Source organism: Phyllostomus discolor, chromosome 8 (assembly GCF_004126475.2).
Source record: "Phyllostomus discolor isolate MPI-MPIP mPhyDis1 chromosome 8, mPhyDis1.pri.v3, whole genome shotgun sequence".
NCBI classification, from domain to species: domain Eukaryota; kingdom Metazoa; phylum Chordata; class Mammalia; order Chiroptera; family Phyllostomidae; genus Phyllostomus; species Phyllostomus discolor.
In genome coordinates this window covers 73,319,924-73,392,012 of record NC_040910.2, presented here as the reverse complement: position 1 = coordinate 73,392,012, position 72,089 = coordinate 73,319,924, and positions in this window count along the sequence as shown.

Here is a 72,089-nt window from a genome sequence, read left to right as displayed (position 1 = left end):
TATATTTTATTGTTATGACTCTCTAATGGTATCAAGTTGTAGTCAGGAAGTGTCTTCTTTACTATTTCTACTCTGGAATTTTAAGGATTATCTGTGATCTAATGTTCTATATGAACAATTTGACAAATGTCCCAACAAATATTTCAGGGGGGTGGGAATGTGTTAACCTTTGTTGTGATGTAGTTATATAGTTTAATCCATTATAATTTATTCATTTTATTTGATTAATTAATTTTGGGGTACACTTTTTTTATCTATTTTGTCATAGAGTTAGAAGTGAAGTTCCTTATTACTGTTGCATTTCTGTTTTATTTTCTGTTGTTTTTCTTCCATGAGTTTTACTGTCATGTTTTGATTTTAAAATATTTCAAATAGAGGACTATCACTAAGGACTGTAAGCATTACAGTATAAAAGGTGCATCTTACCCTTTTGTTTAATGCTTTTTGCCTTTAATTCAACCTTATCTGATGTTAGGACTTGGGCTTCTGCTTTCCTTCTGCTGCAGTTGCCAGACATGGGCTCAAACACCCTTTTCCTTTTTATCTGTTTTATGGTACTTGGTTTGAGATGCTCTTGTCCCCTGCATATAATTTGTCATTGCTTTTGCAGCAATCTGAAAATCAGATGTTTTCTTTAATAGGAGTGTTTGTGCCATTTGCAATTACAAATAGGACATCATGTTTGTTTTTTGTCTTGTCATCTTTTTTATGTTCTTGTTTTTCACATTGAATGCTTCTTTTGGTTTGTTTTTAAAATATTGGGTTGTATAGCCTACTTTACTTATTTTCTTTCAAATGTTTTCCTCCTGATAATTCAAAAGGTTTAGAACTTGTTTTTATTTCTCTCAATGGCTGCATTTTAAACTTCCCAGTATACAGCCTTGTGGTATCGCCCTTCTAGAGTTCTCCCTCTCTCCCTTGACTGTTGTCAACCTTGTTTCTCTCATTCCAGAGGTTTCTTTGCACAGGTGCTGGTTCTTTTTTGATTATCACTCCTCTTTCAATGCAGGGGTGTAGTCGCTCAGCTGACTATGTGAAAGGACAATTTGGGGACTACAAGTTAGCTGGGTGCTAGTATCAGCCGTCTTTGATGCACTGCCTCAGGTCTTCTCAGCCTTGCCAGTCTCCTGTTCCACAGGCATCGCTGCAACAACCAACTTTATGCAGGTGCAACCTGAGAGTGCCTGCACCTCTTGCCTCACCAGGTCTTTCCTATCGAGGCTGATACAAGGGACATCAGGAGACCCCTGAGTGGCATCCACACAGGGGTAACACATAAGTGCAGGGGTGCAAACATTCTGTGGAGGGGACCATCAACCAATGAGAGACGGGAGTTTGTGGATAAAGTCTTCCTACTTTCTCTCTCTGGACAGGCTGTCCTGCCTGAGACACAGTGTGTTAGTCTGTTTGAGCTGCTATAACAGATACCTCAGACTGGGTGGCCTAAAGACAGAAATTTATTTTCACACAGCTCTGGAGGCTGGAAGTCCAAGACCAAGGTGCCTGCAGGTTTTGTTACTGCTGAAACCTTTTTCCTTGGTTTTCAAATGGCTGCATTCTTGCTGTGTCCTCACGTGGTCATTCTTGAGTTCTGACTATGTCCTAATCACCTCTTCTGAAGTCATGTTAGATTTGGACCCAACTTACAGGGCTTAATTTTAAAATATTACTTCTTTAAAGGCCTCATTTCTACATATAGTCATATCCTGATGTGCTGAGGGTTAGGAGTTTAACAGATGAATTTGGGGTGGTGAGGAGACAATTCAGTTTACACCACAGTTTACCTGGCATCCCCCAGTGCTAACGCAGGAGACAGAAGGGGCACTTATGCTCATTGGCAGTCAGTTTAATTATAAATCCTATTGGCTTTCCTTCTTCCCCATGTCATTCTCTTTGTCCTCCACTCCTATTTCCTGAGATTGAAATCCCTAATGAATTATACTCCATAAGCCTTTGCCTAAAGTTGTGCTTTGTGGGAGGCCAGGACAAGACAGTGTTTAAGCCTAAAGTTGTCATCTTTCGAGGGTACATGTTGATTCTCTACTATGAGCCATGAGAAAGTGAATATCATTCATGTCCCTACTTCCTCCCATCTCACCCCATTTATCAATTTTATTGATCATATTGTTATTGTATACTTTTAATAGTCATCTTTATACCTTTCAGGAACATATTTGTATACCACCCATCACTTGCTTTATTTCTCTGGGCCATATCGTGTGGCACCAGGTTTAAAAGATGAGGAAATCTGCATACTTTCCCCCTTCCGCTTTGCTGCCCATGCTGTGTCTAATGATTAAATTCATATTATTGTTACTGCATTGCCACGGTTTATAACATTTACATTGTCTACCGTTAACTACACTTCTCAGTGCTTCTAGTCTCAGCTCCACAGTTTAAATGGAAACATTACTTAACATTTGTCATTTTTTTCTGAAGAAGAACTTATCATAATTACATTCTCAGAATTATAACATACTTAAAGATAAGCATCTTTTGTCCTTTTCTGGGATGATAGCTTAGCAAGAAATAAAATTGTTCATAGAGGACACCAGGAAGACATGTTAGTATTAGTTGCCAAATAGTAGTTGTCCTCCCTGTAAGAAGATTACACATCCTTGCCTCCATATGTCATGTGACTTTGTGTCACATAGTATGTAGGGTATGTGTCCCTCTCCCCTTGACCAGTGACTCATGTTAGCCAATCAAATGTGAGAAGAAGAACCACTCGCTAGTTCTGAGCAGAACACTAAAGAGCCATTGGGTATGTTTACCATTTCTTTTGTTCTTTTATCTCTTCCGTGAGAATGGAATCTCCCAAGTAGGGGCTGCCCTTCCAGCCTGAATACTAGGATGAACAAAATAGTAGAATGAAGGCAATACATGGAGAGTAGGCAGCTGACCCAGAGATGCCACAACCGAGATGTGCTGTGAGCAGGAAGTAAACTATCCTGGCTATAAATCTCCTTGGCTCCCAGTGAAGCAGCACCCTCACCCTCGCCTTACCCAGTATGTCACATGTTGGTTCAGGTGCCTGATTGTACTGGGTTCCCCTGCAGCTGGGCCAGGGCACTAACCCCACAGCTTTCCCACCATCCAGACATTTGATCACTGGCAGGGCAGTGTTTCTCCCATTCTCTGCCAAGCCCTGTCTCGGAGGTCACTTCGTGGCGTAGGCCAGAGTGTAGGTGGCTTTTGCAGCCTGGCCAGAGGTCATGAATCATGATCCTTAGGGCCCTACTTTGCCAGATTCTCTGCAAGATTTGTAGAAACAGCTCTCACACCACCCTCCCAGTTCACTGCCCTGAACGTCTAATCCCACACATTACAGTGGAGAGTTATGGGTGTTTTGAGTTTGAGCAAAGATGTGACTCCCTTTTTTCTTTCAGGGAAGAGAGCGGCAGGTGTGCCTTTTTTCCAGCTTTAACCAACACCCCACCCACCTAAAGTCTTGGAACAGGTAGAGAACATGGATCTCTGATCCAGGAAGGGCAAAGATGCTGGCAACAAAGGCCCCAGGCTTTGTTATGTCCATGGAGGATGAAGTCATCACTTCAAGGCACACACCCGGGAGACATTTGGGAGCTGCCTTCATCACCAACAAGGACTTTCCAGCATGATGTGTAGTGGCCACTGGTGAGGTGACTGGAGGGATCCAGGTCCTCGGATCCCTTGGGCTGGGGAGACAGTGGCAGTCACTCTCCCTTGTGAAATAGCAGCTGGTGCTGGTGTCCTAAGCTTGACCACATCCCCTGGGCAGGAAAGAGGTGGGAATGGTGGCTCAGTGTCTTCCCTTTCTCCCTCTCTTCCCTGCTTTCTCTCCTGTGCCATCCTAACTTCCAGCCCCTGTGTGAGATGCCAAAGCAGGAGAACCACACAATCAGGCAGAAGTCTCTTGGGAGCCTCACTGGTGGTGGAGGGAACTGACCTGGGCCTGTATTTCCAGGCCAAGGAGACAGAGTTATAAGATGAACAGCATAAGAGGGAGAGAGAAGAAAAGTTTAAATTTAGGTCACACCTTTGGGTCAGATGTGGGCAGGGTTTTGTAGAATGGAAAGAGTGGGAGAAACCCGAATTTGGGAGACAGAGCTAACTGGATTCAATTTTCAGCTGTATCACTTACTAGGAAGGGCCCTAGCCAAAGCGATCCCCCTTCCTGACTCTTAATTTCTTAATCAGTTAAATGGGAACAATAGGGCATTTACATCAGAAAGTTGTTGCAAAAATTAATAGGATAGTTATGATTTTTGGAAGGTGATGGACTTAACATGAAATCTCTCCATCTACAAATACTTAGAAATGCTAGGTAAATACAAAATAATTACTTAAAATATAGAATGCACAAGACAGGGAAATCCACAGACACAGGAGCAGTAAGTGTGTGAGCTTGGGGACACAGCAGTCCTGCTTACATACGTTCAGCAGCAGACACCTGAGGTCTGTCCAGAAAAACCACAGCCATTGTTAGTACAGTGAGAAGAAAATTCACTCTGCTGCTTCTGCTACCAGAGCTGAAGGAACATGGTGCTGCAGTTGCTAATGACCTGATTCAAACTGCTACCAATGAACCAGATTTCCTCAAGAAGGTCATAACTAGAGATGATTTATGTGTCTATAGGCCCAGTTGTCCCAGTGAAAGTTGTCTGGTTCTCCACACCTGAAGAAGGCACAGCAAAATACAGCAAGATCAAGACCATGTTAACTGTGTTATCTGATTGTGAAGGTGTTGTCCATCACAAGTATACCTCTCCAGGCCAAACAATTAATAAGGAGTACTACCTCAGTGTTCTTTGTCGGTTGACAGATGCAATACAATGAAAACAGCTGCAGCTATGGGCAACTGGTGATTGGCAGCTTCAACACAACAACGCTCCTGCTTATGCATCACATCTCACGCAGAGTTTTTTGGTGAAACATCAAATCACCCAGGTGACTCAGCCCTTCTACAGCCCAGATTTGGTGCCCTGTGACTTCTGGCTTTTTCCAAAACTAAAACCACCTTTGAAAGGGAAGAGATTTCAGACCATAGATGAAATTCAGGAAAATATGATGGGTCAGCTGAGGGAGAGTCCAACAAAGGATTTTCCAGAGTGTTTTGAACAGTGGAGGAGATGCTGGGCGAACTGTGTGTGGTCCCAGGGATGCCTACTTTGAAAGAGACTGAAGCATCATTGTCTGATGTACGATGATATTTCTTGTATCTTGTATCTTCTTCAATAAATGTCTCTATTTTTATATTACATGGCTGGATACTTTCTGGGCAGACTGCATATACAAGATGTGTGCACAGCTGCATTTTTTTAAAAAAAATAATAGCCCCAAACTGGAAACAGCCCAAATGGCTACCATAAGTAGAATGGAGAAATAGTGATGTGTTCAAAGAACAAAACATTATGGAAAATTATAGAAAGTAACTACAGTTATATACAATAGCATGAAGTTTACAAGCAATTTTCAATGAAAGAAACAAGACACAAAAGACAACATATAAGCTGCAACCTTATATAAATTCAAATACAGATATAAACAACCATTCTGTCCACAGCTGGGGTGATAGGTACATAGCTCCATACATTTGCCAAAATCCACAAAATGTCTCATCATAAGCAATGACCTTCAATTGTGTAAACATTTTTTAAGTCAACCACAATGCCAGTGGGCCCCAGAATGAAATGCAGACTGCAGCGAGCAAGTGCAGCCACTCTGCAAGGTGCGGCATAACTGAAGTGAAAGGGGGTGAAGGAGGAGTGGACCTAGTACGTTCTGAAAACTGTTTTGACTGGAAACTGTAAGGCTCAAGACAAAAAGCACCATGAATAAGCATAGCACTCCAGCAAATCTGTTTCTTCCAAGAGCACAATTGACCAATTCTGAAACGGCAGTACAGGCATCTAAGGTTGAATAAATAAGTTAATAAAAGGCAGATCATGGGAGCCAGGTTTTCTCCCTGTCAGAGTGTTACAGAACACACAACAAGGGGGGCCTGGGATGATATACTATTATTGAAAGAAGGCCCCGGGTCCGTTATGTCCGCCGCCAGAGGAAAGACGTCTCTCAATGCCAGAGATTCGTGAAAAGGAAAGGAAATGTTTATTTAATGCTATATACAAACTTAAAGTAGTAACCTAATGTCTTCACCAAAATCCCAAAGTCCCTTAAAACACCCACAAACACACAGTCCTTCCTTCCTTCCCCCTTTGCCCAGTCCAGAGTACCGTATCTCAGGGAAGGAAATAGAAGTCCATGGCTTAGGTAGTCCTCTGGTTCTTCTCAGTTAGTAATCCCTCTTGACTGGGAGACCTCCCTGGGTTCCCGACACCCTCGGCTGAGTCACCGGGATCTCTGCTAAAACCAGGTGGTGGTCCCCCCTTCTAAAGCTGTGGGGGCCCCACTCTGCCAGGCCGCGTGGTTCTCTCCTCAGGGCTGCAGGAGTCTACACTCCGTCAAGTCTGCGTGCTTCTCCTTCTCCTCTCAGGGCCAAGGGAGTCTTCACTCTGCCAAAGCTGTGGGGTTCTCTCTTGCAGGGCTGCGCATGGCTCTCCCCCCGCCCCCATGGCTGCTGTGTCTTGGTTTAAATCCCGGCGCCAATCTTCCTCTGAAGCCCCATTTCCGGCTCCTCTCACAATTGGCTACAGCTGCCAGATTCTGGGCAGGTGTGGCCCTGTGGTGTGGAGCCAATTATCTCCAGGCTCTTCTGGATCTTATTACAGATCCCTATTTGAGGCTACCCTCTTGGCTGCACTCTGTTACAAGAGAACGTTATGAACAAGCAAAGCAGTGAGGCTAGAATAAACAATTGATGCTGGATTAGAGTAAGACAGCATGAATTCATGTTTCGTTTTATGTACATACAGGCGGATGCATGCAGAAACAGTTTAGGTACATATGTGCACGTGGTTAGTATATGACTGTATTTTCTAGCTGCCTGCTGAGGGGCCTGGACACAGCGCGACCCCGGCTTCAGTGGGCACACCCAACAGAAGGAACCACTTTGGTGATGATCAGTGTAGTAAAGGCACCATAATAATGGAAGGTGTTGGTGACAGCAGAAACTTGGCATGATGCAAGCGAGCTCTTTGTCTTGTCTTCTCAATAGCTCTGTAAATCTAAAACTATTCTAAAATTAAAAGTTTACTTAAGAAACCTGAATATTACTCAAAAAAGTATTGCCGTACTAACAGCGACTGGGGGTGGGAGGTTTACTAGGAAAAAAAGATATAAATGCTCCTGGGTTACTTGATCTTACAGAGTAACAGGTTGTTAGAATAAGCGATGTTTAGGAAAATGGAAACAAGGAACAATGCGGGACAGAAAATATCAAACCGTGGCATTTAGCGATGCATCTCTGGGTGGTAAAACTGTAACGCGACTCCAGGCAGTCATTACAACTACAGGGAGAGTCACTGTAGCAATCCGTTCTGGCGCAGAGGAGGCTGCAGGGTGGTTTCTGGGGCTGCAGGCAGCACTGTCTCTTCACCGAGGTGGTGGGCACATGAGTGGTACAGTTGTGATGCATTTGTAATAAATTGTGGAGCTATACTTGTCTTGTTTTGTACTTTTCTAGGTGTGCTATAAGTCACTACAGAGGTTAGGGGGAAAATCAACATACAAGAAAGAGGAAATGGGTAAGAATATTCCATAATTAATGAAATACATGAATCCTCAGATTAAAGAATCATGAAATTGATAAAAAATTCCTTAAAAAACAACAGTAAATCCCCACCTAGAAACATAACCTCAAAGATAAGAGAAAAAGTAAATATAGCAAAATATTAACATTTTATTAAGTCTGGCAACTGAATTCAGGGGTATATTATTTTGTGTTTTTCTGAATGTATGAAATATTTTATACTTATTTTCTTAAATAAAACAGCATTGGAGTGATCATGTAGAAGCATACACAAAATGCCCATCAAGTCATGGTAGTGGTTATGTCAATGAAGTGGCCTTGGAACTGACTCTGATTGGCTGGAATTGGTACAAATGTAACTTTGGAAAATGCTGGTATCTTGATCTGGTAGGTGGTTGCATGGGTGTAACATATACATGAAATCCCTCCTGTGTGCTCCTAAGGCTAGTGAACTTTACATGCATGAATGCACATGTTAAACATTGGTTAAAAAGCTTAAAAGAAGCTTAAAGGCAAATGCCTATGGCAGGGCCTGGCACGTAGTAGGTACTGATGGGACATGTCCCTGCTCTGGCCTGATAGGAACAGGGTAGGATTTTCCTTGCAGTAAACGAAGACCCACTGGCACCTGAGTAAAAAGAACCCATCAGAGAGGGCAGAGCGACTCTCTCAGAACTGCGGAAAGGGGCGCCTGGGTCCTGGGGCCAGAGGGACCAGCCGAGAAATACCTGCTCCACTGCCTGGATGCTGCCTCTGGCTTCGCTCTGGGCTCCTCTCTCTCCACTGGTCTCATTTTTCTCCCTCCCAGATGCCTGGTTTCTCTTCTCCCCAGACCACAAGACAGCACACAGGTGTCCTGTAACCCCTGGGGTGAATTCTGCTTTTTTAAAAACATATAGTCAGAACCAGGGAGGAATACCTTCCAAATTCCTCAGAAACAGGTCTGATTGGTCAGCTTCAGTGCCCCTCCCTGAGCTAACACTGCAGCCCAGTGGGGCAGGCACGTTGGAAAGGACTGTAGCTGGTACAGGTTGATCGGGGACTCATCAGCCATGGCCAAGGCAATGATGAGCGGTCATGCAAATCAGCTGCTGCGAGCAAGGAGCGCTGGGAGAAAGAGTGGGCTGACAGCCAGCCCTCCAGGTGTTCGGAAACCATGGTGATGTGCACTGTGCGCCCGCCAGCGCTGTGGCTCGGACCCCTCAGGTCTGCAGCGCGTTCTGTCTTTCCAGGCACTTTCACAGTCATATTACATTTTCTCCTTCATCTATTATTTAGGAATTTGGTGTCTAACTCAATTTACAAAAGAGGAGATAGGTTGATGGAAGGAAGCGACATGCGCTCAGTCACTGCAGGAACACATTGACAAGCCAGGCCCTGGCCCCAGGTGTGCCTCTCAGTGTGGCCACTGCCCCTGGGCAGCTGGCCCACTCCGCCCTGCTGGCCAGCTCGAGGCTGAGGCCGGCTCCTGGCGAAGCCAGAGGCCCAGATGGTGTGTGTTCACACGTGGCCCCTCCTTCCTCCAGCAGGGACTGTCACAAACCACACTGCAAATCTCTCAGACCACTAGAGCAGTTGCCACTGCCAGGATGTCACTACCAGTCCGCTGGCTCCAGGGCCCCACCAGCTGTCACGGGAACCCCCGGGCCCTTGCACCCTGCTGGCCTTTGGCTGACACAGGGCCTGGCATTCAGTCCCGTGACAGTGAAAACTGCCAAGTGTGTGTGAAATGGCAGGGAGTAGAGCAGCCTGGAGTCAGTGTCTGCTAGCATTAGTCTCTCGGTCAGACCTGCTTCTCCCTACCCCATGCAAGACCCAGCCCCCTGCGACAAACGCTGAATGGCACTCGCCAGTTCCCAAGGACGTGTTGGTGCCCATTTGTTGACGCCATTGACACTCATCATCACTCTTGCAGTGCCGGTATGAGAACAGGAAACTGGGTCTCCCAAGGGTATACTGGCAGGCGCGGGATTCCAGCCCAGGCCTCCTGACCTCGAGCCCCCTGCTCTGCCCACCGCTCTGTCGTTTTCCCAGCATGCACAGGACAATGAGAGAGAAGGGGACAAAGCTACCCACAAAGTGAGTGACCGAGATCACAAGTGCTATGAGCGAATGAAGTGACTGTCTTCTCTTCATGCTTTATAAACAAAAATGAAAACCTTCCAGGAAATCCCAAGTACCCCCGTTACTCTCTTCTTCACTGTAGCCCAACCGAATAAGTGAGGCCACACGATCTTTTCTGCTTTTGAAAGAAGCTGACAGCAAGAAAGGATAAAGGGCAGAGTCCAACCTTTTAAGACTGGAAGTTATAAACTTTTTATTAAGGTAGATCCTGCTTTTATCATTAGCAGGTAATGAATTATTCTCAGCTTTCAATGCTGACAATTTGGTAATTGTCTCTCCGAAGAATCTCATTAAACATTGCTGGATACTTTTGATCTTTATTAATAAAAGTGATAACTTGGAATAATCTTGCATTTCTCAGTTGAGGCAGAAACCTAACGCATTATGGTGGATAATTAATCACAGGTGGAAATCTTCAGGGGCTGCCTCCATGGATACTTTGTCTTTGTTCTTCCCGCAAGCCCTCCTCGACGAGGGAGGGTTCGCCAAGCAGGGTCAGACTGTGTGTCCAACCGGTGCCTTGCACTCTCGCCCTGCCATCTCCTGGCCATGGTTCTGTGGGCACATTTCTTCTCTGAGCATCTGTTTTCTCATCTGGGTTCTCTTAATCGTTAGTGAGAGAATAAGTTCAAGGCTGAAGCCTAGAAAAGGCTCACAAAATGCCAGGTTCTAATATTGGCCCAGAAACATGTACTCAGATATGTTTATTCCAAAGTCAAAATTGTGGGACTTTCTTTAGAAGCATGTACCACTAGCCAACACGAGTCACAGCGGCCTGTTCAAGTCGGGATTTCTCTGTTATTCTCTGTTATTCTATGTGAGTAACATGAGTTACACTCCTTCTACATGCCGGGCATTATGTTAAGACTTTTAACCTTAAAACTTTATTATCTTCAAACAAAGACAATATGGATTATTTCATTTGATGCTACAGCAGTTCCGAGAAGGAGAAACTACTATCCCCATGTTTCAGATGGAGAAAATGAGGTCAGAGGGGTTATTTAAAGAAACAGTGGAGATTCAAACCTGGGCCCCAGTGTGTTTCACCACCTTCTCACATTCATTTCTGCCGTTCAGGGTTCAAAGTGACCTTTACAAAAGCAGAGAACTGATGGTTTCAGAATTCACTCCATCCTAACCCCAACTTCCTCCCATGAGAGCCAAAGAAGATTCCAAAATGTCCCAGTGGATATACTAGTATTGAGACAAGGATCAGCCTTCATCAGCCCACTTCTAAATCTGTGTTGTGAGGCAGAACACAGATCTGTTATTTTTCAAAAATTGTTGCCACTATCTCCCATCCCACATGCCCTTCTTATAATCTGATTTTGACACACTTTCCATTCTGTGGTGGGTTCATGTTCCCTCTCCTTAAATCTGGGAGGTTTTGTTGCTATGTGACTTCCAAGGGTAGGTTATAAAAGCTTCCATGCCATCCCGTTGAGGTGTTGACTCTTGGAGCTCATCACTGTGCTGTGAGGAGCACATGCATTCTGTGAAAAGATCCAATGGAGAGAGACTGAGACACCCACTCTCCCCGCCCTCGGACCTGCTGAGACCCAGGCGACAGCCTGTGCCCACTTGCCAGTAATAGGAGTGAGTGAGCCGCATCTAAGGCAAACCTTCCACCTTAGGTGAGCAAATCTAGCTAATGCTGCATGGAACATGGACAAGTCTTTCTCACCAAGTTGTCTAAATTGCAGATTCATGAGCTAAAAAACAGTGTTTTAGGAGACTATGTCTTGTGTGGTTCATTACACAGCAATAGATATATTGGAACAAGTTGTAACCTTTTTTTTTTTTTTGCTCTCCAGACCTGTATATTCAACAGCCTCCTGCACATGTTCACTTAAACGTTCCTAAATCACTTCAGACTTAATGTGTTTAGGGAGTTCTACTTCTAACCCGAACATAGACATCCCCCCAGAAATGTCACTCCCATCCTCATTATGCAAAAAAAAAAGCCAGATAATGTACAAAACCATAACTTCTTCAGAGTCCATCACAGAGCTGAGTTAATAAACAGCCAAGCAAAGGGAACTGCGAAGAGTGGAAGGTCCCTTTGAAGAGTGACATGCAATGTCACGTGCAATGTTTTGCCTTCAAAATGCATGGGGGAAAGATATGGCCACCATAAAAATAGGTAGGGAGAAAACAGCTAAAATTATAATGCATCTTAAAGATTGGGGGTGGCTTGCATGGCAGTATAGCTAATGGAGAGCCCCTGGCATGAGGGAAGTTTGCATTCACTTGCAAGCTCTTTTCTGCAGGCCTCTGCACGGGGCTCATGGGAAAGACCAGAAGTGGGGTAGCAAACTGGAGGAGGCTCAGATCCCTGGTGTGAGCATGCTGGTGATGTTCAGCTGCAGCTGGATTCTAGACCCAAATGCCTCTCAGTGCCTCTGACTTTTCTCTCTTAAGCCACTAGGAGAAGTGACAGAGGCCCCTCCTGCTCCCAAGGCTTAAGCAGAGACATCCTATGTGGGGGAAATGGTGACAAGTAAAACCCTGATTATGGGGGAGGAGCAGAAGCCAAGCCGACCCTCTAGGCCCAGGCTCTTGCTCTGATACAAAGCATAGGTCTGCTACCCCTGCCAACCACGGACACAAGTATTTGGGGAAGAGCAGAACTGTGGATAAAGTCCTGTCCTTGAGGCCTAGATACCGAAGGGCGGTCTAAGGCTGCAGGGGGACAGGAGTGAGAAAATCCCTGGTAAGGCTCACAGTGAGGGTAGCAACAGCAGTCTACGCTGGGGCAGGTGCCAGGCCACAGAGAGAGGCTCTTCCTGTGGCGCAGGTGCACAGGGGCTGCCAAGAGCTCAGGGTATACAATAAGGAGACCCAGAACCCCCCTGGTACTCCAGGCCTGGTACTTAGCACAAGATAATTGCAGACCCCCTCTGGAGGCATTTGCAGCTTGTGATGCCCTGTAGGAAAAAAGAATAACAGCAAAAATCCTTAACCCCACTCAACCCCCCATTAGATTGACTCAACCCCCACACTTAGATTCTGGCAGAAGAAGAAATGTGCCCAATTCCAGGAGTAAAAAAAATAATTGACTTCATCTTCTAGGGCTCTTCTACACACATTGCCTGACATACAATATCATGAGACAACCACAAAGAAGAAGGAATAAATAATCCATTATCAAGAGACAGAGCAATCAACAGAACTAGACTCAGAGATGATATTGATGTTGAAATTATCAGCCTGGGACTTTCAAATAACTATGATCAATAGAATAAAGCATCTACTAGGGAAAGGTGGAAAAGATACCAAAGAACCAATGGAGAATTTCAGTCAAAAATAGGAAACTTATAAAAACAGAAAAAATAAAAAACCATGTCAGAGATGAAGAATTCCTTCGATAGACTTATGAGTATAGCAGATACAGCTGAGGGAAAATTGGTGAACCTGAATGCAAGTCAACAGAAATCGTCCAAACTAAACCCAAAGTGAAAGACTAAAGAGAACACTCAATGGCTATGAACAACATAAAACGGTCTGACATATATGTAACTGGAGCCCAAGAATAAAAAGAGAGAGAAGATGTGGATGGTACATTTGAAGGGATAGTGGCCAATAATTTTCCAAAATGAATGAAGCAGAGCAAACCGTAGATACCAGTTCAGAGAGCATCCAGCGGGATAAGTCACTGCATGCACTCAGGCACACACCCAGTCGTAGCACAGGCTAGCTGCTGAAAACCTACACATCGAAGATAAAAAGGAAGTCATGAAGATAGTCACAGAAAAAAATGATACACTACATACGGAACAACAAACATAAGAATTCAGCAGACTTCTTGGGAGAAGTTGTGTAAGCCAGAAGGACACTTTTAAAGAACTAAAAATAGTGTCAACCTAGAATTCCATATCAAACAAAAGTATCTTTGAGAAATGAAGGTAAAATAGAGGGTTTTCAGACAATCAAAATCTGAAAGAATACATTGCCAGCAGACCTGCACTACAAGAAATATTAAAGAAAATCCTTTGGACAGAAAGACTGTAATACTAGATGGAAACTTGGATCTTTACAAGAAAATAAAGTACATAAAAAGTGAGAAAATGTGGGTAAAATATAAAAGATATTTTTGAACTGATTTTTAAATTGCTTTAAAATATAAGTGACTGAAGGAAAAAAGTCGTGACGTCTCTGAGGTTTACAGCACACAAAGGAGTGATGTATGATAACCACAGCACCAGGAATGAGAGTGGGGAAATAAAAATGTGCTGCTGTGAGGTTTTACACTGTAGACAAAGTAACCTAATATTATATAAAAACTGTGGTAAGCTGAAAGAGTGTATTATAAACCCCAGGACAATCACTGAAAGTGAAAGAAAAGAGATATAACGAAAACGCAATAGTGGAGATAAACGAAAATTACGAAAAATATCCAACTGATCCAAAGGCAGGCAGGAAAAGAGAACAAGGTGAACAGAGAACAGATATAACAAGTAGCAAACAAACAGTGAGATTAGTGAGAACACTTCTTCCCTTCAGATTCCTTCTCCCCTGAGTCTGATGCGATGTTGAAATGACAGTGCAGCACCGTGAGTGCATCTCAGACTCTCGCATCGCACCCAGCCTTCTGCGGACTTGTTCTGCAGGTGTCAAGGCCATTGGTGGAGGAAAATGGATTCTCCTCCTTCATTCACTCGCTCACAGCCACAGAAAATTACAGGCTCTGAAGATTCTTTACAAAAGGTTATTGATTCTATCAAGGGTAGATTGGGGTCAAGCCTGTCACATGAAGAGAGGCCTGCTCAGAGCTGCTCAGGAAGTGAAATGCCGCCTGGGAGACGAGGACCTTTGTGCCAACCCTCTGCCTCCAGGCCTGGCTCCTGCTGCCCTCCCAGAGCCCCCACGTGTTTGTTTCAAGCCGAGTGGAATTTTACATGTAAGATGTTCTTAGGATAAAATCTGGCACTTTCAAAAAGCAAAAGAACAAAGAAAAACAACTAGCAAAATTGCATATTTAAAAATGTATATTAAATGAAACTAGATCAGTAATTGAATTACATATAAATGGTCCAAGAAGCTCAACTAAAAAAAGAGAAATGTCAGATTTGATTAATATAAAGCAAGACCCACCTCTATGCTATCTACAAAAAAAAAAACCACAGTTTAAAGATAAAATCATAGAGTAAAAGTAAAAGAATACAAAATATATATTATATGAAAGCTAATCAAGAAAATACCTATATTAATATATAACCAAGTAGACTTCAGGACAAGGAATATTACCAAGGATAAAGAGAGACACTACATAATTTTTAAAAAGTTTTTAATGTGAATGTACTTAACAAAAATTCAAAATAAGTAAAGCAAAAATTGATAGAACTGTAAGGAGAAATAGAGAAATCCACAATGATAGTTAGAAGCCTCACCACTCTCTCAGTAATCGATAGAGCGTGTAGACAGAAAATCAGTAAGGACATAAACGACCTGAACGTAAGAATCAGAGCACTTTATGAACCTAAACTCTCTTCCAGAAAATAGAAGAGGAGGGGAGACTTTCTAGCTCATTTTATGACAACAGCATTACCCGAATACGGAAGATAGTTAAAGAAATTACAAGAAAAGGAAACTACAGACCAATGTTCTTTATGTACATAGATGCAAAAATATGCAATGAAGCATCAGTAAATTGAATTTTAAAAATATAGTAAAAGAATAATATGACATGATCAAATGAAGATTAGCTCAGCAATTTGAGATTAAGTGAAAGCCCAACCAATGTCATACATAATAACAGACTGAAAAACAAAAATCATATAATCACCTAAATAAATGCTAAAAAACAACTTGGCAATATTTAATATCTATACATATGATATTTAAAAACACCCATTTCAATCTAAGAATAGAAACATTTTGAGAACCTAATAAAAGACAACTATGAAAAAATGCACAGCTAATGTCATACCCAGTCATGAAAGACTAAATGCTTTCCCTCAAAGATCAAGCATAAAGCAAGGATGTGTTCTTTTACCACTCCTATTCAGTCTTGTACTGAAAGTTCTATCAATGCAAATGCAAGGTAAAGAAATGAGAAGCCTACAGATTGGAAAGGAAGAACTATAATTCTATGTTAGCAGATGACATTATTGTCTACATAAAAAATTTCAAAATTCCACAAAATGTTAGTAAGTGAATTCAACAAGGTTGGTGGCAGAATACTCTAATATCTACAAACTCCCTGAGATCAGGGAGTAAAGAGGACCAAAATAAATGGAGAGCCATATCTCGTTCATGAGTCAAAGATTCAATATTGTGAAGACGTCAGTTTTTCACAAACTGATCACTCGCTTAGTCAAAATGTCAGGAAACATTTTGGTAAAAAGTTAACAAGTTGATTATACAATTTATAAGGAAAAATGTACATGGAAAAAGACTAAAATAGCCAAAATAAATTTGAAAAGGCACAAACAATGATGAAGGATGCACATTATCTGATTTCAAACTATGAAATTATAGTAACGAGAGAGTATATATTGGCAAAAGGAAACAGAATAGAAAATCCAGAGATAAACATACACATACACAGTTCATTGATCTCCTATGAAAGTTTTCAGGAAATTCAAAGGTGAAAAAAAGTACCTTTTTACAAAAAATAATGCTGGAAACATTGGACATTCATATGCAAAAAACCAAAACCAAAACAAAAAACCCAACCTCAACCCCTAGTTATACTACATTTAAAAATTAAGTTGAAATAAATTATAGACTTAATGCTTTAAATTATAGATTTAAGACTTTAAAATTTGTAGAAAAAAATCTTTGTGACTTTGAGTCACATTAATACCATTAATAAATAGTATTTCATAAAAATTAAAAAGTTCTGGCCTTTGAAAAGTTTTATAAGGAAAATTAAAAGACAAGCTAGAGACTGGAAGAAAATATTTGCAAAACACCTTTCTGATAAAGGACTTTTGTCCAGAATATATAAAAAACTCTAGCAACTCAATAAACAATACAATAAAAAGTGGGCAAAAGACTCAACACACATTTTTACCAAAACACACATTTACCAAAACACACATTTTACCAAAGAAGATAGATGGCAGATAAGCACATGAGAAGATACCCAACATCATTAATCATAGGGAAATACAAGTTAAAAACAAAATAAAATATAAAATCTCCAAAATTCTAATTTTCATTTGAAATTGAGTTTTATCATTGACAACAAACACTGCCACCTTTTCCTTCCTTGAAGTTACAAGTTGCCTTTGTTCGTGTTCAATAAGCATCTGTAAAATGCCCAAATTTGAATAACCCTAACTCAACTACCACTTATTCCCCCCCAAAAAAAAAATTTATGTTCCATGAGAAAAGGAGCTAGTTCAGCTTGCAACTCAAACAGTTGTATGAGGACTTTTCCTCCAGACAACCACACTGTACTTGGCTATTCAGCAGAAGTGCCCTTCCCATTTCATCACACAGGTAACTAAGAAGATGTGTTCTCAGGAGTCGAGAGTTAATAAAACTAATAGGTACTACTTTATTAAAGGCATTCGTAAATGACATTGATGCTTTTTTTCCCTGCATGTGCTTGACAGTGAAGAAAACAATGATGACTAGTGCAATTTGGGATCATTGCCCTGATTCATGCTAAGAAGTTTTCCCCACCATTGTTTTGGCAACATCAGGGCAAATATCTGACAGAGGAAAGGGCAAATAAAATATTAATATTACTATGAAATTTGTTTTGACCTTATAAAGTCCCTAAAATGGTCTCAGAGATCTACAAAAACCCAGACCACATTTTGAAATTTGCTCTTCTGAATTTTGAAATCTGAAATTTGGCCCATTAACATAGGCTATTCTGTGTGCATGAAATGCCTATGCATTCTCCTCCACTTACAAAAATTTCATCCTTTCAAGATGTGGTTTGAACCATACCTTCATTTCTCCCACTCCCTCCTGGGCTAGGACCAGAGTTGATCTTAAAGAAACTCTCCAGGGAACTGGTTTTCAGCAAGGTAAAGCCAGTGGGAGAGCCCAGAGAAGGTTTAGAGGAGTGTATATATATGCAGGTGTTTATATATTAATATGTATTCCTGGGATCCATAATGTGAAAGCAGAAAACACAGATTTTGGAAACTGTAAGTTCAAAGAGATCGGGGTAAGATTGCAGCCAGGAGACAGAGCCAAGGGTCAGAGCAAAATGGTTGGGGTCAGTGGGTTGAATTGACCAGTGAGAAAGTTACCAGGAAGAGTAAGCAGAAATACAGTTTATGAAATCAATGAATTCCTGGAAACATGGAAAGACTTCTAAAACCTTGTAGAGAAACAGACAAAATCAGGAGGTAGAAATTGTAAAATACCTATATTCTTATAATCAAAACACAAGATAAGTTTAGAGGACTGTATTTGACCAAGGAGGGGTTAATATTTCACCAAGGGACTGCACTATTTTTCAAACACTTCCTGATTGCCCAGTCCATGGGGCCATTCCCTGGGGTAATAACATTTTAATTAAGGGAGAAAAGAAACATTCATATGAAGTTAATAGTAAATGTGGTCTAGTTGGCTCCATTTAGGAGAAAGGTCCAGACAGTGATTACAGCAGGGAGAGTGGAGTTGTGCCCCAGAAAAATAATGAAGTTATGAAGAAAAAGAATGTGACTTACATACAATGGTAAATGATCCCAAGTAGTTAACAAGGGTCTCTGGGCATACCCATCATGTATGCCCTGACTTTGGGTGAAGTCAGTGTGGGTTGTACAGAGTGTGGTGACACATCTGCATTGTTTTATCCATCTACTCAGTATTGCTGCTTGGATGAAACCTTAAAGGGAGGCATGGCAGAAGCCAGCTTTCACACTGTTTAGCATAAGCTGGTTCAGGATCTAAACATTTACCTGAGCAAGCCACCTAGATTGTGCTTTTGGTTCTGCTTATGGCTCAAGGAGGTTAGAGAGGGCCAAACTGTGGACCAACAAACTGTGGGAGTGGGCTTGTTAGCTTTACACACTAACTAGAAGGTCCCCCAGTGATAGGAGTGATGAGGTCCCCCAGTGATAGGAATCTGAGGCTCTATCTCCTGCATATGTTACTTTAGGGCAGGGCAGTGACATCTGGGGGTTAACTGTGGGGGTTCTCATTTACCCCTGAGATTGGGCTGGTAACTGGAAATTGGCATGGAAAAGGTTGAGCCAGCAGAAACAACAGGAAGGAATTCAAACATGGCGGATTCAAGAGCATGGGTGATAGAAACCAAAAGCTTATTAGGAGCAGGGGTGGGCATCTTGGCTTTGTTTTAATTTCCTGAAAAGGGCAGAAATGTGTTCTTGCAGAGTTCTGGTGGTTAGAAGAACAAAGTCAAGGTGTTGGCAAGGTTGGTTTCTTCAGAGGAGCTCTCAGAGAGAATCTGTTTCATGCCTTTCTCTTAGCTTCTGGTGTTGCTGGAAATCCTTGGCATGCTGGGCTTGTAGAAACATCGCTCCAATCTCTACCCTTTGTCAATGCACATCATTCTCCTTGGGTATCCCTCTGGGTCTCTTCTCTTAAAAGGGCACTGAGGCACTGAGCATATTGGAGTGAGGCCCACCTAATGATCATATTTTAATTTAGTCTTATGTTTGAAGATCTTATTTTCAAATGAGATAATATCTGCAAGTACTATGAATTTGGGCTTGAACATTTTTTGGGTGGGAACATCATTCAACCCACAGTAGGCCTCAACCACAGAGAGTTGTGAAACCAACAAACAGATAGATCCTATCCATAAGGCAGCTTAGCGAAAGTGATGCTCAGAAATCCAAACAGGTGTCAGCATCACCAATGATGATTAAGCCCAATCATCAGGTTGTGATTGTTGGTGAACAAGACTGGCAAGACAAAAGCAGGGAAATCCCAGATCTCAGGATTCCAGAAAGTGGGGTGGATCATCAAGGTTAAACATTCAGGGACAACATAGGGCATCTAGGTCAGGATACGACCAGCAGCAGGGCCATTTCTGAGCTGAGTCCCTTCCTCAGAGCTACTGAAAGGCCCACCAGTAGGGGTCTGTGTAATCTTGCAAGTGGCAGGCAAGAAATCGCAGCTGTGAGGAGAGAACAGCTAGAGAGGGACAAGAGGGGACTGGGATCCAGGTGAGGCTAATAGTGATACCAGGTGATGGACTCTTGAAAGGAAGTCATCCCTTCATAATATCCCTTCTAGAGCCCAGGTTCTGCCTAAAAAAACTACAGCAGGTTCCTTCCACGCTAAACTGTGCAGCCCTGTCATCATGCTTTTCCCTCTGCAGTGACTCACTGATCTAAGCATGCTTCTCCCCACACCAGTGATGGGAAACACGGAGAAAGCCATGGTCCAGTGCCCTCTAAAGTCATTGGCAACCGCAGCGCAAGTCATTGGGGGTCAACAGTAAGTTAGGGGCGAAAATTAATCAAGCTCTTAAAATGTGATAATAAGGTAGCTTTCCTTCTCCTGGTATGAGCTCATTTAATTGTAAAGATCTTAATAAATTCAGCCTGATTAACTCCAACCTTGTGGGGGAAGGTTATTCAGTGTTGTGGAATTAATTTTAAACAGAAGCAAAAAAAAAAATCAGAGCAAGGAGGAAGAAAACCTCTAGTGTAGGATGAGGGAGGGACATTTATGTGCAGGAAGTCAGAACTGAAGAGAACCCACTGGTGGGGCTGGGCCTGCTGCTGAAATCACACATCATGGCCTTTGATTAATCATTTATTTTCTCAAACTTGGTGGAGCCTCAGGCAACTTCCCCAGTCCTGGGACCAGCTTGATTGTTCTCACCCCAGCACTGAAAGTGAAGAGTGGACCCTGGTGCTCTCTTGCTCTTGACTGCCTTCTGTGTCCCTGTCCCTGCTGTGTCCGGGACTGGGGCAAGCATGGTTTCACACCCTGGCTTGTATTCTTACCAGCTGCCTCACCTTTGTCAACCAATGGTTGTTGATGCCAATTCAATGCCCACAGAAATCTCCAATTTGGGGTGCAGTGGAGAAGAAAACTTTATTCAGTGCAAAAAGCTCAATTGTGATACAGCACAGTTGTAAAAACAGCATGGCTATAGCAGCTTTGGGGCCAGGCTCCTCTCTGGCTAGACAACTCTGCTCTGCTCCTCGATGGTTTGCTCTGGCGAGACATCTTAGATGCTTTGGCTCAGCCAGAGAGAAGCAGACTTCAATGGAAAGGAAATGCTCTCTGAGCCAGAGGGGAACTGGCTTACACAGACAGAAATCCCCACCTTGGTCCCTGATTGGCCTGTCCTCATGCAAATGAGGGCTCTGAATCCTCACAGTTTTAGGCACTGCCCTGATTGGTCAGAATAGAGTCACTCTGATTGGTCAGAGCTGCCAGCTCTGATTGTATGGGGAAAGCCTCATTCCTACTGGTTGAAAAAAGATTCCAGGAAATCTTTATAAGGCCTGGCTCAGACAGCAGGAACACAGTGCATGCAGGCAGGCAGTTGCAGAGGCAGTCAATTCAGTGCAGGTTTTTCCCTGAATGGCAGTTTGGGTAAGAGACCCTGTGCAGAAATGGCTGCTAGGATCTGTTTTTAAAAACTTGAGCCCAGTTTGGCCACCAGGAGCCATTCTTATGAGGTGTCTTCCCCACCACCCCCTTCAGGGTTCACACCGTGGATAAGTTTATCTCTTGGGTGTCAGTTTTCTACTGAAGGCGATAATCCTCATTGTGAGAACAAAACACAGTGGAGTGCTTGGCCCAGTTCAAGGTCCATGTCAATTGCTAACTGCCACCATTGCCCTGAGGCCTTGGGGTGGGTGGGTGCTTCCAGTGGCACTCCAGCCCTGCAGTCTCCATGGACTCTGGCTGAGATGCTTCCCTTGACTCTCTCCCTTTCAGAACTTTTTGGTCTGCTGCTTGAGTCCCCCACACTGCCCTTGACCCATAGTTCATCCTGAGCAATCTGGAAGAGGACTCCATGCGTCAACACGTGGCTTCTCATAGGCCAAGCACTGGGCTCTGCATATGACAGGCATTATGTCAAAACTGTAGGGCACCAGCCCTGGCTGGGTAGTTAGAGTGTTGTCCTAATATGCCAAGGTTGGTTTGATCCCTGGTCAGGGCACATACAAGAAGCAATCAATGAAGAAGTGAATCTCTCTCTCTCTCAAAAAAAATCAATAAATAAAAAATTAAAAAGAAAAGTATAGGTCAGCTTTAGAGTCCCTAGTATAGAGAATGGGAGGGGAGGAGTGTAGAGAGGTTTACTGGCCTGTGTTTGAAGGCTCAGGAAGTCTAATGAGTTTCCTGTACCCATACCTGTAGCCCCTGTTGTTTCTGCCCAAATTGAGAAGTGAAAATTAAGCTCCATTCAAACAGTCTCTGCTTATTGCCCAAAGTTCAGGGCTGATCACTATAGCTAGAACATGACTCTGACCAGAGGCAGAGAGATGTTTTTCTCTCCTTCTCCCTGAAATAAATTGACCCAGGTCCAGGCATAGTTGTTGCACAGAGGCAGGCCTCCCTGTTTGGGGTGGGGAGCAGAGTTTCTCCCAGATGAGCTCACTACACAGGAGAAAAAAGGAGAGGGCAGAAAGTGCTAGGCTTGGGGGTGAACCAGAGGGAGCAAAGCACAGAGCTGTGGTCACATGGGTTTGCTATATAACCCCACCTTAGCGGAGAGCAAGCATGAGACAGGTGTGCTCTCTAGCCACTGGCCAGCTGTGCTGCCTCTGCCTTAATTCTCTCTCTCCCTACAAGAGAGCACATGACTTGTTGGTCGCTGTCTATATCCAAAAGTCGTTCTGATTTCAAACTCACATTTCATATCTGATTCAAAGCTCCCCCTCCCCTTCCTAGTCAATCAGTGTTGGCTCTCTGGGGACCTGGAGCAAGCAGGGGGCTCATTTTGCTCCTTCACCCCTCTGCCTCCCTGCCTTGGAGCAAGGGAAGGCAGGTACCACCTTGAAGACTGCTCCTCCTCTCTCTGGCTCAGGCTCCAGATCCCATCTGTCAGCCTGCTCCTAATACCACCTCTCCGTGTTAGCTCAGCTCTTATAAGCACAAGCAAGGTTTAATTAAGAGGCCAGGACAGAGTCAAAGTGACCAGGGAGTCAGAACCCCAGAGCCTTGCAGACAAAGAAACCCTCAAGGCCACCCAGCCCCACTTCTCTATGGTGATATCGCTTGAATATGAATACCCACTCTCTCCATTGCCCTCATCACTGTCTCCTTCCCAAATCTCTGCTGTTGCCCTCAGGCCAGCAGGGCTGCCACTCACCTCGGTTTGGGTCCTGCCCTGCTCCGAGCCTGCTGGGGGAGGGCTTCTTTTCCTCCTCTGTCCTCCCACAGCAGACACCTCCTTGTCATTCCAGTCACATGAGCTCTGATGACCCTGACACCTGGGCTCCTGGCAATGAGGCTTGCCTCTGTGCCGCCCCACCTGGTCTGCTGCACACCATAACCACTCTCCACTCTCCAAAAGACCACACTGTCCACGCAGTGTGGTCTTTTTCAAAAACCTTAATCCTTCGCTTAACATCCTTTAAGAACTTTTCATTGCCCTGAGCACAGAGTCCACATTTGTCTATTTATAAAAGCCCCCATCAGTGGACCCTACCGGTCTCAGCCCCCTCCCTTATGCTCTTCCCCCAACACCTGTTCTCCAGATGAGCTGAACTTACAGCTTCTCCACGCGCCAGATGTCGCTCCCTCCCACTCTCCCCTCCCGGCATTGGCATGTGTTGTTTTCTCAGCCCCAAATGCTGTTTCTTCCTCGCTCTCTGCCTGGCTCTGTATCATCCATCCATCCTGTAAGTCTCGATTTATATGCTCCCTCCATGGGAGGCCTCGCCCAACACTGTTGAAGTGGATTTTTAGCAAGCACCGTGGGTCAGTGAGACATCTGTTGTTTTAAGCCAGGATTATGCCCATTGTAACAACCATGGAATCAATTATTCAGGGTGCAACTAGCACTTTTTGAAATATAAAGTTTAATAGAATAGAAAACATTAGTGCTGTTTGGTGGAGCTTTGTTGAAGTTGTATATGCATGCATGCATGCATACCTGTTTGTGCATGCACACCTGCACATGCTCACATGTGCACCTGGGCTGGGATGCAAAGTGTGTTTATTACTTTGGATGATGATCCAAAACTTTGAAAGCCACAGCAGTAGGTGACTGTGCTGCCTAGCCAGACTGAGAATCATTGCTTTAGTTTTTTAGGTCTCTCGGAGCAATGGAATTACTGACTAAAATAATGGTCAGAACAGGAAAGAAGGCAGCTGTTAGCATTGGTTCAGGTTCTCACTGAAGTATGCTAGCTACATCCAGATTATGTTTCAGTCTTCCTCCCTAGCCATCAGCCCTGCTATAGACTGCATTTTTGTGTATTCCCTTGCCAAAACCATATGCTAAAATCCTAACCCTAAATGGGATAGTATCAGGAGATTAAGTTTAGTTGAGGTCATGAGGAGGCAACAGCCATGAAGGGATGAGTGAGGAAAAGACTAGAGCTTCCACTCTCGTAGCTGTTGAGGACACAAGGACATCTGCAAACAAGGAGGAGAGTCCTCATCAGACACCAGATCTGCCAGCACCTCGATCCTGGGCTTCCCAGCCTCTGGACTATGAGAAATAAATCCTTGCTGTCTAAACTTCCAGTCCACGGAATTTTTGTTATAGTATCCCAGGCTGCCTAAGAGAACCCTTGTGTTTTCAACCCTTCCCTCATCCAGTTTGTAACAGTTGCTTATAGATATTAGTGGCCCAGATGTGTCTATTGGCTGGTGAGTGTCCCTCAGGTGCAACACAGGGCAGCCACCTTGAAAAACTAAGCTGACTCCCAGATGGTGGTGACAAAAGCTGCCATCAGCTGCCATATTTTATTATACCCCAACTGTGAAACTCCCGTGGGATCTGCTCTTGGCAAGTGGCATGTACCTGGCCTTGATGTCCCCACTGTAGCCTGTGGCTGAGAAGCAATGTTAGGTAGCCAACCCAAAGCACACCTTGCTTCAGATCCAAGTCCATTGGCTCCCAGAAAACAGCACTTAGCTGACTTCCATAAACAAGGACATTCATCTTTGTCAGCCCTAATGAACCACATTTGTCAGACAGGAACCAGAGAGCAGCTGTGTTGGAGGGAGACAAATCATTTAATCCAAGACTCCTGATGTGGCAGCCCCTGGCACAGTGGGGATTATGGCATTTAACTACAGAGTGGGGGCTGAAGGACCCACACGGGGAGAAGGCTGGCTGCCCTTGACTTTTAGGTGGGAAGGAGTGTGTAAGCTAGCAAAGATAGTGTGTGTGTTGGCTGGTGCCTCTCTCCTTAATGCTGCACCTGATTCTGGGGCTGTAGATGCCCAGGCAGGAAGAAGATGCGGGGGTGGCAGCCTCTGTTCCCAGCATGATGCAGGCCCAGGAAAAATGACTGTGTTCACAGTCATCCCTTCCAGTTCCACCAACGTGCATTTCTTTAAAGATCATGTAAGAAAGACACTTGGCTGCAAAGGACAGAAACCCATTTCAAATGAGCACAGAAAAAGAGGATGTATTGGCTCCTGGACCTTGTGGTTGAATAGCAGGGCTGCAGGCAAAGTGGGGATGCAGCTGGGCTTCATGAGCAAGTGCACCAGGAACTCAAACATGACCCAGACACCTCTGCTTTCTCTCCATGCTGCTCCCTGCATGCCAGCTTGGCTCTCTTTCCCAGTAGAAAGCCAGGAAATTTCCCTGATGGAAGAAATCTGAACACTCACAGCTCTCAAGTTTTACTTCTTAGGGCTTCCACCATGGGAGAGGGGTTGATGTAAACTTTCTCTGGCCCTAAATTGAAAACAAAGAACAAAAACCCAGCTATGACTGGCCATTGCAGGTCAACCAACACAGTCGTGCTGTGGCATTAGGCCTGGAGTCATCTAAGGCAGCTCCCATGGGAACCCTACGGCTGAAATCAGGAAGGAGCAGTCCTCTGAAAAAAGACAGAGTGCTTGCCTGACAGAGTACCACATAATCCACTTTGGTGGTCTTTGGTCCTCACCTTTCCCCGAAGCCATGTCCATCTCAGCTCTGTAGTTATATTTTCTCTGTACTTATCTTCATGTCCACAGAGAGAAGGGCACCGATTATGCTAAAGACCCTCCAGGAAAAGATCAAAGGGGATACGGGGGATTTACGATGCCCCCTGCTTACTGTCCAGGTTTCAGCACTACATGGACCTTCAGATCTGACCCCAGGACAAACACTGGGCTTCATAGGCAATTTTACTGTGTTGGTTTTGACAGGCAAATATTCCTGAGGCCAGGATTCTGGTTGACTTCGCCTGTTTCCCAAGCTGCTCCTCATCTGTGCCAGCCCTGGGTTCCCAGCTACACCCGACATAAGAAGGATGGTACTTTTGAACAACAGGTACTACAGGTGGCAAAGGCACTTCATATTCATTTATCAGTAGCTATCAAAGGTTTTTGACCATGAACATCAGTAAAAAATATTTTTAAATATACAGTAAATACAAATACTATATGTACATAAAACTAAAACAAGTTTTGAAAAATTGTATTAGCCTCTATTACACATGGTGCAACTTGATGTTTTCATTGTTTTTTTCCCTTTCTATTCTATTTTTATAATGTCACTAATTTTTTTTCACGATCCAAAGATGTGATTGAACCTACAGGTTGATAAACATGCACAACCTCATTGAGTCTTTACACATTATTTTTCCATTGAACAGTCACCTTTGTAGCAATAGCTCTACATATAGTATATTTTCTGGAAGGCTGGCCCTGGCCTGAGCTTTTTGTGTGTGATCTAACTAATCCTCCCAATAATCCTCTATGGTAGGAGCTATTTTTTTATTGCATAGATAAGAAAACTGAGGATCAGTGATCAAGATCAGACATTAACCAAATTCTGAGTAAAATAGCCACGGTGAAACCCAGGCCATCAGACTATGAAACTTTCTATCACCACACAGGAGAATCGTGGTTGGGGAAGATGAAAGACAGTTACAAGGTCTTTGCTGATCCTCCCATGAAAGGTGGAGATTAATTCTCTTCCTCTTAAATCCTGGCTGGCCTTACTGACCTGCTGACCCACAGGATGAGATAAAAGTGACCTAGGATTGCAAAGCTAGGTCAGAAAATGTCTTGCAACTCTGGAGAGAGAGTGCTCTTGGATCTTCTCTCTAAGTGCCCTGAGCCACCAAGAAAGAAGTTCAGCTACCCTGAGCCACCATGCTGAAGAGGCCACATGAAGGTCCTCTGGTTGACCCAGCTGAGTCCAGCCCTCCAGCTGAGAAAGACTAACTGGAACTTTAAGGATGGGAGAAGCTAAAGCTTACGGGAGGAGTTCTCACACTCTTCATAATCGTGAAAACCTACAGGAAGAATTCTATGTTTGTCTATGGTTCTAACCTCCCCTTTCCCTAATTTTCTTTTCTGTTCGGTAATTGCTCCTCCATCTAGGCACACAGGCCAGAGTGTGCATGTGGCTTTCCATGTCTGCATGTACTGGGTTGCAACCTTTTCTTTTTCCCAAATAAATCCTTTTTGGTGACAAAACACCTAATTAATATTATTTTTCAGTTGAGATAATCGTCTACAGCAGGGAGTCAAGTGAGGGACTGAAGCTATCTGGAACACATCAGACTAATCCATGTAGAGTGGAGACTACAGGAACTCAAACATGACCCAAACCTTGGCCTAAACTCTGACCCACAGGATCATGAAATGCAGTATGTCACTATGTTTAAGATATTTTGCTCTGCAACTATATAGATAGAGCCTGAACATGACCTTCAAAAGCTCCAGACCACCTCCAGTTTCCAGCCAAAAGTCTCTTGGGAGCCCTTGTCTCTTCTCCCTAAAATTCAAAATGAGTTGGGTAAGACTTAACCTCACCTTGTGGATTCTGCTGAGAACATGCTCACACCTATCCTCTTCTCTATCCCCCTCTGCTTCCGGACTCCATGATTTTGGGTACCGAATCACTGTTATCTGAGCAGGTGGGATGCACTCAGTGGCAACTTTGGGGTCTGCCCTACCCCCATCTCCTACATGCTAATGTGTCCAGTGGGCCACTGGCCATCCACAGGTACCTTTTATTTGGGGCAAAGCAGAGAGAAGGAGGCTGCCAGCTGAGAGGGCAAAGTGCCAGGTGTGGAAATAGGTATGAATAATAGAAAAGCATTTCCTGCGTCTCTACATGAGTCCCAGGGCACCCTGACTGACGGATGGTGGAGGGAGGAAAACGGCCTTGAAATCACAAAGCTTTTCTTCTTGAGAGGAAGCTTTGTGACACTCAGGCCCAACACCGCACAATGAAGGAAGAAAGAATTCTCCCCCCTTCCCCAGAAGAATGTCCTGTGGGGGCTGGGGCTGGGACTGGGGCTGGGGGAGGCAGAGGCTAGTGGGGAAGCAGAGGGAGGAACTGTTAGATCATATTTACTCAGATTAATAAGATGTTGAGCAACAGCCTCTCCATAAAACCACAGTTAAAATTAGTAAGTAGTTCATCCTGGTCTAACAATATGGAATAATTAATTTTCACACTCATGTGCTTTTTTTTCATAAACAGTAATTAAAGAGAAATATTACATTGCTGCACCTGTTTTTCACTTTCAGCTTACCATGGTGAGTAAACCCAATCTTTTATTGATGAGAAGAGATGCACACTGGAAAACTGTCGGAAAAGCATCAAAACTCCTCCAGCCTTCCCTCAAGATGGGTAAGAAATCTCAAATTTTAAAGCTATATGGAAGGCATGCTGTGAACAGGCTGTTTTTGAGCTTCTTTGAAGGGTTCAAGGACTGGCGGGGGAGCAAGGCTTGTCTGCCAGGAGTAAGGAGACCTCTGTGGGTTGGTTGCCCTGAGGACAAGGACAGAGCTGATTTTCTTATCTGCTTACTACTGCTTCCTGACTGGATCTGAATTCTCTGCCCCCCCAGTGAGTGTGTTAGAGTGGTGCCAGGGAAGACTGAGCAGTTCAAGTTCAGAGTCTCCTGGCACCCTCTGGTGGGCTTCAGCCCTTTCCAGCCAGCTTACCTCACCTGAACCCGAGGACTTCAGCTGCACTGGAGGGGTGAGGCAGAGACAGGAAGGGGCGGAAGAGCTAATATTTGCACACACTGTACCATTGACTCTTTGCAGCTCTCACATCCATCATGCAAAGTTACTCTGTGCTCCAGCTAAAACCCAGCAAGGCTCCTGCCAGAGCCCCACCTGGAAATTCCGATTTCTGCCCTGAGACTCTGATGCCACCCTGCAGATGGGCACCTTGGTGAGGACAGCGAGGCCCCAGCCTGCAGTGAGCACTTCCCTTTGCTCTGCTTCCTCTCCATGTACAAAACCCTGCCCTTTGGCTGGATCTGTCCTTGAACTTCTGGAAAGAGGCCACAGGTCAAAATAATGTGAGTAGCCTCCGGGTTCTTTCACTCAGCCAGGAGCAAAGCCATAACTGCAGGCAACAGGCCCTGATCAAGGACTCGGAGCGCAACATTTTGCAGAAGCAGACATAAGCCCCATTTAACTCCCAGTGAATACCTTGGGCTCCACCGGCCCTCAGAGTGCCTGATTGTGCAGCACCTGTCACACCAATGTGTAATTAAATTTGTTTACCTATAATCCCTCTAGAGTGTGACCTCTCTGATGCCCGGAGACTGTCTTACTCCTTGCCAAACACACTGCACTGTGGCATGACAGAGATGTCCTGTGATGATCTGATAAAGTAACAACTGGAGATTTAAGTGATCTCTTGGGAGAGAGACTGGTACCTGGCAGTAGATGTCTGCCCAAGAACTAGAACCAGGGGCACTTTTGTTCTAAGCTGGAGAATTCTGGTACTAAGCACGCCTCATCCCCAATGATTTGCCCACCACTATCCAGTCTCTGCCCAAGCCTCCCAGGAGAATCACAGGGATGGAGACAATGGGCTAAATTCCAGGGGTGCTGGACTGCTGAGTCTTTACTTGGGGTACATCTCATCTTGGTGAGCATCCCAACCCTTTTCCTGGCCATCCATTCCCTTATCCCAGTGACTGATTCTGGGGATTTACTTCCAAGCAGCAATTTCAAGAGGATTACAGAAGACAGGAAGTGGGTAAGCACCTGCCTGGTATATTACTTACTGTGACTTGACTGGGGTTGGAGAGATGAACGAGGTTCCTAGAACCCTGGGGGCTGTAGCTGAGGTTACCTCATTTACCTCATTCTTCGTCCTGAGATCATCATTCCTTGGGCACATCCCTCCCAAACTAAATGTAAAGTCTCATTCTCTGGTCTGGTTGACTGTGGTTTTCATCTAGCTTTATTAGCTCAACTTGATGTTTCTTCCCACCCTTCTGTAGTCAGGCAGATGCCCACATCCTAGTCTCTAGAACCTGTGAATATGCTAAGCTACACATCTGGGGGGAATTAGGATGCTAATCAGCTGAATTTCTAATAGTGAGATACTGCAGGTGATGGAGATGGACCCAATGTAATCACAAGGGTTTTTAAAGGTAGACAAGGGAATTGGAAGAGAAAACCAGGATGAGAAAACCATCAATGGTGGTCTGCCAAAACCAGACCACCATGGCTCACACTGGGAATGGTGGAAAGGGACACTGCAGTCTTAGGGCTATATCATTGTCCGTCAAGGCTGTGAACCAGGCAACAGGGCCTGCGCACAAGAAGGGCTGAGAGCTGCTTCCTGTCTCCTATTCTCTTCCTGCCAGTGCCCATTGGTTGCATGGGCCCACTATGCTGTCTGGGGCCACTGCTCAAAGTGTCTTGGGGCTGGGTCTCTTATACTTAGGACTATTGCACTCCAAGGAAGCTGGGAAAGCTGGAAAAGGCTGGGGTGAAGGGATTCTAGGTCATATGTGGGTTGGGATGGGTAGGCCCTTTGGGTAACCTGAAGGAGGCAGGGCCATGAACAAGGTCCCCAAGATTACTGGGGTTCACTGCTGGTCTTGGTAGGTCCAAAAGACTTACGTGGACTTAGAGAAGGACCAAAAAGTGAGGAAGAATGAAAAGAAAGAGTACTAGGGAATGGTTGTAGAAAAGCTTGGTGAGACTGGGCCATGCTAAGTCTTTGTGCTGAGAGTGAACCCCTCTCCCCAGTAGATATTCTGCATGTGTCCAGTCTACTGCCCCAGCCTGCTGGGCTAGACTGCCTGGTGACCCACATCACAGCACCTGCACACAGCTGATGCTCAGTCAATGACTCAACTCTTGAATCTAATTGATTCTGACTGGTTCAGCCACCTCTAACCACAGCACTGATATACTTTGAATTTTTGCCATTATCAGCACTCATGCATGGCTAGTGGAAGCAATTTGGCAAAATGTATTAATAACTGCAAAAATATTCAAATCTTCTGACCCTGTAATTGTCCTTCAGAGAATCTAGACTAAGAGTATCACCAGAGACATGGACAAAGATTTTGCTCAAATAAGTTCATTACAACATAATTTAGAATAGAAAATAACAACAGACAAATTGTTAAATGTTCAATGCAAGAAAAATGGTTGTGTCTAACGAAGTCCCTATGGTGAAATATTATGTAGACACTGAAACTGATTACAAAGGCATTTTGTGGGAGGCAACATGCTTATGACATAAAATTGCATACCCCAAATGATTGAAAGTATGTAGATTTTAAAAAATAACACCTGAGTTGGGGAATTTGGGTATTTGCTACTTTTTTGTGTAAGCTTTTCTAAATGTCCACAATAACCACATACTGCTTTTAGAATCAGGAGAAGGAATGGTTGCCTTCTTCAGGCCCTTAGAGAGCTGGTTTCCTGACACCTGTGCCCCTCATTAACCCAGCTGAGGTTTATGAAGCCAGCTCTGCACACTCTCTGTCAGCCCTTGCCTGGCACAGCCCAGTGGGAAAGTTGTATGTTTGGCTCTAATTCTATACTCCCAATAAAAACACTGCAGCTGTTTTTCTTCTGAATTCTCATCACTGCAGAAGAGAAACCTCCCCCATCCTCGCTTTTGATTTTCTCCTGCACTGCCAATCTCTCTTTTAATGCAAATACTAAATATACTTTAATGGATCCAGATTGTCACTGATGTATCCCAAGATTGGGATACCACAGCCACCATCCGTTGAGTCTTCAAATGCAGAGGTCAGGTACTCACAAATCTCTACAAAAGGGGTGGACATAAATTCAGTTCAGCATTGAGGATTATCTCAGTTATAGAATGGAAAAGCTAATTCTACCTGGCTTAAACAATAAAGGGAATTTATTGTCTCATCGAAACTAAAAGTCTGAGGGGCAGGCTTCAGGCACAGCTTCATCCTGTGGTTCATGACAGCATCAGAGCCCTGGCACCCTTTGCTTGGCTCAGTCTCATCTTCAGGCTGGCTTTCCTCAGGGCTGCAGCATTCCAGGTGGGCAGGCCTTTATCTACAGGGTCCCTTTCAGAAGAAGAGAGAATGCTGTTGTTTCAACCTGCCCCGTAGGAATGCTGAGATTTGCCCTGGTTGGGCCAGTTCCTCTCAGGAGCTCACACATGAACTGTGACAGAGGGACAGAATACAATGATTATCTTAGACCTGTCAAGTGTCTGAACCATATGGACCCCCAAACAGCAAGCAGGACCACCAGAAAGAGGAAATGAATGCCAGCCGGTCACCACGAATGTCCATGTGGGGGAGCTGTTCTTGGACATTCATTTTAGGAGTTCATATAGAGTTGTTTTGTAAATCTTAAGTACAGGAACATTTATGAATGTTCAACTCTAATGTTTTATTCAGCATATATTTGCCATTAATTTACAAATCTAGTTAGATAAAATATTTTAATTTTTCATTGTTTCTGGCACTTCAAGGAAATTAGTGTTTAAAGACCATTGATTCCAGATACTTCAGTGGCCCATAGAAGCATAATTACAGCTTTTCTTTTTGGAAAGAGAAGAAAATATTAAGTTAATCAATAGACTGATGAAATCCAAATCCAGCAGTGAGGACAGATGCCTTCCTCAGGTCTTCCCAGCCTTGCCCAAGTTCTCTGCTCTGCCCCAAATGCCCCTCCCCTCCTTTCTCTGCTAGAAATGCCTTTTCAGTGCACACAGCCCTCTTAGGTGCCTGCCTCTCCCCACTTACTGCATAGACTCAGCGGTTCTCTTCTGAGGGCTCCCACCACAGTTGGCTCACCCACAGTTCTGACATTAATTACAGGGTGCTGTGTTCCTGTCTGCTGTCCTACAAAACATAGTAACTTGGGGGGGGGGTGAGCTGGGGGAGGAAGGGGTGTGTGGAAAGACAGTGTTCATGAAAATGTCCTAGAGGTGAGGATGGCCAAAGGATGCTTAAGACTAAACTTTCAGCCAGTCCTGCCGCATAGAACTCTTCCTGGTGTGCAGTGCTTTGGAGAGATGCAGGAAGTGGAGCTGTGCTTCCCTTGTGAGTTGATGAGGGATAGGGGCAAGGTAATAGCTAAGATAGTCAGGGTATAAAGGAGGAGACACAGAGACCACTGGGAATCCCTGGGGATTTGGAGAGGGGCCCGGGATTTCCACCACACGATGCGGGACTTCTGGGAATTGGTCCTGCACCTGCACATCTTAAAGTATTGCATAAGGATGGGAGATGGGGAGCTACTTAGACACCCAACATCTGGGTTATCTTTTGGTTAAAAGGAACTATGCTCCTTGTTTTCTTATCTAACGCCCATTCCCAGCATCTGTGTTTCCTACCACCCAAGGGACACCATAAATGTTTTTTTTGAGCAGAAACATGTCTCATTTCAGAAAACAGATCCACACCAGAAACATCTCTCCCTCTCTCTCTCAGGAAGAGGTGGGCCTTGCCTGGGCTGGAGGCTGCCCTCCACTGCCACCCTGGGCCTCCCTCCTGCTCACCCCTGTGTGTGCTGCTCTGGCCATGGCTGGTGGCACCTTCCAGCCCCGGGCACTGGAAGCTGCTTCATCGTTTAGATCAGTGTCAAATCCAGCACACCACCTGTTTTTGTATGATACAAATAGTTTGCACATTTTTAAAGGGTTGGCCAAAAAATCAAAAGAAGAATGATATTTCACGATGGGAAAATTTTATAAACTTAAAATCTTGGCATCCATAAAGGGTCTAATGAAGTAGTACTGGACCCTAGCCATGCTCTTCCGTTTTCACATTATCTGATTCTGCTTTCGTGCTACAATGGTAGATGCCTTCTGACCTTCAATGCTGGAAATCTCTGGGCCTTTACAGAACATGTTTGCTGAGCTCTGTTTTATGTCATTAAACTTGGTTCTGCTATGAGACGTCAGACATATCAGTGACCTTTCTCTGTCTTTGACTCCACCAGGGACCACCTCAGTTGCAAAATAAACAGTTGCTCAGTTGCTTTTTAGTGCTGACAGCTTCCCAGACTCACCTTAGATGAGGTTTCTGCCCATCCCAGGGCCAGGTCAAGAGGCTCTCACCTTGACAAGGTCACCCATGAAGGGCAGAAGTTCAGAAATTGATTCTTTCACATGTATCCAGATCCCCCCCCCCCACCATCCTGGTACAAAGCTGCCCACCATGCACTCCACTCAGGAAGTAAAAAGCTGTCCTTGCCCTTTGCCCCCCAAACAAGGGCTCATCCCCTATTGGTGAGTCTAGCACAACCCAGGCAGCACCTGGATTGAAACATGCTCTAGCCACCAAGTGAAGCCACCAGTTTTCAAAAACTTCTTTGAAATTGAAAAATCCTGATGAAATCACCCCACTTCTGACTGAATGGTTCTCTTCCTTACAGAGTAAGTGGCAAGTTGACGTTGCCATTCAAACATGGATGTTTCCTTTGATAATTCAGATAAGGAGAGGAAATGGCATGATGTGTGTTCTTGGAAACTAATCAAGCCCATGGTTTCCTTTTTCCTTTTTTTTTTTTTTTTTAAAGATTTTATGACCTGCAACCCAGGCATGTACCCTGGCTGGGAATCGAACCTGCGACACTTTGGTTTGCAGCCCGCACTCAATCCACTGAGCTACGCCAGCCAGGGCCCTTTTTCCTTTTTTTAAAAAATTTGTTTTTATTTTTGATTGTAGAGAGAGGAGGAAAGAGGAAAAAGAGAGGGAAACATCACTGAGAGCGAGAAATATCCATATGTGCGCCACCCAGGGTTCTGCAAACCCAGGCGTGTGCTGTGACCAGTAATTGAACTGGCAGCCTTTCGGTTTGTGGGACAAGACCCAGCCACAGAGCCACACCAGCCAGGGCCCAAGCATGTGGTTTTTGTCAGCCTTGCTGTTAGCGTCACAGGAAAAAGGCCTTTGTTTGAGAGGCATCTTGGACAGCATATGGCTCAGCCACTGCTTCGAAGCAGTTTTCAAAGCTGGCGGAGTCCTGGTCAGGGCCTTGTGTGATGTCCTCAGACTTGAGCCAGCTTTGTGACCTCCAAATCAGTCCTGGGATCACTTCTGAAAGGAGCCTGGAATGGTATGGACATGGGCAGGCCCCAGTGTGACCCCACTTGCAATGATTTGAACTTGAAAAAAGAACTTCCCTCTCTGAGTTGAGGTTTTTGCTCTGTGGAATGAGAATACCTCAAAGGATCTTGGGGGAGTTAAAGAAATGACGTCACATTTACGAGCACACATATCTGGCTTGCAGTATGTCATTAATAGACATGGAAACATAGACATCCCTCCCAGCATGAAGGGAGCCTCTTGGTTCCTTGGGGAACTTGAGCCCCTGGAAATAGGAAAGTAAACTTTGTGTTTCTTGACACCTTTGCTTAAAACTCATGAAGACCATCTGCTATATTTTCCCCCCAACACATGCCAACAACAACTGACAGCAAACAATAACAAAACTGGGGCGTGTGCAGAGTACACACCAGGTGCCAGGGCAAGTGCATTTGCATATTCAGCCACTGGAATCTCATAAGGATCTCATGAGGTGGGTATTGGTTTCGTGTTTTTCCACGTCACACCTGAAGATCTGAGGCAGAGACAGGTGAGGATGATTAGCTAGTAAGTGGTGAAGGCTCCTGCCATTACCCAGAGCCCATAACCTACAATACTCTGTTATATTGTTTTCAATACATACATGGATAAATAAATATGTGAGTGGACACTTGGACAGATAATGAATAAGTGAGTACATTAATGCCTTGCATCCGGGTTGCCCAGGCTAAAGGCATATGTAGTTTAGGGAGGCAACCTGCTAAGGGCTGACTTGTAGTCCCTGCAGATAAAGTGCCCAGGGGCAGCGTGTCTGCCTCCTGTGTCCATCCCATGCACCTACTCAGCACACTGTCCTGACCAAGCCCTTGAAAGAGCAAAAAGTCAAAGCACCAAAGAAAGGTCCAGAGAGTTTGGGCTCAGAGCAGGATGCTCTAAACAACCCCAGTGGATGACACCTGCTCACAGGCATCAGTTTGATGACCCCACCCCTAGCTGTTCTCTTCAGCTGTTAATAAATGTCATCTTAGCTCAGTGGACCCTGTGGGAAAAGGAGGAGGAAAATGCATTGTTGGGAATTCCTATGTAAACTAAAGAGCAAACTGAGGCCCCTTGGAGGCATTTCACTTCTCCAAATCTACCAGCAGGGCCTGGAATTTAACTTTCTTGCTGCTGCTGCCATGGAGGCCTGTATGACCCCTCAGAGGGTACCTGGAGACTAATTGCATGTTGGCAAATGCCTTCCCAAGTCAATAATGTTGGGATAAAGAAGCAGCATTTTTTGACTTGAGATTATTTGCTTCACACACTTAAAATAATGAGGGTGGGTGTTGCAGGAGGGAGCTTCTCCATTAGAATATGGTTCTCCTGCCCACAGTGGCTGGGTCCCAGCAGGGAAAGGAGGAAGGAAATATTTTGTTGACCACTGACAATGATTCAGGTACTGAGATGAGCGTTTCATAATGGGCCATGTCGGTAAGGGCACATGTTCAGGGCCAGAAAAACATGGCTCTGAGTTCCAGCTCCGGAAATGACTAGCTTTGTGACCCTGGGCAAATTATCTAACTTATTTGTATCAGTTATCTACTAGTGGTCTGGAAACTACATGAAAACTTAAAGGCTTAACACAGTAACAGTTTAGTTTATGGATCTGCAATAAGGGCAGGACTCAGCAGGGATGACGCATGCTGCTCTGTGTGGATGAGGGGTGGAGAATCCCCTTTTGAAATGGCTCGCTCACATGGCTGGCAGGTGTTTGGGAGCCAATGACCAGGAGTGCAACTGAGGCTACAGGCCGGGAGCCTCTGTTGCTGTCCTGTGGGCCTTTGTGTGAGCTGCTTGGGTTTCCTCAGGGCAAAGGGTGAGCATCCCAAAAAAACAAGAAGGGAGTGTGTGGTGTTTTTATGATGTTGCCTCCAAAAATCGCATAGCACCACTCTGCCATACTCTGTTCGTTGAGGTGGTCACAAAGGGATATTATCAGGGGTGGCCCTGGCATAGTTTGGCAAGCCTTCCAAAAATCAAAAAGTCAGAGACACCAACTCTTGCTAGTCTTGAAGAAGCAAGAACCATGAATTTCACAGATATAAGGAATTAAATTCTGCCAACAACTACATGAACTTGGAAGAGGACCCTGGCTTCAGGTAAGTCCACAGCCTGATAACTTGATCAAAGCTTTTTGAGACCCAAATCAGAGGACCCAGGGAAGCCACACTCAGACTCCTGACCCACGGAAACTGGGAGATGCTAGACACATGTTGTTTATGCTGCTATATGGCTGGTGACTCACTTATCACACAGCAACAGAACCCTTGAACACCTGGAGTATTGCAATGGCCATCGGACTCTCATTATCCTGCTCTGCTCTTGCCCTTCTCGAAGATACTGTCAATTCATGAGTGATACAAATTCAGCAACTCCCCAGGCTCTGCCACCAAATCTCCTATCCCTGGCCCTGTTCTAACCCCATAGACCTCCATCCCATTCCTCTATTATTTTTCATACTATATGAAATTATCCTCAGTCAGAAATGTGACCAAAGCAACAAAACTGTTGATGAAAAGCAATAAGGCTGGAAGAACATGTGGGTCTGCTCCCTCAGAAGTTTTGAGAACCAGCCTTTCTGGCAACCCTCCCTCCTCCCCATCCTTTCACCAGATTCAAGGGAGGTGACTGCCCTCTGCAGTTACCAATATCTGGGCCAACTGAGTGACCTCCTTTTTACTCTTTCATTCTTCCCATATCCAGGTAACCAATTTCCTACATTAAATCCCCTCTATGTGCACTACCTAGTGGGACTTCTGTTTTCCTGACCTACTCACCCATTGTCTTAAGTTAGCCTGAGTCTGACCCTACTGGTGAGGTTTGGTGACTTGCCAACAGGTTGTAATAGATGCAGCAGAGATTTGAATCAGGGTCATCTCATTCCAAGACTGGCGCTCTCCCCAGGCCTTGGGGATAATACTGATGGAAAGAAAGTTTGCGAAATGGATGAGTGAAGATGCTAGCAACCACAAGCACTGCGTACTCTGACCATCTTGCCTTGGACCAAAAATGGATTAACGCTTTGCTGCCTGAAAGCCTTGAAATTACCTTTCCTTCAGCAAAACACCCAGAGACTAGGCTTTTGTCCAAACTCCTCTCACATCCCAGTCTGCAATTTCCTCTGAACAAAGTGATTGCACTATCCTTTTACGGGGAAGATTAGTCTTCTCAGCCGGGTGACAGGTGCCAAATGGGAGCTGAAGCATTCTGCGTTCTCTCCACCATCTGTTAGCATAACCCTCAGCTACCCTCAGGTTTGTGCTGTCCCTGCTTGGCTTGCTCTGAACAGGGCTGCCAGCGCCTTGATTGCTTTTCTCTTGGCGTGTGCCCTCTGAGTGCCCCCCGTGTCCCAGCTTCCTCCTCCCGCCTCCTTAGAAGAAGCATCTGGTGGGATGTGCATCCGCTGGATGAACATAGATCACAGATCCAGGCAGGATGTGCCGAGGGCAGATGAGTAGAATCAGCATTGGTTGGGCTCTGCACGTTCAGGCCTCTTTGTTTCTTATTACTTCATGGGCTTCTGTTCATGTTATTTTCAGCGTGGGTCATGAATAGAAGGCCATTTGGGGCTGAGTTGAATTCAGTGAGATGGCCCTTGATTGCTGTAAAAATATGACCTGAAAAATTCAATATATATCTCTGTGGAAACTCAGGAGAAACCCTCACCTGTCATGGAATAGGGCCAGCTTGCAAGCCAAAGACTTCCCTTGGATCTGCTTAGGAGAAAATGAGGGAGGGGACAGCAGCCCACCCCTGTCTGTGACACCATCACCATTTTATTTATGCATTTCCTGATAAAGGTGAAACAGACATCACCTTCCAGGGCAATTACTTCTTTCCCAATCATCTTATACTGCTGACATGACAAGAGCCAATAGAGGCAGGAAATTCAATCCCTTCTGATGTCTGCACAGAAGATTAACCACCTTGAAGAAATTAGGAACGTGTCTTCATAACAGTGACTTAAAGACATTGCTATTCTGTGTGTTAATGAAAAATCCATTGATGTTTGACATTTATCAAGTGTCAAAAATTAAATTTAGCTGTCCTGTGACTTTAATTAGTGTTAACCCAGTTAAGCCAGCAGGTAGCTGCTTGATTCAGGAAGACACTTTCATCTGCATATCTTTTTATTGGCTAACATGCAGGGCAGCATCGGGGAGCTTTATGAGAAGGTGGCGTTTGAAGCAAACTTTGAAGGAGTTTGACAACTCAGAGGAAAGAAACTCGTTCCTGGAAGAATGAAAACTATGTGCAAAGGGGTAGAGGCTTGAAAGAAGCAGGCACATTCCCAGAATAGCAAATAGTCCTGTTTGCCTGGGAGTGATGAGGAAATGAGGAGAGGCAAAGAGGAAATGTGGAAATGGGGAGTGATTAAAAGCTTCAGGGGGACATTACTTACTAATGTTTGATTTGTAAAAATAAAACTCTGGGATCTGTGTAGTGGGCAGAATGAAGTGTAGAAGACTGGGTGATAGGATTCAGGAGATATTCAGGAGAGACTTCTGGCAGGTTCTGCACTTCTAATCAGGACATTGTAAGGTCAGGGAGATCAGAATGCATTTTTGTGCCATTTGTGCAATAGGTGTATAAAGTATGATCAGGTCCCTGGATCACTATGGTACAAATAAAAGTAAGAGTTTGCTAACAGTTCAACAGTACAAGCAGAAGTAGGTGCTATGGCTTCTGTGATCTTGGGATGTAGTGTTGGAGACTGGAGCAGGAAAGGCTGATTCTAAAGGAAACAAGGCAATGGGACTAAGTGTACAGTCTTCATGGGGCCTCACCAACCTAGGGAGGGAAACAAGGTCTCTTGAGGAGCAGGAAGTGTGTGAGGAAAGACAGTAAACAGTTGGCATATTCTCTCGTGACCAACAGAACATCTTTGAAAAGACTGTAGACTCTAGAGTCAGTCTGTGAGGGGGTTTTAAAATATGGCTTTAAAAGGTAGCCTAAATCTCTCCCTCTTGAGTGTGGACTGCCCCTGACGGACACTTCCATGGACATGAATATAATATATTACTTTCAAAAGCAGGTTATAAGAGACATTACAGTCTCTTCCTTTTCTCGCTCTCTCTCTCAAATCACTCAATCTAGAGGAAGCCTGCTGCCATTTCACAGGGACACTTGAACTGTCCCATGACAGAGAACAGAACTCTCCAGCCCACAGCCGTGAGAGGGACCATCTTAGACACAGACCCTCCAGCCCCAGTCCAGCCTTCAAATGCTGCAGCCCCAGTTGACATCTTGACTGGGACCCCATGAAAGACAATGATCCACAACCCAACGAAGCCACTCTTGAATTCCTGGCCCACAGAGACTAAGGTAACAAATATTGATAAGTTTGGGGCAACAGATAAATAATACATCCTGGGGTCAAATGAAAGTTTCATTATACTGTACACAAATTAAATGATTTTAAGCCTCAGCCTCCTAAACTGTAAAATAAGGATAATGTGGCACACATCCTGTGGTTGATGTAAGGATTATATGAGATGAAGTATTTGTAAAGTTAAAGTATCCCCTCTGCCACCTGCCAGGTGTTGCTGATGGTCAAAAATGCACTGTTCAGTTAGGAGCATGGTAAATAATTACCAAGTGCAGCTAACCATTGGCACTTACTTCACCTGAAAAACAGAAGTGCTGCATTGGAAGTGTGGACTGGATGTTAAAAGTGCAACAATGACCAGGGGCTGCATCAGGCCTCCATGCTGACGATGGCTCCTCTGGCGTCCTGGGGAAATGTAGTAGAAACAGAGGTGTCAGCATCTTTGTTGATTTCATAGTGACCATCACCATCCTGGAAGGAGACGACATGACATCTCAAGGCCAACTCAAAGGAACAAACTCTGACAGAGCCATGGATGCAAGTCTTCCCACAGTTTCCTTCTACTTTAAAGTCTACAACACTAGCCTAACAATTTATGTCCCAGAAGCAGATGGGAGAGTGTCTGTGAGATTCTAGAGAACCTAGTGATTCTCTTCTTCTTGTGGCCTCTCGGGAGCCTCTGCCCACGAGCCCTGGAATAGAGATGAGCCCACCTAGCACCTTGAATACAATCTAATTTGCAGAAGAGAATGGAAGATCTCATCAGGTGATGAATTAATCGTCATAAAGTCATAATTTAAACCACTAGGTTTGAGTTCTCCACTCTGTCAGTTTTATCTACAAAGCTGGGAGCATGAAAGGATTCAACCCCATCCCATTTTAATATCCCCTTTAAAAACATGTCCCCACCATGCACATGGCAGGCACCAAGGTGAGCCATGTCAAGAATTTTATCCAAACAGTATGGAGATAAACAGAGGCAGATCTCTGATGCTGAGGAGGAGTGTGGTCTGAGACGGTTTGAGACATCTCGAGATCTTCAAAGTGAGCAGCAAGCCTGTCCAGGTGGCGGAGCTAGAAGGTGAAGTTTGTCTTTGAGTGCCACTGAAGATAAGAAATCCAGGCAGAGAGCCCGGGACGTTTTGGCCACCACAAGGCATACTCATAGGCTACTCCCTGATATGGGCAGGGCAACGTCTGGCCTTTCCACACTCAGGCATTGTTCAGGATATATATTGATATATATTTATACATGTAAATACATGAAAAATAGATGGGGCACAAGGATCTTCACTTAACTATATTGTTAGAACTTTTACCATGAGAATAAGTAAATGTATTTATATGTGCGATTAAAATAAATTTTAAAATAATTTCATACAATTTTAAACCAATGTATATGGGCCATAAATTTACCCAATTCCACTTGAGTATACTAAGGAAACAGAGCTTATGTTACTTTCTTTACAACTGATTCAATTTTCCTCACCATCCTTCTGGCTAATGAAAGGGTGGGAGCAGAGAAAATGGACACACATTCAACTTCCCAGGCAGTAGTACCTCGGTCTCTGACAATTTGACAGTCTTTGCTGAATAACGCAGTCCCTTTCCGATACAATATTTGTGTTTCAGATTCCTTCCTCCTGCCTCTTCTCTCTGAGACACTGTCTGAGTGTTTGGAAACTTCCATGTCCTCATGGCTGAGAGGAAAGGGAGCTTCAGGTCTAAAGGGATCCTTGGGTCATTCTGGCCAAAACACCGTTGGGCCGGCACCTCCCTGGAATCCCTGGTCCCAGCCATGGGCATATCATGGGCCTGCATCCCCCTCACAGCATTGTCATGCCACTCCATCGCCAGGACTGCTGCGCAGAGTGTGCACAGGCTGTGGGGACCTGGGTGCCACCGAGGCTCACCTATCAGACTTCACCCTCAACCACGGCTGTGTGCCCCTCCTGTTCCCTGGTGTCCTGTCTCTGAGTCAGAGGCCAGGCCGTTCCTTCAGAACTACAGCCCCACCCTGGCTGTGCCCAGGGAACTGGCCCACACCCCTCACCAATTCAAGCTCCCAACACCTGGATGGATTTCTCCTCAGCATTACTAAGGTTGAGTGCCTGCAATTGAAGGCACAGGGAGAGGCACACGGGGCCTGGCATCTCATCTCCTTTCTCCTTGTCCCTCTCCTCTAGGTCGGAAGGGGGCAGTTTTAGCCTCCGTTCCTCACTATGGCAATGTCCCCTATATCACCTCTCTTCTTCCCAGGACTTCCAGCCTTCATGCAGAAGAGGGATCCCCTTTGTTGTAAATGGAACTGTGTCCCCCAAATCCACATGTGGAGGTCCTAACCCCCAGTACCTCATCATGTGACTGCATTTAGAGACAGTGCCTTTAAAGAGGTGATTACGTTAAAATGAGGCTATGGGGGTGGGGCAAGAATCTAAAATGATGCAACATCTTAGAAGATGAGGTTAGGACATCGGCACACAGAGGGAAGGCCCTGTGAGGGCACAGGGAGAAGGTGGCCATCTGCCAGCCAAGGACAGAGGCCTCAGAAGAAACCAACCCTGCTGACACCTTGGACCTTTAGCCTGAAGACCAGTGAGAATACAGGTTTGTATTGTTTAAGCCACCCAGTCCTGGTTTTTTGTCATGCAGCTCTAGCAAACGAATATAATCTCTGTATTATCAAAGAAACTCCAGGTGCTAAGCCACCAGGCCTGGTTCTCTTCACAGGTGAACTCTGGGGCGACCCAAATTGGGAATTACTGAGGACAAAAATACAGTGGTTAATAATGAAAAATATTATCCCCATTACACAGGTTCTGTAATGAATCATCCATTTGGGAGCCTAAGATCTGCATTTGCCCTAACTGGCAGACACCTGCCTGGCTGGGCTATCAGGCTGTGAACAAATGCAGACTCGCAGCAAACTGAATACTAGTGAGGAGAAAGTGTTTAGAAGCGCAGCCAACCATCCATCTGAAATGCTCTGATTATAGCTCTGATTATATCTGCTGTAAAAATAGGTCCTTTTGTGTGTGCGTGCGTGTGTGTATTTCCATGTGTCTTAGAGACAACTTTTACCGTTGTTTTTAGCAACCCCAAATAAGGATACAGACCCACATATGCTGGCAAAAGCAAGTGGCGTTTTGAACAGTGATTCCTAATTACACTGGGAAGCAAACCCCAGAGGCTCTCCCAGTGCACACTGTGAGCATCCGACATGCCCGCTCCATCTCCAGCCTGGCCCTGGCCTTCTGACGGGCCAAGAGAGCACTTCGTTCTCTCTTTTGCCCTAATCAGAGAGGTTTCTGCAACCTTCTGCTTCTCAGCCCAACGAGTTTAAGGGGCTGCTGTCTCATAACAAAGGAGGAGGAGGCTCTGTTCCCCTCCCCCCCTCCCCCAACAGTCTCTGTTGTCTCAGTCCCCCACTGTTGCTCTCACTTCATTCCATTTGTGATGCCAGGCAGAGGTGCCATTGTGGAAGCAACCAATCACCACCTTCCTGGTACATTCCCAGGCCAGCGGGGGGCTGGGGCCACTGCTGCTCTGCACTTTGGAAAAGCAATGGAATCACTTGTTTGGCCTGAACAACAGCTGGATAGCAAGGGGTCCTTTTGAATATCAGTCTCCTCTACTGAGGCCCCCGTCAGGATCACACTGAAGATGGAGGCCCCATTACCTCCTGTCCTCTGGGTCCCTTCCTGGCTGCACTCCCAAGTGTCCCAGGTGCCTGAGCATCAGAGGTGAGGAAGGGAGCTTGTTTGTACAGGAATGTGCTGAGGGAGAGACCTGGGATAGCAACTGAGCAGCGGGAAGCCTGTCTATGGCTCATCAGTATAATTTTTCTGTAGTAATGAAGACTCTTTCAATCAAAAACAATCTCTTCTTGTAGGGGTAGGTGTTTGGAACCGTATTTTACTTTTAGCAAATCCATACAAGGTGCGAGAAGCCCCATGCACAGAGGGCAGGAATCAGTCACATGCAACCGTTAGGACCCAGTTCCTTAACAGCCAGACAGGAATTAGAAAAGAAGCTCAGGCTTTCTGAAGAATCTCTTGTAGGGCTCCCAGAAAACATACCTCAAATCACATCTATGGCTCCTGCTTACAAGTGACAGAAAACTGAAGATAAACTCATTAAGACAAAAAAGAAAAACGATTGCCGTAGAACTGAAAGGTTGATCAAGCACCAGGCATATGGGCTGCCCCAGGGTCCAAATGACACCACCAGCAACCTCCCTCTCAGTCTCAGGTTTTGATCCCTCTGTGTGGACTCCTTTCTGGCTTGGTCTTTTCTCTCATGGTTGAAAAATGACACAAGGAGCTCCATGCCAGCTGGTTCAAATCCAGTGAGCAAGGGGAGGCAGAAGACATCTTTGTCCTGACACTCATAGCAAAATCATGATAGTCTGTCTCTCTGATCTGCAGACAGCCATGAACCAATCACTGAGGTCCTGGAATGCAGTAGACAAACTGGTTTAAGCCTGGGTCGTTCATCCCCGACTGGCATGTGGCCGAGACTGAGGGAAGGACGGTCCACAAACACCGCTGGAGCTGCTGCCAGGAGACCTGGGAGAGAGCCTGCGGTGCCAGAGGAAAACAGCCCCAGCCCTTCACCAACGTTTAAGGAATGTGCAGAGGCCTTCTGTGCTACAGCTTATTTACTCCCTCAATACCAACACCCCTGTTCCACAGGCGACAAAACTGAGGGTCAGCGCAACCGCAGGACTCGTCCCATGCTACCCAGCGCATGAGTGGCAATGGCAGGTTTGAAACTGGGACTCTGTGTGGGCTCCTGGTGCAGCACCACAGACACTGTCTCAGATGGCCTGTGCCAGGACCCTTGACATGATCGGCTGTGCCCGGTGCTTAGTCCAGACAAGGCAGGAAGGCTAGAATGGGAACATAGGCCTCAGGCTCTAGCCTCCTCTTATCTGTTGGGCAGGAACATCACAAGCATGACTTTTACTGACTACCTGGTGCCCTGCGTCCACCTCCCCAGTTTCCTGTACTGAGACAAAAACTGGTCTCGGCCATGCTTGGCAGCCATATTGACCTAAAAGTGAGCACCAACAGGGCCATTATAATATCTTTATAATAAATTTGCATTGCAGTTGTGGGACCACTCTGCCCCCCAAAATGCCATGATAGTCCTGGGAAGACCAAAAAAGAAACAAGAGACAAAGATGAGCTGCATCAACGGCCACACCATCAGTGCCAGAAGCCAAGGACCACCCATCCTCCCCTTGCCTATGTTTAATAAAAACCTTCCACCCAGACCCCATTGGGGCATCTGGTTCTTCAAGGTCATCTACTCTCACTTCCTGAGTGTGCACTTTCGCTTTAATAAATCTACTGTGCTTTGCTAAATCTTTCCTCTCATGCTTGAATCCTTTCTTGTGCAGCGACAAAGACCTGGACCCTGGCATGCGTATCGGGTGGAGGCCTCACTTAGCCTCCCCGGGTGCCACCCAGCACCATAGACCCTGCAGTTATTTGACAATAAATTTGTGTTGTTAGTTTAATGAGTTTGGTCTGACTTTTCTATCACTAGAAATGGAAAGAATTCTAATGGAAATAGCGATTATTATTAGCATGGCTGGTCTGTTTTTAGAAGTTGAACTTCCACTGAAACCCCGAGAACTGAGATCCTGCCAAGAGCAAACAGTCTATCTCTTCCTGGTATCTCCATACCACCAGTTCTGGACGCATCAGCAAGTTCAAATTCATCCTAAGAAAGCATCATTTATTTTCAAAGTGAATCACCTCCACTCCCATCTCCAGTTCCTCCCCACTAATCGACTGCTGTAGCTTTCCTTTCCATGCTGAATCAGAAAGCTTCTTATCTTATCTGAACCAGATACAGCCCCTTCCAGGGAGCCGTGGGACCCGGCCCAGCAAACACCTGCAAAGAACACCCAACACTGCTGCTGCTGCCAAGCATCCATCTTCATGACGAGCTGACTGAGGTCGCAGCAGAGAGCCAGAGAAATCAATATGGGAGCACAGATAAGCTTCCAGGTGAGCGGTAGGGACAAATGACAGCTCGCCTGGCTGTTTCAAATGCATGAAATTTAGGTTGTCAAAGCCAAGTAGAGAAACTTAAGCCTCAAATTCAGCCATTCTGACTGCAGCTGAAACAGGAGTGAGATCTGTCTCCTCAGACACCTAAGCTGATTGCTCCTCCCGGCTCAGCGTCCAGCACAGCTGTCATTCCTGTTTACAGGTGAACGCAGCTTTTTACTTATTTAAACTGTGCTCAGATATATTCCCTGCTCTTAGCTGATTACCAGCCTTCATGATATTCTTTTTTTGGTTAATGCCTTTGGGCAGGCTACGAACACCAACATATGCCAACGTTTGGTTTCCCGTCTCGTCAGTCAGTCTCTAACCCGCTCTCTCTCAGCTGCACATTAAATTCACCTGTGAGCTTTGCTTTGTTTGTAAGTCCTGTACCTGGGCCTCCCATTCATCTTTGGCAGAATAGTGTAAACCTTTCCTGACGTAGCTAAATATCTAAATGCCTGAAACAACAGGTAGCTTCGATATGTGGGGGTGTCCTGGTATTCTCTACACTGGTCTTTCTTTTTTTAAAATGCTGATCATGATCTGCTAAGAGCTTCTAACAGGGTGCAGCCAAGGCGGGGGGGGTGCCCAAATGGGGATTTGTAATGGGGTCCAGAACTCAGGGTGTTCAGGGAATATTAGAAAAAAATTATAGGATGTCCTCACCCCCACAAGTCTGAACTGGGGGATGGGACACATGGAGCAGGGCCATTGAGAGTTGTTGTTTTTTAAAATATGCTTTATTATTATGCTATTATAGTTGTCCCATTTCCCTCCCTTTATTCCCCTCCACCCTGCACACCCTCTCCCATCCACATCCCCCTCCTTTAGTTCATGTCCATGGGTCATACATAAAGTTCTTTGGCTTCTACATTTCCCATACTATTCTTACCCTCCCCCTGTCTATTTTCTACCTACCATCTATGCTACTTATTCTCTGTACTGTTTCCCCCTCTCTCCTCCTCCCACTCCCCTGTTGCTAACCTTCCATGTGATCTCCATTTCTGTGGTTCTGTTCCTGTTCTAGTTGTTTGCTTAGTTTCTTTTGATTTTTATTTTAGGTGTGGTTGTTAATAATTGTGAGTTTGCTGTCATTTTATTGTTCATATTTAATCTCCTTTTTCTTAGATAAGTCCTTTTAACATTTCATATAATAAGGGTGTGGTGATGATGAACTCCCTTAACTTGACCTTATCTGAGAAGCACTTTATCTGTCCTTCCATTCTAAATGAAAGTTTTACTGGATAGAGCAATCCTGGATGTAGGTCCTTGCCTTACATGACTTGGAATACTTCTTTCCAGCCCCTTCTTGCCTGGAAGGTCTCTTTTAAGAAATCAGCTAACAGTCTGATGGGAACTCCTTTGTAGGTAACTGTCTCCTTTTCTCTTGCTGCTTCTAAGATTCTCTCCTTATTTTTAATCTTGACTGATGTAATTATGATGTTCCTTGGTGTGTTCCTCCTTGGGTCCAACTTCTTTGGGACTCTCTGAGCTTCCTGGACTTTCTGGAAGTCTGTTTCCTTTGCCAGATTGAAGAAGTTCTCCTTTATTATTTGTTCAAATAGCTTTTCCACTTGTTGCTCTTCCTCTTCTCCTTCTGGAACCCCTATAATTCGGATGCTGGAACATTTAAAGATGTCCTGGAGGTTCCTAAGCCTCTCCTCATTTTTTTGAATTCTTGTTTCTTTATTCTTTCCTGGTTGAATGTTTCTTTCTTTCTTCTGGTCCACTCCATTGATTGGAGTCCCAGCTTCCTTCCCATCACTATTGGTTCCCTATACATTTTCCTTTATTTCACTTAGCATTGCCTTCATTTTTTCACCTAATTTGGGACCAAATTCAATCAATCCTGTGAGCCATCCTGATTACCAGTGTGTTGAACTGCACATCTGATAGGTTGGCTATCTCTTCATCGCTTAATTATATTTTTTCTGGAGCTTTGATCTGTTCTTTCATTTGAGCCATTTTTTTTTGTCTCAGTGCACCTACTAGGTATAAGGGGTGAAGCCTTAGGTGTTCACCAGGGTGTGGCAACACAGGTCTCTGCTTTGTGACACTGTATGTGGGGAAGAGGTCGAGAGGGAACAGTGGCCCTTGCTTTACTCTCTGCCGGATTTCAGTCACTTCCCCCACTTCCCACAATAAAATTGGGCTCTTCTGGTGCTGATTCCCAGGTGGGTAGGCTTGTGTACATTCTAGGACCCTGAGGATCTCTCCAACGAACTCTCCTGTGAGGCTGGGAATCTCTCCTGCTGCCGCCTCACCCCCACAGGTGTTTTCAATCCATGGTTTAAGGCTTTATTTCCCCGTGCTGGGTTTCAAGGTCTGCCTCGCTCCCCAGCTGTTCCTCCCAGTTTATCTGCCCATGAATGTGGGATTGCTTGCTCCGCCAGCTGCTGCCTCGCCTGCCCCGCTCCTCCACTGCCGCTTTGCAGCGGGTCCTCTCTGCCTGGCTGCCTGGCTCTACCCCTCCTACTTGTCTGGATGAATATTTCTTCTTTAACTCCTTGGTTGTTGGATTTCCATACAGTTTGATTTTCTGTCAGTTCTGATTGTTTTTTGTTTTTAAATTGTCATTGTCTTTATTTTGTTTGTGTGAGGAGGCACAGTGTGTCTATGTCTACCTACGCCTCCACCCTGGCCTGAGAGTTGTTTTGCATAGCAACAGTTTTACAGATAACCTCTAGAACAGTCATTTAACATATCTATAACCTTTAACTGGTTTCATGGATATGTTAAATAGCTGTGGCTATGCTTTGAGCCAGGGGATGGAAGTGACTTCAACCCAGGATGTAACTAGGAGGCAACTCTGGTTACAGCGCCGGAGTGAGAGCTTGGAGATGATTGGCTCCACGCCATGGGGCCACACCTACCTGGACTTACTAAGGCAGCCCAGTAAAGATGGAAGAATATGGGAATGCTGGCAGATGTAACTGATTGGAGGAGTCAGAAATGGTGCTGCTGAGGAAGATTGGCAATGTGATTTAAATACAGGTGGGACAGTCATACTGGGGCTTTTTGGGACCACACGGCTTTGGTGAAAGTTGGGACTATATAGCTTTAGGGTGCACCCTTTTTGCCACATGGCTTAGGAAGCAGGGAAGACTTTGCCTGGAAGAAAAGGGGTGAAAGAATTCTTGCTGGTGGGTCATGAGAAGGTGCCACATGGTTTTGGATTAACTGGAGATTGAGGCAGTAACACAGTTGAAGGTGCCGGAACCGAGAGGCTGCCTGAACCACGGACTTCTACTTCTTTTCCTGAGATACGGTACCCTGGACTGGGCAAAGGGGAGAAGAAAGACTGTGCATTAGTGGGTATTGTAAAGGACTTTAGTATTTCTAATGAAGACATTAATTCATTACTCTAAGCCTGTGTAACTTTTTAAATAAACAATCCCTTTCCTTTTCACCTACTCTGGCATTGAGAGACATCTTTCCCTGGCAGCGGGCAAGACAAACCTAGTACAGTAGGGTGGTGGGGACCCCGGAGCACAAGAGTGGGTCCATTCAGAAATAGTATATTATTTGCACACCCACACCGGGTCTGTTCTGTTCTGTAACAAGCTCATCAGATTAAAAAACTCCTGAAATCTTAATTTGTGTGGCTCTCCCTGTCTGTCTTCTTGCAGTTTTAGTCCCATAACCTAGTTCTTCATAATTCCACGCCTCTGGGTATTTTTGCAGGAGCAGAATGCAGACACTGTCTGAAGTCAAAGCCTTTTCCAGACTTTTGCAAAAACCTAAATTCTTTGATGAGATTATGCTTGATGTCCTTGAGGAGGAAAGGGAGAAATCACTTTGGACGTGACAGAGGTTAGAAACTGATTCCTGCTGTAGGAGGGTGCAGCCAGGGGCCCCCCAAAAGGATTTGTAATGGGGTCCAGAACTCAAGGTGTCCAGGAAATACTAGAAAGATATATAGGATGTCCTCACACTCCACCACAGGTGTGAGCTGGGGCAAGGGACACATGGAGCAAGACCATTGAGAGCTGTTTTGCATAGCAACAGCTTTGCAGCTAACCTCTGGCCTGGTTGTTTAGCACATCTATAACTTTTAACTGGTTTCATAGATATGTTAAATAGCTGTGGCCATGCTCTGAGCCAGGGGGATGGAAGGAACTTCCCCCCAAGATGTAACTGTGAGGCAACTCCCCCTAGTTACAGTGCCTGTGTGAGAGCTTGGAGATGATTGGCTCCACAACACGGGGCCACCCCTGCACAGACTCATGGATGGCAGCCCAGTAAAGCTGGAAGGATATTTAAACCCAGACACGGCAGCCATTGAAGAGAAGCACATGGATGCAGCCATGTAAGGAGAACCATGCACTTTTGGCACAAGGGGACCACCCCCCCCCGACCACCGTAGCCATGAGAAGAACCACCACACAGCTTTAGAAGAGAACTGCCACATGACTTCAGCAGAGAACCACCGCGAGGCTTTAGCTGGAGATCCCGCCAACACAGCTGATGGTGCTGAGAACCAAGGGAGGCCTACCAGCCGAGCACGGATTACTGGGAAGAACCAGGAGCTGCCTGAGTCATGGACTTCTATTTCTTTTCCTGAGATATGGTACCCCAGGCTGGGCAAAGGGGGGAAGGAAGGACTGTATGTGTTTGTGGGTGTTTTAAGGGACTTTGGGATTTTGATGAAGACATTAAGTCATTACTCTTAAGTCTGTATAACTTGAATAAATAGCTGCTTTCCTTTTCACCAATCTCTAACGTGGAGAGCTATAATTCTCTGGTGAAGAGAAAGGTGAACCTAGTATAGGGGGACCCCAGGAGAAGTGGGGGTAAATTCCGTAGCATTGTGGGACCCTCTTCCCTGGTGGCCAATTGGGGATGATCATGGGAGACCACATGCACAGTAGCTTTACAGTAATACAACTACTTGTACATGTGCAGTAAAGCCCACCAAAACCAGCCAGGAAGGATCCGCCCTGTAAGAATAGAGTCCCTCCAGCCCATGAGGTCAATCTCTGCTTGGAGTTGGCCTGCTCCCATGTTCTGTGCTATAAACTCTGGGTGTTCGGTTCAATTCTTTGTCCCAATCACTAAAAACCTGGTTACCTGTGACCACCTGTGACACTGCCAAACTGGAAACAGGAGTCAGGGGAGGGACCCTGAAGTTTCTGTGAACTTCGTCCCATTGACTGAAAGGTGTTGAGGCCCCCAGGATGAGGGATGGCTGCATGGTGTCCCTGCAAGGCTGGACTCCAAAAGTTCCCAGGCAAGTCAAACATTTTTATGTCCCCGAAGGGCAAGAATCAGAAGGCTGCTCAAAGAAGTGACTACGTTGGGAAATGAGGGTATCTGCAGTCATTGCTATAACCACCTATACAGCAAACACCCAGCCCTATTTCCAGGTGCCTCTGAGGCCCCTGAAATATTCAGGGAACCCAAGAAACAGAGGATATGGAGCCTATCTATAAATGAGGCTGCTGTTCCCATTGAGACAGGCCAGTAAGCCAGGACAAGTGGAATAGGGAAACTGAGACAGATAATTACAAGGCCAAGCAGTTTATAGCTATCTAGCATAATCCCATCTTCCCTAACCAAGGACCCTTAAGAGTAAATGGTTTGCACTTCCCTTCCCTGACCAGAGGGTAAATGGCCTAAAGCATTCTACTCTGGAAGATAATGATAACAGAAATCCAATCACTGCCATTTGGGCCAACACCCAAGAACAGATGTAATTAAGGAAATAAAACTTATTTCAGCTCATTAGCATAAAGCTGATGACTGTTCTATTGAGATCCTCCCCTAAACTCCTGGTGTTTAAAACCTTCAGGCTGAAGGACCCAGGGCATACTCTTCCTCCTGAGAGCACGCCCATGCCTTTCTTCCCTCACATCCACACATCTCCCAAATCTACCGGACCCCACAAGACTTGCAGCCAGGGGAGCAAAGGGCCATGGCAGCTTATTCCAGAATAACCCTCTGAACCTATCTCCAAAGTCCCCTTTTCTCTGACTTTCCAGTGAACCAAAGCAGCCCACCTTGGCTCTTTTCCCTTTCTAGCTAAAGCAGAGCCCCACCTAAGCTCTCTCCTGTTGCTTCTTCTGTGCTAAGCCCTTCCACACTTCACTGTCTCCAGCTTCGATAGACATCCTCTCAAAATCACCTGGCTTGTGCTGTGAAGTCTTTCCTACACGAAGTCAAGAACCCACACACTGTAGGCCAGCCCAAGGCTGACCGGCTCCAGGCCCCATCTCCATCTTGGAGCAATGTGTACCCAGTCAGGCTTAGATCAATTTAAAATAGAACAGAGATGTAACCTTTCATTCATTCCTGGAGTGGTCTGATGTTCATTATACCTTAATTCTACTTCCACTGTTTCCTGCTCTGTATCCTTTCTCCTCCATCCCTGTTGCTGCTGTCTGGTTCACAACAGCCCAGTTTCTTGGTTCTCCACATTTCATAGACAGAAAGGTGAGGCCCATAGTGGATTAGGACTTGGTATGGTCACTGAGTGAACTCTAAGAATGTGGGGCCTCAAATCCAGCCTCCAGCATAGTCCACCGGGGGTCGACCCTGGGGTGTGAGAGATTGCTGCTGCTCAGGGTGGCCCCCCCAGGCACTCCCAACAGTGCCTGGGTGGACACAACAGGTCAGAGGGCAAGTGGTCTTCATCCACCCTCACTGTGCCCCGGAGAGCAGAGGGCTTGGATTGTGCTGCCCTTTTAGATAGAATGGTACCACCCCTCACACAGGTCTAAGAACCCCAGTGTTGTGGGCGGGCTGAAGGGCAGAGCTCACTCCAAAGGCTCGGTTAAAAGGTAAACTAAGGCACAATGAATTTTTCCTCCTAGAGTTAATTTGAGCATACATGAATTGGAATCGGGCAGTGGCAAAGCAGAAGTGGTTATGGGGTGTTCCACAAGAAGAGCTAGTGGTGGGGGAAAGGGAGGAGTGTTTATACAGAAGACACAAAAACAAAGTAATTATTTGATTGTTTATAGCTTAAGTGGTTGCCTTATTGGCTGTTTGTGATTAGTTGCTTCTAAGTTTCACATCTCAGATTTTAGTGCAAGGCCTGGCTTAGGTTTCGGTTTGCTTATGTAGACTACCCAGACATTAAGGCAACCCAATCTAAGGACCTCCTTCGTAAACCCTTCAAGAGGTCCCAGTTCAGTGTGTGTGGCTGGGGTACAGGAGGAAGGCAAATGTCCCACCCAGTGTTTCCTACAAAGATCAGCCACCCAACACAGCATCAAATCTCCCGCTAGATTCTCAGATTTCAGGAAGTGTTTAAAACAGACTCAGCATCATCAGTTTTCAAATCTGGCGCCAAGTACAACATTCTAACAAACCTATTCCTTGACACAGGTCCTTCTACCCTTTAAAAACCATGTATCCATAGTGCTATAGATCTTTAAAAATAACAAAACTGCTTTTCTTATTTTTTTATTAAATGTAATGAAATACACATAAAATTTATCATCTTAATAATTTGTAAGTGTGCAGTTCAGTGGCATTAAGCACATTCACATTGTTGTGCAACCATCACCTTCATGTGTCTTCAGACCTCTTCATCTTGCAAAACTGAAACTCTGTCCCATTAAACACTAACTCCTGCTCCCTCCCAGTCCACACTGCCCCCCACCCCCACCCCGGGACAACCACCATGCTACTTTCTGTCTCTGTGAATTTGACTACTAGGTACTGCATACAGGTAAAATCATACAGCACTCACAGTTTTGTGACTGGTTTATTTCACTTAGCATAAGTCTTCAAGGTTTATCCACATGGAGGCATACATTAGACTATCCTTTCTTCTTGTGAATGACATTCCATTGTCTGTTTATATCACATGTGCTTCACCCATACATCTATTGACACATACTTGGGCTGCTTCCACCTTTTGGCTATTGAGAAAACTGCTGCAATGAACATGGCTGTTCAAATATCTCTTTGAGACCCAACTTCCAATTCTTTTGAGTATATATACAGAAGTGGGGTTGCTGGATCCTATGGCAATTTTATGTTTAACTTTTTGAGGGACCACCATGCTGTTTCCCATAGTAGTTAATACTGAATTTTTGGAGGAATGTTCCAATATTTCAAATGATCTAGGAATGAAGCTGACCTTTACTTGTTATTCTGATTTAGAAAGGGTTTATTGTCCTCATTTCTAGAAGGTGACTAGAAGTGACATAAAATATTAATGCAGAATATCTCATGCAGCTTACTCACATGCAGCCAAAGCTGTTCACCTTGGAATGAGATGTCAGGCTTACTTGCATTAATAATCTTGGAAGTAGTCTTTCCCCATGGCCCCAGTGTGCTGCCTGGGCCTCTGGGCCAGAGTCCTGCCTCTCAGTCCTTTGGGCTCTTTGGCAGCATGGAGGTGGAGGGGTGGTTATTGTCCTGGGTACTCTAATTAGTGGCTCTACCAGGACCATGTAGAGTTGGAGAGGGTCAATTTCTCCTCCATATCATGCCATACTGTTGACAGAAGAAGAGAGGAGGCTACTGGGCAGGTTGTAACCAGACATCTCTTGCACTTTCCAGCCTGGCTCACCACTGGGCTTGTATGCATGCACCTCCCACCACCCCCCACAATCTGATTTTTCATAATCACTTGTTATCTTGGAGGAGCTTTACATGCAATAACCACTTCATGGATGACCAAAAACACAATCTTTCCCTCCTTCCACCAAAGCTGTGTCTAGTTACTGTATTCAGCTTGGAAGTCCAGGATCTCTGAGAAATGTCCCTTCTGCTTCAGGTTCTATGATGCCCCTTCTGCCTCGATACTCTGCCACCTGGGAACCCAATAGTGAATTAACTACCACTCCTACATCTTGTATAAATTAATGAGAAGAGAAGGAAAAAGAGAAAATGCATTTTAAAAATTGTTTTAACAGAAAACAAAAGAAATTCAAGTAAAGGCTATGGACTCCACTTTTACTTTCCTCACCGGGCACAGCTCATATTGATGACTCCTCAGCCCAGCTGACCCCTCCTGACTCTCCTCACTGCCACACCCTTGTTGACCAGAGTTCTTTTCCTGGTAAAAAAGTACAAATACTGCATCTTTAGGGTGTCATCTCTTGCTGACCTGCCTGCATCACCTACCACCTTTACCACTGGGGCTGGTGGCAGAAGGAGGAGGGCTTCCATTCCAGATTCCTTTGGGAAGGAGAATCTCTACTGTACCAGTGCAATCAACTCAGAAGACCCTAAAGCCCCCAAGAATAACAAAAAGACCTAAAAAATAACCAGGACACAATCTCAAGTTCCAATTTGATGGAATTTCATTTTGATCCTTAGTGATAGCATTTCTTGCTATAAACAGATACATGAGGAAACTGAAAACACATTATGAAAGAGGGTCCTAGGTGAGAGCACCCCTTCTCCACTATCTATTGGACATTGGGTCAGAATATATTCCACATCCTGCTGGACAGCATCCTGAGCTCATGAGCTGTCCTCTCCAGCTGGGACTATGACTAGCTGATTTTTCAATAGACCATTGGAATGTCTTTAAGGCAGCTAGCTCTTGAAACTGGGTGCACCATAAAATCAGTAACACTCATGGACATCAGTCCATTGCTTCACTTCTTTTGCTCTAACATGACCTTCTTAGTACAAGGTGATGTGCTGAGAGACACCATGTGCTCTAAAAGCCACTCAGTAAGCCCATGCTGCCAGAGGCAGGGCAGGAGGGGAAGAGTAAACTCAAATGGAAAATAGGTGTCTCTTCTGGGGAGGTCACACAATGGAAATAACTCAATAAGTAATCTGACTGTCACTAAGTGGCTGTCTGATCCCTCAGAATAGGGTACAATGTAGAGCTCAGAGTTTGGGTCTCTCATATCTGCCATTTGTGGGTCCATTTCTCTGACCCTTCAGTTTTTCATGTGTAAACTAGGAATGATAGACTCTGGTAAGGACAAATGAGTTATTGCCTATAAAGTATAGGAGACTGTTCCACGTGGCATGGGAAATGTAGCCCAGTCCCCACTTGGAAAAGCCAGCGAGGTCTGGTACACAGGACCCATGCTCATGGATAGGTTCTCCCGTGGGGAAGCAGGCCTTAATTGCACCTAGGCTGCTTTGATACTTGCTTTTGCTAAAACTCCCTCATCTTGGACTGAGGCAGCAAATGTTTATTGCATAGCTCTAAAGTAACTTCCTAAAGTCTGTGCTAAACCTTCCAAGTATGGAGTGTGACCAGTTCAACCACTTTTCCCCTTGACCTGCAACATCCTTCCCTTTGAAGTAATTAGCGACATTCTTTCCTTTGTTATCTGTAAAAGGTAATCACCTACAGCAAATCTGTGCCTAGTAAATGAGGACCATCCTTGATGTAATGTACCCAGAAAAGCAATAAAAGCCTGTCCAGGCAGGAGTCAGGGCCTTCTCTCTCACTTAGAGGGTGGCCATGCCATCCCTTTTTCTCCACGGGACTTCTGTAGTCCATGTGAATTTGTTCATCACAGCCACAACACACAGACCCCGTGGGGTCTTATTACCACACCAGTGTTGGAAGAAAATTCTCCAAGGGTCTCTCACATTTCTGCAGGTCTTCTGAGCAGAGAGGCATGAAAGTATCTAGGAGATAGAATGTCCATCTCCAGGGCAGAGGGCAGATTTGATTGCTGTCTGGGATAATAATGAGAATGTTTCCCTGTGGGGCAGAGGTTGAGCAGATTTGCTTGCAGCCCATTACAAAACACTGGAGTTTCCTAAGCTCGGGTTCTTCAGCTGTGATGTGCCCACCTGGGCTGCTCTACATCATCTTGGGGGTTAAGGGGAACCAGTGCAAACATGTGGCTCATGCTCTCTGCTGTGCTGTGAGTGACGGAGACTGTTGTCTCTGATCCAAGAGTCTCGTGTCCCCTGCTAGCATCTGTGAAGCTGCAGCAAACTATAGTATTTAGTAATCTCAGACCTTTCAGAGTTCCTGAGAACTAGAAGCTTAAAGCTGGTTGCTTCTGCTGGCAAATTAGACTCAGCAGTGCTGGTTTCCAGGGCAACCTTGACCCACACTATTAAACTTATTCTATCCAGGCCCTCATGGATACCTTACCTGAGACCTATTAAAGCAAATACATATATATATATATATATATATATATATATATATATATATATATATATATGTATATATATATATATGTTAATTAAGGGATTATATATGTATATAGAATATATATATTCCCTTAATTAAGAGGGTATGATGGTTGCTAATCAGATGACCTTAAAACAGGAAGATTACCTGGGCAGGCTCAACACCATTGGAAGGGTCCTTTACTGTGGAGGAGGGCGGGGCAGACATAGAGTGTCAGGGTACCTGACTACATGTTGTTCACGCTGCCACCTTCATTCTGACCTTTCACTGTGAGCTGACATGGGAGCAGCCTTGTGGGTTTACATCTTGGGAATTCAGACTAAGGCTCAGAGCCCACCTTTCACAAAAAGCCCTCACCCCCCAACTCAGATGGCTCCTTGTCTCTGCTTGTACTCTCCCCACCCCCACAGGGCCATGCAGCCAGCTTTTTAGTGCCCTGGACATGCAGTCTACTGGTCAGAGAATTACTTACTCCAGCTCTGCATTCTCCAAACTGGTGGGGCCAAAACACACAGCCAGGGTGGTCTGATGCTCAGGGCAAGGCTGGCCTCTAGTGCAGCCATGAGGAAATCCAAAGGCAGTCACAAGGGAAAATGAGGCAGGCTGAACACTCACTCTGGAGCATCAGATATGTTGCTAAACACACAGCTCAACCAACTGCTGAGTATTTCAATAAGCCAGGCAAGACTGCACAGAGCTCTTGACCTCGATCCTCCCACATAAGGCTGCAGCAGCCCTACAAGATGTTAGGTCTATGTCAGAGATGAGAAACAGTTTCAGAGAGGACACTTGCCCAAGATCACATGGCTAGTAGATGGCAGAACTGGGATTTGAACCTTCACTATGCTGGTGGTGTCTGATTTCCTCCCATGGTCTCACCTGATGATGCAGGACATATTACTCTGCACCAGGGCACAGTTTCTTTGCATGGTTCCCCAGTAGCCTGTCGCTTACTCAAAAGTTCCCCTCACTCCTGAGATGGGAAGCATTCCAGCACAGGTGCCAATCCCCCAGCAAAGAAGTTTACCAGCTGGTTGTTAATTAGCCAGCACTTAACATCTAGGAGTCACTGATGCACCTGATGTGGGTTGATAGCAAGTGAAGTACCACCCCTCCCCCCACTCCACAGGAGCAACCTCTTGCCAGCCCCCTCACTGACTTCTTAGCAGATGACTGCTTTCTTATCTTTGCCTTCTCCATCCACTGCCATACCCAGAAGAAATAACTGGTCTGTCTCCATCCTCTAATTTTTATCTTCTTTGCCTGAGGCAGTTCTGCATTGGCAAGGGCTAATCCTACAGCTGATAAATCCTTTCCTGTAAAACTGACCCCGGCTTCAGGCTGAGTCAGGACCCTGGCCCCAGGTTGAAACTCAATGCTGCCTCCCCAGTTTGTGCACATCAGGATCATGATGGCCCTGTCTGTATTCACACCCCTAAGGTCAGCCAGTTGGGTGATGGAAGAGGCAGCTCAGAGCCATGCATGAGCTTTCAAGAGCTCCTGCCCCTCACCTGCAGTTTGCCCCAGCCCGGGAGAGCCTTGCCCTGCCTCCTGATTCCTCCGGTCCTCACATTGTCTCCTCGATGACTGGCCTCTAAGCTTGGCAGCACTCAGTTCCCTTCAGGCCCAAGGTATTGGGGCAGGCAGAACACAGATCCCCTGAGCACTCAAGGGCAAAGTTAAAGGATGTTCTCCGAGGTTTCTGACCGCCTCTACCCACGAAGGAGACGGGCACCCCAGCAAATCTGGGAGTTTGGAATCACAGCGAGAATATCTTGAGGCATTGCCTGCTGCCTTTTTTTTCAGGTGAAATTTACATAATATAAAAATTACTAGTCTAAGTTTACAATTCCATGACAGTACATTTGCAAAGTTGTTCAACTATCACCTCTATAGAGTTCCAGAACATTCCATCACCCCTAAAAAGACCTCGTGCTCATAAGTAGTCACTCCCCATTCTCCCCTTTCCCAGCCTTTGGCAACCACTAATCTACTTTTTGTCTCTATGGATTCACCTATTCTAGATAATGCATATAAAAGGATTCAGACAATATGTGACCTTTTTGTGTCTGGCTTCTTTGACACGATGTAATGTTTTTGAGGTTTGTCCACATTGTAGCATCAAACAAACACCTATTCTCTCTTATTTATAGCAGCACTATCTACAGCAGCCAAGTGATGGAAAACCAGCCCAATGTCCATCAGTGGAGGTACAGATAAATAAAATGGGGCATCTCCATCTGTACAATGGATGATCACTCAGCCACAAAAATGAGTGAAGTTTCACAGAGGCAGAAAGTGGGATGTGGCTGCCAGGGGCCGGGGGAGGTGGAATTGGACGTTCATGTTCAGTGGGTACGGGGAAGACGAGAAAGTCCTGGAGATGGGTGGTGGTGACGGCTGCACAACAGTGTGAATGCTCTTGATGCCATTGAATTGTATACTTAAAGTGGTTAATGTTTTATGCCTCTTTTACCCCAATAAAAATAGGAATGGTGTACTGATAGATGCTAGGACATGACTGAACCTGGGAAACACTACGCCTAGTCTTTTTCCCTCTGCATTCATCTCGTGTTTTGTTGTTATAGAGTAAGCCTTTAAAACAACTCCCTTCAAAATAACTTCAGGAAAATCTGTAGGAGAATTTGATTTATCTACTTAATAAGCTGCATCCAAACCAATGTGGACACGAGTTCTTCAGGTTCAGAGTTAGCAAATATTTATAGAGCTTCTGTTCTGAGCAGGTTCTAGTCTTGAGTGCCACATTGGTTGCCCTATTTATTCTCACAAATGCTTGAGGCTGGTGTCATCATCATTATTCTCATTCGCTTTTGAAGAATCTGAATGAATAAAATGTCCAGAATTGCAGTTTTGCAAAATGAGAGAAGTTCTGGAGGTGGATGGTGGCAATGGCTGCACCATCCACCTCCAGTGAATGCACTTAATGCCGCTGAAGTGCACACTTACAAACGATTAAGATGGTAAGTTTTGTTTTGTGTATTTGCTACAACTGGAAAAAAAAAGGTGGGAGAGATTTTGTAAGTAAATTTCACGAGGTCCCACAGCTATCGAGTGGCAGGAATGGGCACTGAATCCCTGAGGATGGGGAACAGTCCCTGGATGGGCAGAGCAAGAGCAGAGCGATGGCAGAACGCTGGGACAGGGGTCTAGGTACCAGGCTGTGGGGCGGGCTCTGGCAGCTGGCCCTCAGCATAGTCCTGAGCAAGGCCCTCTTACTACTGGTTCTTTCAGGCTCTAAAAACAGTCAGCTTCGTTTTCCCTGCTTCTGCGTGTGTGCCTGTGGTCACGGGACACCATTGCAGATGCCCAGAGCAGCCTCACAGTGGGCAGAGCCGGCTCCCTCCATCCTGGCCCAGCGTCAGATCTGGAGTCTGAGCTACTAATTCAGGTGGATGCACCAGGTGCCAAGAGGCGCCCCAGGTACTCCCCGCCTGCAGAGAAAATAATGATTTATGACTCTGAACTCACTGAAATGTGAGCTAGGTCAAAGTGGAAACTTGAGTGTTTGTTTAAATCTCTGTCCAAGAATCACTTCACTTCTGGCTGGAAGATAATGAGTTTTGAGCCACACCGGAGTTGGGCATTCTGTGAGCTTGACACAATCTGCTCTTTGAAGGGAAATCTACACATATTAATTGGTAGAAAGGAAAAAGAATAGCAAATCACCATTGCCCACTTGGCAAATATTTACCAAGCACCACTATGTACTAGACACTGTTCTGGGCACTGGGGACGAAGCAGATGCACACAAGAGACAAGTCCCTGGCTGCAAGGAGCCTGCCTTCTAGGGGTGGGCCCTGCCAAGGAATAAGCATGGATCAGCAAGTCAGGGGAGAAAATGACTCGGGGAGGGTCATCGGGAGTCTGCTTTCAAAAAGGTGATCAGGAAGGTCTCTTGGAGGAGGTGACATTTGAGCCAAAGCCTGAATGGTAAGTGCAGCAACCATGCACATAACTGCAGAGAGAGCACTGGGGGCAGAGGGACAATGAGGTTACCCACCCAGAGATGATGGTGCGCCGGCATCCCTTCTTCCCTCGCCTGCAGAGCAGATGTCTCCAGAGAGTGCCATGGTCCCTGAGCTGAGCTCAGGGGACTTGATAGGCATAGAAGAGAATCCTTTGCTATTACCAGGGCTCCTGAGAAAACCATACTGGGGCACTCCCTGAGCACAGAGGAGCCCAGCTACAGAGACAAGAGGACAGAGGAAGGGGATGTGTGGCCGAGAGCAGCCTCATCAAAAAGGCCATGACCCTCGCTGGATGGTAGGAGCCTTGTGGCTAGGGATGTGGTCTGGTTCAGTCCTGTACCCTCTACACTGCATGTGGTGAATGGCTCCTGGACTTCCCTTGAGCTGCATGAGAGACGCCAGAGGACACAGATTAGAGACAAGAGCCCCAGTGAGGTTGCACAACCAGGCCCAAATTTTCTTTTAAAAAAAACTATATATTTTTAAAACATTTTATTTATTTTTAGAGAGAGGGGAAGGGAGGGAGAAAGAGAAGGAGAGAAACATCAATGTGTGGTTGCCTCACATATGGCCCCCACTGGGGACCTGGTGCACAACCCAGGCATGTGCCCTGATGGGGAATCGAACCAGCAACCCTTTGGTTCACAGCCTACACTCAATCCACTGAGCTACACTGGCCAGGGTGCAAAGTTTCCATAGTGAGCGTTGGGCTTGTCTCATATTTTATTATGTTTTATCCAACATCGGCTCACTTCGCCCCTGACAAATAGGCATTTAGGAACGACCTTCACCCTCACCTCCCAAAGCCCCACCTCCTCACTTCGTCCAGCCATGCCAGCCTGTTCTTTCACTGTACCAAGCTCATTCCTACCTCAGGGCCTTTGTACCAGCCGTTCCCTCTGCCGGCAGGGCTCTTTCTCCTGCTCTCCTTGCATAGCCGAATCCCTCCTGCCATTCAGTCTCAGTTCAAATGCCTCCTCTTCAGGATAGACCTCCTGGACCACCCAATCACTAGCCCCACTCCTGTGCGAATGTCACTCTTGAGGCCAGCACTGTACTCTGTTCTCCCAACAGCACTTCCTTCTCCCCACTGTCATCCTGCTTTTTCAGACTCTCAGTTATTTTCTGTATCCCCAGGAAAGTATGAGCTCCATGAAGTGAGGGCTTGTCTGGGATATCACCACTGTGTATAAGCACACACCCTAGAACAGAACTCACCACCTCAGTAAGCATGCAGGAAAAGTTTGATGGATGGAAAGTTAAGATTAGGGGGAGGGAGAGGAAGAGGATATGAAACATGGAGGGAAGAAGGGGGAAAGGGGGAAAGGGGGAAGGGGAGAGAGGGAGAGAGGGAGGGAGGGAGGGAAAAAGAGGCTGAGAGAGAGAGAAACATGGCCCCTGTTCTCAAGGACCTTATAGACTCTGAAAGGGACAGACATGCAAACACATAATCCCAGTGAGGTACAACAGTGCCAAGGTACACAGAAGAGAGGGTAGAAGGCTTTGTGTCTCAGGCTGGTTTTGAAGGACAGATGGGTCCTTCCAAGGAGGACAAGAAGACAAATTGAGATTTCTAGAGGGAGTGACTACATGCATTTGGAAAAGCCACGGGTTGTGAAACAACATGGATTTTTGGCAAGTACCTCAGAAGTATCTTTGGTGTGGAACAAGCAATTGGGAAGATGGACAGAGAATAATTGTGAAGAGCAGCAGGGCTACATCTGAGAGACTTCAATGCTGGGCCCAGGAGCTTGAACTTGATGCTGTAGGTGACCTGAGAGCAACTGAAGGGTTTTACCAGACAAGCAACACAAGGTCAGATGCGAGTGGTGAAGCTGCTCGGGGGACAGTGTGAAGGATGGTCTAGCAAGGACGCTGGCCCAACAGGGAGGCTATCCAGGTGACAGTCCAGGCAAGAAATGACATGACTGCTAGTGACAGTAGACAGAACAGGGAATGGGGTGGATCTCAGAGATGTTTGGGGAGGGGGACAAACTGGGAGGGCTTGGTGATCAAATACCAGGGATGAGGGAGAAGGAAAGTCTAGGAAAAGTCCCGTGTTTCTGGCTTAAGGACCAGCGGGGCCACCTCTGAGCTGGGCATGTGGGAGCAGGACTGGGCCTGGGGGGAGGTGATATATTCGTGCACATGTTGAGTTGGAGGGTCTGTGGCACGTTGAGGAGGGGCATCTGGGGGATACACATGGAGTCAGGGGTACAGAGGACAAGAGTGCTGCTCAGGCTCCAGAACTGGTTGGCTGAACTAAAACCATCTGGTCTGAAAAGCCATAGGACTCACTGGGATGACCATTGGCCCCTCTGTCCCTGCTCTAGCAGGAGGGCCCTGGGTGCCTGGTATCCTGTCCCCCTCCTTTTTGGTCAAAGGCTTCAAAACCCTTTACTGGGATGGTCTTACAGAGGGCAGTCCTGTTCTCTGCTTCCAGAAAAGCTCCTGCTTTGACCCTAATCCTCCTTCCGTGGGTCTAGACCTACGTACTCCATCTCTTTGCAGGTGGAGGATTTATTCTTCACAATGCAATGCTCAGGGTCCTGGAGGGAGTCATGGGGCCCCATTGCCTCCCTTCTTCTCAACCTGGACCCTCTCCTTCCCTCTGGCAGGTATGGGAAGCCTGGCTAATGAAGGATGTGCCTCAGGGTCCAGGCTGGCCACAGGTTGCCGTGTTTCCTTCCTATCTTCAAATTCTGCATCTTAGGGATGTGTTGAGCTGCTGACCAGCCCTGTCCAAGGCCTCAATTCCATGAGAAATGTGAGCTTCTAGAACACCAGCTTTCATTCCACTCTCCATTCCTACTCACCCCCAACCCTCCTCACTCACATCCTGTCCACTTTCAAAATCTCTAGTGCCGCTGCCTCCAGGGAGCTTTCCGTGATACCCAAAGTTGGCATCTCTGATCACACTCTGACACTGTGGTTCTGTGTGTGATCATCTTGTCTCCCCACCCCCAGAGCCCTGGGACTATGGCTGGTTCATCAGCATGCGGTTGGGACCACCACAGAGCCAGGCCCAGGGCATGGTGCAGAGCAGCCTGTGATAAAGGGCCAGTTACCTACTGAACAAGCCAGTGAGAGGAGAGGGATCCATGAGGCTTGCCAGCTCCCTCATCTATTTAATGGGTCTTATAAATCATATAAAATTTATAAATCATATAAATTGTGTTTTTATGGAGCAGGCAAATCACCTGTAAGATACTACCTATGGAGGTAGGTAACTCCCAGAGAGGCCTCAATAACTCTAAAACAGATGAACAGTCACCACCTTGTGGACTCAGTGCCCTCTTCCTGCCTAAGTAACAGCATACACTCTCCAGGGGGAGAAAAATGAGCAACACTCTGTAGTAAAGGATTGGGCTTCAAAGGGGAAATGTGGGTTAGAATTCCAGGTCTGCCCCTTACTGGCAGAGATTTGGGCAAGACACACAAACTCCCTGAACCTCAGCTTTGTCTTCCAGGAAACAGAGATAGTGTAGTGTCACCGATTCCACAGTCTGGTGTAAAGATTAAGACACAGCATCAGGTCTTGGGTTCCCAGCTCTCTCTCAGGAAGCTGCCTGTGAATTTGGGCTTGTGTCTCTGCAGGGTGAAGAATCACTGAGTGGCTGTGATCAGAGCCCTCCCCCGGAGAGGGAGCTATGAAAGGGAAAGGAAAGAACCTACACTTCGGGGCAGACTGTCTCCTGGCCGCATGACCTGAGACAACCTTCCTGGTCTCTCCCAGACACCATGTTGTCCGCTGCAGGATGAGGAGAATCAGTGGTTGCTGAAAGGGTTAAATGTGAGACGGACAATGAATAGAAGTGCCCAACACAAATGTGTTGACAGAAGAAACCCCATAGTGATGAATTCTTTTCTTCTTTCCATTACAGGCTTCCACGTCTGTCATGAAACTGAAAAGATTGGGTGAGCTAGTCATTAAATGGGATTATCACCAGCCTCTCTGCCATGCTAGCTGGAATGATGTGACAGACATAAGAATGGTTTTATTTGGGGTACAGGGGTGGGAATCAGATCCAAGAATGGGTTTTATCTGGGAAGTGCTGCATGTGCACATGAGAAGTCCTATAGACTGGACGTCTGTGTCCTCCCAAACTCATCTGTTGAAACCTGTTGTGATGGGACTTGAAGGTGGGGCCTTTGGAAAGTGGTTAGGTCATGAGGGTGGAGCCCTTGTGAGTAAGATTACTGCCCTTTATTAAAGAGACCCCAGAGAGCTTTCTTGCACTCTCTGCCATGTGAGGGCTCAGTGAAAAGATGAACTAGGAAGTAGACCCTCACTAGACACCGTATTTGCTGGTACCTTGACCTTGGACTTCCAGCCTCCAGAACTATGGGAAATAAATGTTTGGTTTTTGTAAGGCACCCAGTCTGTGTATTCTGTTAGAGCAGCCCAAACAGACTGAGGCAAGAAGGACTGGTGCAAGGATCCCAATGCAACTGTCTCGACTGTGCCATCAGTGAAGGGGAGGCTCGGGGTGGGGTTGTAAGGGAGCTGAAGGAGGAAACCTGGCCGCCCTGACCCTGTGCCCCTCCTGAGGGGGTGTGCTGGGAGGACATGGCACTGCTTCTGTGGTCTTTTTGCCAGAAGTAAAAACCTCAATCTCATCATGAAGAAGCGTCAGACAGACCCACACTGAGGGACAGGCTACAAAGTGACTGTCCAGCACTCATCAAAAGTGTCATGAAAGACAGGCAGAAGGCTGTCCCAGATCAGAGGCAACAAAAATAACGTGACAACTTGTTGCAGCATGAATTTAGTAGACAAACTGACAAGTTTGAGTAAGGCCTATAGATTAGTTAACCACATCACATCCATGTTGCTCTCCTTGTTTTGCTTGTGATGCCGTGGGCACAGAAGATGTTCACGTTTACACTCACTTTGTTGTGGTGGTCTGAACCCACGTTGTCTCCGACCTGTGCCCATATTCAATTCTACAGCACAAAAGCAGCTGCACACAATGTTTAAATGCATGGGTGTGGCTGCATCACATCACAACTTTACTTACAGAAACAGGCAGAGGCTCCGAGCACCCCTGTCTCCGGAGGACTTCCTTCTCTAGCATGGAAGTAGTTTTTATGCTGAATAAGAAATTAATTCTTTATAACACTGTATTAAACATATTTGCATATTAATCACTTTGAATGGCTATTGAACATTCTATTTAGTGTATGTGTGTATGTGTACAATGGTTAAATATATGCACATGTATTACTACATGTGGTGACTAAATAAATAACATACATAATGGTTAAATATGTTATGTATTATTCAAACACTATTCATTCTTCTAGTTGACAACATTAGCCTGCTGTGTGCCAGGCATCCTGCTGGGAACTGGAGTACAGCAGTGAGGGACGCCGCCAAGGTCCCTCCCTGCCCTCAGGGAATGCACATTCCCCCAACTGCCCACCCCAGGTCAGTCCTGGTCAGCCCTTGTCCCCAGATGTCTGGGACTGCCTTCTACCGGCCCTCCAGTGGGATGTGTCAGCATGTGTGTCCCCACTTTAAGTTCTGAAATCAGGGCCTCATGGTCATAAATGGCACTTCCATGGACAGTTAGCAAATATCCTTCTTCCTTCTGGTAATTTCCTTGGGATAAAGTCCCAGGAGTGGGATCGCCGCACCAAGGGCTGTAAGCCTTTTAATGACTCTTGACATATATTCTCAAATGGCTTTCCAGAGGGGCTATGCCCAGTTCACACACTGCCACCAGCCCTGTGCAGTGCCCTAGTTACACCACCACCGTGCCAGCCCTGGGTGTGACAAATTATATTTCTTAATTCGTGCTAATTTAATAGGTATAAAATTGAATCTTATTTTAATTAGCATTTCTTTGATCATTATGAAGGTTGAATGCTTTCTCTAATAAATATACACTTGGGTTGCTTCATTCATTTATTCATTCATTTAAGGCATCACACATTAATCTTGGGCTACATGCCACACACCATACGAAGTCCCAGGGAGTCAGAGACACATAAGACACATTCAGGGATCCTGTATCCCATGAAGAAAGCAAAGAAATTCAATAGTTCCAACCCACAGCAGAATGAATCGTATGCTAGAGAGAGGTCCTGAGGACTTGTGAGGGAGGAGGAGGGGCCCAGGGAAGTGGCACAGAGGAGGTCACCCAACCGGACTGCAGTTGAACAGGTGCCTTGGCTGCCTCAGCTGCTCTGGATCAGCCTGTGACAGCCAGCTGAACAAACAGGAAGGGACTTCTGCGTATGTCTGTCCACTTATTTCTTGTGCCGTGCAATGTCCCAGTGTGTGTGCTGTTCTGTTTGTGTGTGTCTGTCATCTACATGCACTTGATGTGCACTTGGTGGCCCTGCCTGTGGAACAGGTGCTGTGCCCTTGGGTGCAGACCTGGGGACCTTGGTGCCGCAGTGGTTTTGAGGCATGTCAGTATGTGTTGCCACGGGCCATGTACTGGGGTGTCATAAGATGGGTTCTGCAGAGTAAGGCGGCTGATACCAGCCGAGCTGGGGTTCCTTGGGGTGTAGGGGTGGGGTAGCTTGCCTGGGCGCCTGCTTGGTGTCAGAGGTGCCCTGCTACACTGATCCCTCATGGTCACTGGCCCTGCCCTAGCCAACTCTGGCTCCAGTCTCTGCTTCTGTCCGCTGGAGGGTAGGGAAAGCCGTCATGGTCTCTCGGGGTCTAGCTCAGTCATTGCAACTGGACGTGGCATCTCCAACCTTTCAGTCCTTGTCAACTGAACCTCTGCTGAGCCCACACCCTGGCCTTGTTACTGTTCTCCCTGGGGCAGGGGGACCCCAGAAACGAGCAGGCTGAACAGAGCCCATCCTCTACCTTAAGCCACTGGAGAGGCTCCGAGAGGCCACCACATCAGGGAAGCCACCCACAGAGTGCTGTGCAGTCCTGGCCACCAGAGGCCAGAATGAGAAGTGGCATCACCCCAGCGCGTGTCCTGCCACACCTGGACCTTGGAGTGCCCATGAGGGAACGGACGTTGTCCCCAGAGTTGGAGAAGGGATGGGGTGGATGTCGCCTGCTTTGTCAGAGGACCGGGTGTCCAGCAGCCACCTGCTTAAGTGCCTCCATGGGAGCCTGTTGATCGTCATGTTTTCTGCTTCAGATAAATCACCGGGACAAGGCAAGCGCTTCACTCCGCCTCCTAACGCAGCATCCCCTGCGTGAACACTGCTGGCAGTTTTTTAAGTTTATTGAGATGTAATTCCCATGCCGTACAGTACACCTATTTAATAAGCACAGTTCAATGTTTTTTAGTATATTCACAGAGTTGTGCAACCAGCACCACAATTTAATTTTAGAGCATTTTTATCACCCTAAAATGAAACCCCGGGCCCATTAGCAGTCACTCTTCATTCCTCCCTCTCCTCCCAGCCCAGCCTTAGGCAACCCTAATCTAATTTCTGCCTCCATAGATTTTCCTGTTCTGGACATTTCCTGTAAACGGAATCACACAAGAGGTGGTCCTTTGTGACTGCCTTCTTTGACTTAGCATAATGTTTTAGAAGTTCACCCACACTGTACCATGAATCAGTACTTCAGTTCCGAATGTTTATAGCCAAATAATATTAGACTGTATAAATACCACATTTTATTCACAGATTCATCACCTGATGGACGTTGGGATTGTTTCCACTTTTTGGTTATTATCAATAATGCTGCTGTGAACATTCATATACAAGTTTTTATGTGGCTGTATGTTTTTATTTTGTGTGGTATTTACTGTTAAAGAGAAAACTATAGGCCTGAAACAGCGTCACTCATACTAACAGCCCATGATACCAAACCCAGATTTAACACCTGATCTGATTGCAGTTTCAGCCTCTCCCAGAAGCATAACCCTAGTCAACCAGTCTGGGATTTTCTGGTCAACACCCGTGCACTCTGTCACCTAGGCCTCTCCATCACCCCAATAGAAAGAAGAGGTAACCTGTATGAAAACCTCTTCCTGTTCCCTTCCTCCCCAAAAAGGTATTCCAGCCCTAAAACAGTCCTTTTCATGTTTTAGTTTATTTTGTTTGTAGCTCCCTTGCCCACTCTTCTTCCTGTAGCAACCTTCCATTTTGTGCAGACCCTCAGAGCGCTGTTCTAGTTGCTAGACAGGGAGCCGCCAAACTCAGGTGTCACTTAATACAGCCAATTGGATCTTCAAATTTACCTGGTTGAATTTTTTTAACGATACCTAGGTGTGGAATTGCTGCGTCACATGGTAATTCTATGTTTAACTGTCTGGGGAGCCCCCACACTTTCCCAAAACAGCTGCGCCGTTTTCCCTTCCCGCCAGCAGGAGCGAGGGCTAGGACAGCTCCACATCCCCTTCACCAGCAAGCGCTGGGGAGCTTGTTGTTTCCTGTTTGAAACACCAGCCATTTAGTGACTGTGAAGTGGCATCTCATCGTAGTTTTGATTTGTACTTCCTTCATGACAATTGCTGGCAATTTTGTGTGTATTATTTTCTATATATTTTCATATTTTAATTCATATTTATATATATGAAGCTTTGTTGTTTTTCAAACTACATATACATACATATGATCTCATCAATATCTTATTATCTGCAACTCCTTTAACATGTTTTAAAAATCTTCGACATTAGTATGCACATCTGTGTTATTCCACAATATGACAATAGCATCATTTTTTAGGTCATCTCCTGTGAGTATGCATTCATTTAAGTTGCTTCACATTTTCACTATCACAAACAAAGCTTCAGTGTAAATATCTCCCCATACGCATTTTCACATCTGAATCCTGCAGATGTCCTAGAAGGGGATTGGTCATTCATGAGGTTTAGAACATTTAAAATTGGGCTGAGACCCTCTGGAGTAATGTCCAAGGAGGCTGTCACAGCTCACACCACCTGTAACAGTGTCTGAGAATGTGGACAGAGCATTCCAACCGCTAGACCTACACAGAGTTGAATTAAGCTCTCCCTGGAGGGAGTGTGTTCTTTTTCATGGGAATTGTAAAAGGAGAGAGTGGGGATGCTCTTAAAAATCAAGTTCAAATAGGGGAGCGGCTGAACTAGGCCATTTTAAGGTCTCCTCCCACTGCAAGTGTTCAGGAATCTCTGAAATGCCAGACCTGCATGATGAAGGGTTTCCCAGCTTGCAGCTGCTGTCATTTCCACATAACCCTGACTTAACTGGGGTCCCAAAAGGGCCAGTCTCTTCACAGAATGAATCCAAGAAGTCTGTAGTCTGACAGAAAAATGTAGCTGAAAGCAGCTGCAATTTATGCTCACCCCACCGAGACACCTCTAAGGGGAGAGTGTGCATGTGTATTTTGGGGAGGGCAGAGCATATTCTCCATGCATTGCAAAATACCTTAAGAATGCTTTCTCCTCCCTCTGCTACTTTCAGTATTTACATATCTAGCAGCTCTTCCTCAAATACCTTTTCCTTTCTTCCATTCTCAATTCCAATCCCAAATTCTCTCCACCACCATCCTTTCCCACCCTCTCTTGCTCTTCCCTTTATTCTTCTCTGCTAGGAACAACTCTCCTGCTTCCAATGCAAATCCTCTGACTTCCCCTCTGTAACTCCCAGCTTTTCTACCATGGTCCAATTCTGCATTATAAAACCGAGGATCAGAGCCGGCAAAGGCAGAGAGCTCTGCTTAGAAGGCAGGGTTGCTGGGAAACAGCATGGGCAAAGAAGGGACCTCCAGCTACAGGGGGGAGGGAGTGAGAGGAGAAATGTCCCCACTTAGTCGTCTTTGTCTCCATTCAGGGAGCCTGGTTCTAAGCACACAAACCTGTTGGCTAGTGGGGGAGGAAGAGCTTGGTTGAATTCAATCAAACAACATGTGATTTTGGAAACAACCAGTCATTATGTGTCATTACTGTGTTGGACTGAAGGCAGCCCAATTATTTCTTGGGTGGCTTTGTGTGAATATGTGTGCAGACGGAGGCAGAGAACGTACTAGAAAGTCCCTGAATAGAGGAAAATGGGGATCCAGAGACAAAGAAGTATTTGCCCAATGTCGTACAGGAAGTCAGTTATACAGAGCGGGTTTAAAACCCATGTCCCATGCCCGGAGCCAGCTACCTAATTTGCAGGGCCCAGTCTAAAATGAAAATGTGAGGCTTTGTTTAAAAATGATTAAGAAGAAGTTTGAGACAGCTACAGTAGAGAAATAAACCACCCACTGCCCAGGTTGCATGTCTGTGAAGCTGGCCCTGCCCCAGCCCACAGCCTGGGTCTCTCCTTCCACCAGTGTAGCTCAGCTTGTAAAAACTAGGATGACCATGAGTGGGAGCTTGCCCCAACATGTTCACGGTCTAAACCAGCGATTCTTGGATTCTGGGGCACCTGGGATTCCCTGGGGAGCTGGTAGAAATCCCAGTGCTAAGACTGTCCCCAGACAAATTAAATCTCTGTGAGTGCAACACAGCATCAGTATTTTTAAAAATGTCTCAGAGGATTTGAGTATGCAGCCGCATTTGAGAACCAGTGATCCCAGGAGGCCCAAACTTGAAGGACAAGAA